This window comes from Mytilus edulis, chromosome 8 (assembly GCF_963676685.1).
Source record: "Mytilus edulis chromosome 8, xbMytEdul2.2, whole genome shotgun sequence".
Classification (NCBI taxonomy): Eukaryota; Metazoa; Mollusca; class Bivalvia; order Mytilida; family Mytilidae; genus Mytilus; species Mytilus edulis.
Window position 1 is genome coordinate 65,150,936 of NC_092351.1, and position 69,752 is coordinate 65,220,687.

Consider the following 69,752-nt stretch of genomic DNA (forward strand, 5'->3'; position numbering starts at 1 on the left):
GAGAATGAGCGTTTATGTTTGTAAATCCTGAGTTGAACGCACTTCTAATGTAAAAATTTAAAACAATGGAAATTTGATTATTTACATCGTCCCGAATCTAAAAAAAAGCTTGTGAATAAATAAAAAAGAGAATGTCATAGCCTGTCATCAAAACTAAGTTCCAGTATATATAAAGTTAATGTTTTGTGTGTGTTTTGTTTTATCTTGTTGTTTTTATACGCATATGACAGTTTTATAAGTGATTTTATACCACAAAGTCTAGAGACAGGATTTGTGTGTGTGCATCAACTACAAATGTAGCAGTACCATGATATGTTCACGTCAAGATGTAAGTGTAAAATAAATGCGTTTACTGCTAGATATTAAACACCAGTTTTTTATAATCATCGTAGTAACAGTTTGGCCGTATGATTTGCAGATAATTTCCAGTTCTTTTGTTATTTTTAAACTATCACAGTACTTAAAAAAGATATGAACACACTATACGTTGATTTCATTATTTGATTTGACCATAAGAATAAAACTTGACAAAACAGTACCTCGTTTCGTATGACTTAAATGTAGATTAAATGAATCAAGCCATCTTTGATTTTAAAATACATAATCGGTCTATTTTTTTGGCTTAAATCAGCAAAAATGAGAGACAGATTGGCGATCACTATACAGTTGTTTATTTTAAGTCAAATAAGATAATTATTTTGACTGTTATAAGTAAAATACGAAATATGAAATATGTGTGTGTGTGTTCGAATTCATCCACTAAAGGGGAGAAACCCCAAAAATACTTGTTTTAACGTATGTTAAAGACAATTTCAGCGTTTACTTGTAGCAAGAAAACAAGTTCAGTAAAAAAATCTCTTTATTTCTTTCGATCATATTATAAAAACATTTTTTTCATATTTCGTACTAAATTATAATCCTGGTAACCTTGATAACTATTTATTTCAAACCTATATTTCATAAATTTCTTTGTATGTGGTATGATCGAAGTATCATGTTTAACAGCACAAAGAAATAGAAAGGTTTATCGATAACAAGTAGTAATTAATGACTTAAAAATGACTCTTATTCTTTGAAATAACAACTACAACTAGCCTGATAAGCGATATATGAACAATCAGTAAATATTATTTTGAACCAAATGGTTCACCATATCTAGACAAAAGCCATAGTCGATCATAGTTCGTTTTGGTGTTTCCTGCTAACTTTCTTTTTTGTTTCTCATTTTCTCATTTCCTGAATAAAACTAAGATATATGTTTTCCCGTTCATATCTTTCGACTATATATCTAAAAACCCTTAATGAAAGTGTTCGTGACATTTATTTGTGTTTTGCTTAAATAAACAGCAGTACTTTAAATTGAAATGAAAAGATTTACATTTCGTTTAATCAAATGTTATTTATTTGTGATTTGCAGATGTGTTTGTGAACGCAATACTGATGTCTTACTGCTCATCACTTATCTCCTCTGAATCGTGTCTTGGGAGTGAAGACGAATCTTTACCGAGTGGTACATGTATGGAATCTACGTTACAGATTTTAGAAACCAGATTAAAAGGTGTGTACTATGATATTAAATGCGACTAATTTAAAAGAGTTACTTAAACCAGACATGCAATCAGTAAACACTTTTTTCCATGTTCTATAAAAGATATATATTTTTTCAACTCCGGTTTTGCCTTTTTTTATTCCTTTAAGATGAAGATGAAGATGTGGTATGATTGCCAACGATACAATTACCCACCAGAGACCAAATCACATAAATATCCTCATCACGTAAAATCGTAATGTGGTTCGAATTATGGTCTTCCTAGAATTTCAATAACATTTATTCATTAACTTCTAAGTGTTTCTTATGAAATAGTTCGAATATACCTCACTATTTTAACTACGGATATCATGACTCTGATTCTTAATCATTCAAACGATATAACTTGAAAAAGAATAAGATAGGAAAGAAGTAAATAATATTTTCCTTATATACAAACAATGTCTGTTTACGTATTGTCAAATTTTAAATAAACATTTTACAATATTCGATAAATCTTGTATCAAAAGGTCTTAAAATCCGCTGGTCAAATTACACTTTTAAATGTTTTACGTTGTCCAACGACACTGACATATATATTTGTATCCTTAATTAACAACATTGTACATTGTCAAGCTAGCTAAACCTTTGCGGTGTCCCGTGGGATGGAAAGAATTCGCACATCACTGTTACAATTTTATCACAACAAAACTTCCATGGAATGAAGCAGAGGTATATTATTCAGTTTATGGCTGATATATATATAGCTTAAAGGGGTATTAGTTACAAGATATATAAAAAAATAATAATATATGATTTTTTTGTTCAACCATTAATGAAAGTGAAAAAGTGAATTAAATTTTTTGTTCAATCTTAAAAAAAGTGAAAAGGTGACATACAAGTTTGTTTTTAGCAGCCAGTATATGGTTTGATTCTATCAAAATAAGCTTAGAAACATTGATGATAAATTATTTACTAGAAAGTGAATAATTCGACTTTATTGAGTCCGTATTCGTATGAACTTCAACTCTTTAGCTAGAGATGTATAACGCATGAATCGTGCGTGCTGATTTATGAAAGGAATGTCAATATTGAAAGTGAAACATAGGTAAATCTTTTGATTGAATGATTCGATCCACAAAAACTCATTTTTATACAGGTAAACACTATAATTAACATATATTTTTAATCCATAATATAAAATTAAACATACTTTGAAATATTCAATTTCATGAGTCCGGTTTCTATTCATTTCCAGATTTATGTAAATATTGTTCATATAGTCATTGAAGGTATTCGGGAGTCAACTCCGTAGTTAATTAGACGCTGTCTGTACTAAAATACACACGATACGAAGCTAATTATCATGTAAATATATTATGTTAGACTCTTTATACTTTGGATAACTGTTTTACAGTGTTATATATATTATATGATTTGTATATCTATAAATACTTGAATTGGATTGGTCAATATGCATTTTTCTCTTGGTTTACAATTCAATAAACCATGTTTCCGAAACGACTTTCGTAAGTATTAATGCACGGTACACATGCATGCACGGAACTATTTTTCAAGATTTGGATAATAGTTTCTGGCTAGGAGCTGCTGATTTCACGGAAGGAGATTGGATATGGACTGTAGATTTCTCCAACGTTATCTTTACCGACTGGAGTTCTGGGCAACCAGACAACAACAAAGAAAGCGAGGACTGTCTGCACATTGAAAAGATATACCAATATAAATGGAATGATGCACCATGCAGTACATCCATGCCATATATATGTGAAAGTGAAAAGGTATATATGTACATGAAGCTACTTGTAAGCGATTTAGTATCAGTTGAAACAAAACGCATCATAGTTTTAGTTTGTTACCCCGATTTTGTTTTTTGTCCATGGATTTATGATTTTTGAACAGCGGTATACTACTGTTGCCTTTATTGAGCTGCAATATGCATTTTAAGTTTCCTTCATAACAATTTTAACTGACCTTTCATTCTTAAATGTTGTCAACAAATATGTAAATACCTAGTGGCCTATTGAAATTACTATAAAATCCATGTGTCGCTTCTGATAGTACAATAAATTATGCAGCGTAACAGCTACGTACGTGTTTTATGTATCAAGTTTGTATTCTAAATACAAGTAAGATATATTAATGTGTGGTATATCTGGTCAACCACGGATCTGTTGTCTCTCATCTATAATCATAATATGTAGACCAGCAGTAGATGTATTGTTATTATCTTACCTGCTATACATTTCTAGGAATATAATTGATTATAAACAACCACGTGGAGACCGTGAATATTCCATATTGGGTTAGTAGGCCGAGCTTATGTAACCAGGTTCAATCCACCATTTTCTACATTTGAACATGCCTGTACCAAGTCAGGAATATGACAGTTCTTGTCCATTCGTTTTTGATGCGTTTTGTTATTTGATTTTGCCATGTGATTATGGACTTTCCGAATTGATTTTCCTCTGAGTTCAGTATTTTTGTGATTTTACTTTTTATGTCAATACACAGTTAGTAGTGGTGTAAAGAAATTGTCGAGAACGATTAAAATAAATTCATGAAACACAATTAAAGCTCACAAGCTGTTATGTTTGGCATTTGTTTTTGTAAAGACCAATGGAAGTAGCTTCGTATACTAATGATATGAAGGATCGCTCACTTTGATAAACCACTAGTCTAAATATTTCATGTCAAAATAGTCGGTAACATAATCTCGTGTGTTGGTGACCAAATACGATATATATGGAATCGGTAGTCTATATGGAGATTCGAACCTCGCTCTCAGCCTATATGTAGTTTACTGACCCCATATTATTAGTTACATAGTGTGCTAGTGACCTAATACGGTATATATGGGGTCAGTAAATTCCATATTGGGTGAGAGCGAAGCTCGAATCCCCATATGGAATTTACTGACCCCATATATACCGTATTACGTCACTAGCACACTATGTAACGAATTTATCTTACCGACTATCTTAACGTGTGAAATTAAGACTAGTGATTCTCAAAACTGACGAGCAAGTCGTCAATACTGTTAGCGCTAAGAAAATTGATCCTACAAAAACAGATGCCAACAATAACGACTTGTAAGGTTTAAATGTGTTTTATGAATTTGTTTCAATCTTAATCATCATTTCTTCGTCTGTTGGAACTTTTAAGATTTTTTCTCCGTACCGTTTTTTTTTTTCTACAAAGGGACATAACACCATTACTAACCGTGTATGAAATAAGCCCCGCCCCCTTCTTACCTAATAAGGAATATAAAGGGACGTTACTCCACTACTAACCGTGTATGAGATAAGCCCCCCCTCCCTACTAACCTAATATCAAATATACACGGTTTGCACGCGGACGCTTTTAACCAATCATATTCCTGGAAATGAATAGGAGGTAAGATAAACATGTATATCGTATTAGTTCACTAGTACACTATGTAACTAATATTCCCCATCATCTATATCATGTATATATTTGACAAACAAGCTCGGATTGGATTGCCGATATCCCGATTTTATCTTTCATTTCTTAAGTTGTATCGAATGCTAAACTAAAAGTAATTATATAACTCAAAGAAAATATTCAGATATAAAAAAAAACACGTAAGAAGAAACACATTTTCTAACTTTCCACTATTTGTAAGTAAAAAATATAAATTATGGTTTCATTTCAAGCAAAGTACAGAAATATCTTGTCATACTACAAACTCATTAATCTTATTACTAACACGTTACAAAACAAATATTACCAAAAAACATGATATTTTGACATTGTTGAAATATACGTTTATTAATTTAGCCTTTTTTCAGGGTGAAGCACGCAAACCATACTCAAAACCATTCCCCAGATGATGAGGTTTCAAAATCAGATACAACTACATAAAAAAATTAAAGGACAAACATTGTTTACATATTCAGCGAATGGTGAAAACAATATTCTGATTGTGGAACAAATGTATTTGTGTAATTTCTGTATTGCTCTTTTTTCATATAAGTTTTATATGGTTAAAGGACATACAGTAAAATCTAGATTAGGATTTAATTCTTATTTTGTAATGTCAGTTTGAATGATATTTGTTCGATTCATTCTCTCAGAAGATATTATAATATTGATAGTATTTCATCAACACTTAGCTTTTACTGTTCTATATATTGTAAATTCAGTCATCATTGCGTGCATTTATGATTGCACATTTTCAAATATGGACAAATATCTGAGTTTGATTATTGCAATTTCAACAAATTAAAATTGCATACAGGTTATATCAGAATGTGAGTTCTCTTTATTGTGTTACTAACTTGGTTGCGTTATTCCTTTCATACAATATTTTTAAAATTACAGTACCAGTTCATATCGGTTTTTTTTATAAGTTTTGATGTTTTACTAGTTAACTGGAAAAAATCAATTTGTTTCATTGTGCTTTACAAATTGATATACGCCGAATATCTACCCTATGCATGTAGACCTTTTGTGCTAATTATGTCTTTAGATGCAATCGTTTCTACTACTAATCGTTGACTTTAAACTAATAAAACAAATTGAATAGCGATGCATGTCTCTTGTTTATCTGCACCTAATTCTTTCTTAGCAGTTGCAGATTTCAAATTCTTTGCATTTGCAGCACATTTTCATAAACTTAAACTTTTCATCATTTATGTTATGTACCTAAATTACAATTTTCCGTTTCCGACGATTCTGACTTAATAGATATTTATTGTATATGATATCAAACTACCAAACCGACATATAGCAAAATGGTGAATTCCTATGACATACAAACAGTTTCTGTGTCTCTAGATTCTATTATTTGACTCATGAATAAAAACAACACTATTTTAGAATTGGCTAATTTTGTCATGGCTTTAATTTTTCAACAAAATCATAACAACAATTAGATTTTCAAAAAGACAAAGAATAAATCATTCAATGACAATATAATTAATGTTTTTCGTTGATTCAGTGAAGGGCAGCCAGTACTGAAGAGGTGACAACTGGGCTTCCAGCACCACAATACGATAAATTCCGCCATACACATTGCTTGCAATGTTCAGCTTTGTTAGATCACATCATCATCCATCAAATGTCAACATGTTTAAAAGCCATAACGATTGGTAAAGACTGCATACAAAATCTGTAACTATAAATCATAACGGCAGTAAACAAATATTTAATTGGGGTGGGGTGTGGTGGGTTTTTGTCCTTGCACCCGTCTACAGTTTGTTAAAGAATGAAATAACATTACCAAAACAACTGGTTTTATATTGAAATTACCGCCTATAAATGCACGAGATAATTGAGTATCGCTTATGAACAGAAACATTTGTATTATACAACCGGTTTTAGTGTCGCTTGCAACAATCAAAACATAAAAAGGAAAACAAATCCAAGTCTTATCAATTCAATAAATAAATTTAATTCATATTGATTAAATTTCAATATTCGATGTCTATTTCACCAATAATACGAGGTTTTCACTTATTCGTCAATGTGCATTTTATTAACTTCACAGATTTCGTTTTTTTGTTTTCTTTTGGTCGTATATCTTGACGGAGCTTGTTAATTGTAAATGCATCAGTCGGGATTTAGATTTTAGGCGATTTGGTACTGGTTGGTGCAAAAGTTGCCATTTGTCTTCACGAGGCTATGTTGTCGTTCTGTTTACCCTTGTAATAATATTTTACTTTATCCGTACTTTATCAGGAAAGTATAAACAAAAAGTAAAATCACAAAAATACTGAACTCAGAGAAAAATCAATTCGGAAAGTCCATAATCACATGGCAAAATCAAATAACAAAACGCATCAAAAACGAATGGACAAGAACTGTCATATTCCTGACTTGGTACAGGCATTTTCAAATGTAGAAAATGGTGGATTGGACCTGGTTTTATAGCTAGCTAAACCTCTCACTTGTATGACAGTCGCATCAAATTCCATTATATAGTCACCGATGCGTGAACAAAACAAACAGACATAATAGGTAAAAATGTCAAAAATAGGGGTACAGCAGTCACCATTGTGTTATCATCTTAATCACTATAAAAACAACAAATGTAACGAAGAAGCACAAAAAGGCATACATCAAATTAACATCCTCATTTTGATTATATTATATGATTATATTTGTCTATGTAAAATGCACCCATCAAGGAAGGAGGGTATGGGTACTGGTGTAAAATTGCGCGTTTGAAATTCGCACAGGTAGACATGAAATAATTTTGTCGTTCAAAGTATGACGGGATGCACAAATACAGTCACGCAAAATAGATATAACAAACACTGACTTAGCAGTTAAAGTAATAATAATAAATAAAATAATAGTGTGGTTCAAAGTATGACGTGATACATATGTACAGAGTCACGTAAAATGTATATCACAAAAAAAGTTGGTTAACAGTAAAAGTGTGACATAATGTTAACTATGCAGTATATCATATCAACAGTCTGAGATGTATTTTTACACAAATATGGCTGCTTTATTAGTATTATTGTCACATTTTTCTTTTATGTCTGTGTATGTTGCTCCCGCATTTTCATCAATTTAATGGAACTATACTCAACTGTCAAATAAGTTGGAGGTTTAGCTACACAAACTATAAAACCAGGTGTGAACTACCATTGTGTTCGGGAAAAAACTATACCTACCATGTCAAGAATGTGACAATTGATTTCCATTCGTTATGTTTGTTGCTTTGTCAGATGTTATTCATTTTCTTTGTAGTTCGGTTTATTTGTATTTTAAAATTGTCAATTTGTTCTTTCGTATTGATGCATGAACTATCTATCACCGAACTATGGCAAGCCGTTCTCGACAAAACTATGTTTAAATCATTTCTTCGAAAGACAAAAAACGTACTGAGATTCAAGACCTAAAAAAACACACTGAAAATTTAGAATTACACACTGAGACTTAAAAAAACACACTTAGATGAAATAGATCGCAAAACACACATTGAGAATTTAAAATTACACAATGAGTAATGAATGCAGTTCCTACACCCGAAATTCGTAATTAATTTCAAGACTTAACTTTGTTTGCTACTCGTATTCATAAGATTTTTGCCTATAATCTAGATTATTACTAACCGTATATCGTGATTTTTTTGCTTAAAACTGTTGAAGCAGCCATGATCCCTTCTCAAAAGTCTTTCCGCTGGTACCCTGATTTCGCAAGGTAATATTTTTTTTATTTTTTTGCTATAATAGGCACTTCGGGAAACAATTCACTGCATTGTTTGTATTTTTGCATCTTGTTCCAACGTTTTCTTATAATTTTAAGTTTTTTACCATTTGGTTACATTTGTTATGAGAGTAAGTGGGTATTTTTCTTGTTCTATTGGTCTTTAATAACGTAGTTTTTCTATATGTTGTATTTTTAATGGGTTTTTTTATAAAACATTTAGCTAATGAGTTTTGTCCCCAAGTTGTTATGAGCTTGTAATAACTTCAGATTAAGTATGCTAATGAAAAACATGTGCGCATAAAAAGTGCGTACAAATCTCAGTGTGTAATTCTAAATTTTCAGTGTGGAATTTCAAATTCTAAGTGTGTGTTTTTCGGTTTTTTCATCTCAGTGTGTCTTTTTGAAATCTCATTGTGTAATTTTCAATTTTCAGTGTGTCATTTTAATTTTTTTGTAATCTCAGTGCGGTTTTTAAATGCTCAGTGTGTACATATTTCGAAAAATGGTTTAGACATAGTTTTGACGAGAGCAGCTTTCCATACTGAACATAAGAAATAAACAATCAATCAATCTTAAATGCATCCAGTTTATTTTCAAAGACTACAACTAACAGCTTTTGTATCCAGCAATCATATTGGTATCAAAATATATACATTTAGTATATTCAGTGTCTTTTTAATTCTATATTTGCATTATTAGCTCAAAAGTGCTCATTGATGAATCAATAGTAAATAAGTATTGATTTCTTTCCCGGGTTGTCTCGCTTTGTACATTTTTTATGTACCCGTTTGTTTGCCAATCTATTGGCTATCAAAGCGATAAACTAATTAATAATTCATTTGACCTGAAAGGCCAATTGAGCTCTTTCATCACTTGGCGTCCATCGTCCGTCGTCTGTCGTCGTCGTCTGTTACCTTTTTCTACTCTGAAACTAATTGCCCAAATTTAACCAAACTTGGCCAAAATCATAACTCGGTATCTTTTTAAAAAAAATCCGATGACCACGCCTGCCAATCAACATTGCCTACATGACTAAAAAATAGAACATAAGGGTAAAATGCAGTAGTTGGCTTTTATCTCTGAAACTTAAGCATTTAGAGCATTTCTGACAGGGTAAAAATGTTCATCAGATTAAGATCTATCCGCCCTTAAATGTTCAGACGAATCCAACAACCCGTTGTTTGGTTGCTGCCCCTTTATTGGTAATAATAAGGAAATCTTGCAGTTTTGGGTTATTATCTTGAATACTATTATAGATAAAAATAAACTGTAAATAGCAATATTGTTCAGCAAAGTAAGTTCTACAAAATAATATGTATGACCGAAATTGCCATTAAAAATGTTTGCCCATTATAGTCAATTTTTAATAATTTTTCGTAAATATTTGTAATCTTTTACAAAATCTTCTTCTCTAAAACTGCTACTTTCCCATAATTATAATCGGGGTATCGTGTTTTAAAAATGTGTCCGATGACCCCGCCTTACAACCATCATGACCGACATGGTTAAAGATAGAACTAAGAGGTTAAATGTAGTTTTTAGCTTATATCTCTGAAACTTACGCATTAAGAGCAAATCTGACAGGTGTCAAAAATGTTCATTAGATAGAGATTTATCTGATCTGAAATTTTCAGACTAATCCGACAACCCGTTGTATGGTTACTGTCCCGGAAATTTTGCAGTTTTCGTTATTATCTTAGATATAATTACAATATCTATTATCTAATACTATTAACTATCATGTTAACCTTATTTTACATGATTTCCAAAGCATCAGTAAATACAGGTGTGCGACACAGGCTCTTGAGAGCCTCTGGTTTATAGTTTATATAGCATGGCCGTAATTCGGTTCTGTTCAGCGCTAAGACATAATAATAGTACTGTTTGTTCCTATTTGAATTAGGTATTCATTGCAATTCTTGGTGCGCCCACTCTTTTTTAAAAAGTGAAGAATAATATAATTTAAAAGTATTATGAACTCAAATGCAAAATGTCAGTAAACTAAGAATTTACAAGGTCTATAGTAACTAAAATCAACTATTAGCTCAATGGTGTTTGTCACTTTGTAAAGAATAGAAATTGATAAAAAGCTTAGCTTACAATACTTTATGAAATTCATATAAAAAACATATTTCAACACTAGTATCATGTCAACTTTTTATTTTAGCAACATTTAGTAATTGTAAGATTAAGTCTTACAACATTCTTAACAAAATATAAAGCGTTTTATCATTCAGGTAATTTTGTTTAGACTAAACGCTTTAAACGTAGTTAATGAAATAAGAAATTGAAATCAAACTAGTCGCCTTTTGCTCCTTTCGTACAAAACTTACACAATATTCAAGATATACAAGAAGTTATATATGTATCTTGTTGATGTTTTTCGGGTAGGGCTTTATCTAGTTCACATACATTTGTAGTACTCCCGTTATGTTAGACTTTTTTTGCCGTCTTTTTTATTTTTGTTTATAAGATTAATACCCGTTTTTTGTGTTCCTTCTTTTGTTTAGTTTCGGCTCGTGGTTACTATTAGTATTTTGCTTTCACAAAGATAAACAGACACAACACGTACCTGCGACATTGAAAACCCGTTTCCTGTGATATGAAATGGCTGACGTTTAAGCGAATTGGTTTTGTATTTTTTTATACTTTACGCATCTTTCTTCAAAATGACATCGAGCGTATACATACAGAGTGAATTAGTATTCGTCACTTGAGATTTTCTTTATATATTTCATATAAAACTACATTTTATCAAAAATATATTTTTGTCATTTCTGGTTTGATAAGCAATTTGGTACCAATAGAAGCAGAATTGTCACAGGTTTATTTGTTTAGCTGTTTGCATTTTTGTTGTGGACCATTTTCAATCGTACGTACGTAACTAGTTTTTCTCCTACCACGTTGATGTATGATTATCCACACGACTTTTTCTGCTACGAAACTTTGTTGTTTAAATTACCGGTAGAATCTATTCTAAGAAACATAATACGATTTGAAATAGTACATTCGTAAGTCTAAATTTTCCTTAAATTAAACTGCTTGGTGACACTTTGTTTAGAACAAACATTAACAATTTAGGGCATGCTTGTAAATATCAGATAATATGTTCAAACACTGGTCTCATGTTTACTTTAAAGCTTAACAACCCTTGTTGCCTGTTTGAAATAAGTTTACAATATTCCTATTAAAAAACTGTTCTAGCATTTAGGAAATATTTTGCATTAAACGTGATTGGGTTGTTAAAAAAAACCACCTTAAACTCCCTATAGTAGTTTGACTACGGCAGTAAAAATAAAATAATATTTACTTATTTACTTCTTTTGTAATAAAAATAAGTAATTCTTTAACATATGTTAGTGCGTGTGACTTCAATGGATTCATTTGATATTGAAATCCGAAATTACAGAACCATGATAAGCAATCTCAAATCATTGATACATGATTGTATCTTTAAATATGCGACATTTCTATAAAATATTCAAAACATATCAATGTGTCGATGATTTTTCCATTTGCATACTCCTCCAAAGGAATACTTATTAGGCTCAATCAAACAAAACAAAAAAATCATCCCCAAAAAATAATTCGGGAATATTATTTTTGAAATTGATTTAAAAATGGCAGCGTGCACGGCATTTCCTTTTTTTAATTATCATTATGTAAATATCATCAATTGATTTTATTTAACACTACATGTAGATATTAAATGTAAAAGTATCGTTTTCAAAAATCCATATTTGCCATTTAACTCGTGTACATGTTTTTATACCACATCACGCTATAGATTGACGTGGATAGCTTAGGTTTTTTATCTCTCCAAAACACGATGTGGATTCGGCTCACCCTTTTTTGTCTGATTGCATTATGTAGCTGTGAGAATGGAGATAAATTCCTCGGATCAGAAAAATATAGTAAGGGAGACTCAATTCTGTGGTACATCCTGCAAAAACTGCATCATGATGATAAAAGGATAGATGAAATTCAGAAATCGGTTCATGAAATACAGAAGAATCCTAATTTAGATTCTGAAAATCTACCAGATAAGAATAAGATTGAACTGAATAAAGATTTCAAAACAATTATCAGTGATATTCGTACCAACTTTACACTTTTAAGTATTAAATATGAGAGCGATTCAAATCGGAAGCAAAACCAACTTGACCGGATACATGCAACACAACAGAAGGAGACTGCTGCAAACAAAAGCCAAGATAAAATCATATTAAATCTGGTAAAAGAGATACGAGAATTAAAACACACCATAAATAAACAACATCCTTGGATAAAAGATGGTATGTATAATTATTTGGAATCATTCGCATGCAATTAATTGCTAAGGATTATACGTCTACGTCGTTTATTACATAATCATTTGAAGAACAACATATAATTAAGAAAATGATGTTATTATTGCTCATTAGACAACTCTACATTCCAAATGACATTTACGTTTACAACTATAGGTCAACGTACGACTCTAAACAATGATTAAAATCCATAAGTCGTCTAACTACATGAACTAATAACTACTTGAATATGGAAAATGTTTGTGTAGGTTATTTCGTTTCCTGTACTTGGTAGATCTAAAAATATTGATTTTTCCTACTCTCTATACCAATGTTGTCAACCCTTGAAGGCAATACAAAAGTCAACGAAATGAAACAAACAAAATGGTATACAATTTTTCTTTTAGGATATATTGGTTGTTACAAAGATGAGGCAAACCGACATTTGAAATACAGAATCGCAAACATTAGTCACACATCTCTGTTGAAGTGCAAACAACACTGTCGTGGTTTTAAGTATGCTGGTTTGCAGGTGAGAGGGGTGCATAATCATGATAGAGCTTTGTATATTTGTAAATTCTGCTCATATTGATAGTGGTATTCATAATATCCCTTAATTTCACGTTACGGGATGAGGCATCGTTTTTTTTTTTTAAATATCCATGAATTTTCTTCACAAGTTCGTCTGCGGAAAACAGTTCACTGGAATATTCATCAGTGTGCAATGACACCCAGAATATTCGTCATCTGACAGATTGATATGGGTTTGCTTTACTTACTCCCCGGACATAGACTCAGCACAAAATGCTATACCATGGTAATTATTTACTATGTTAAAAATAGAGGGACGAAAGATACCAGAGGGACAGTCAAACTCATAAATCGAAAATAAACTGACAAAAAAAGACAATCAGAAAAACAATAGTACACATGACACAATATAGAAAACTAAAGAATAAGCAACACAAACCCCACCAAAAACTAGGGGTGATCTCAGGTGCTCTTTGAACATTTGAGATACATAATTGAAAGTAGGCATTTTTAGTTTCTTGTGTATAATTCGGAGTCTAATATGGCGTCAATTATCACTGTAATAATATATATATTTGTTTAGGGGCCAGCTGAGGGACGCCATCGGTTGCGGGAGTTTCTCACAGCATTGAAGACCTATTGGTCACCTTCTGTTGTTGTCTATGGTCGTGTTGTTGTCTTTTTGACACATTCCCTATTTCCATTCTCAATTTTATGCTTCCATGCTCGTAGATGGTGTTCTTCAATGTTCATGAATTTATGTACCTAAAAGATATGAAGATTTCTAAATTTAAACCAATGGGGTTCTTTTCACACAAAATCTTGGGGATACGATACAATTTGATCGTAACTTATACTGAAATGTTCAAGACTTTAGAACTTTTGTCGTAATTTTTTTGTGACACTCGCAGATATTCGCACATTATAATGAATTCAAAGAAATTGTGTGAATATCTTAAATTCACGGAAAATTAAATGCACTTTAACAAGAATATATAAATGCAAAATGAATACTAAGCCTGCATTGTGCTGTTTCACCAGATAACAGTCCAAAAGAAGACATGATATTCTTCACGGACGCATTTTTCTGATCTCAGGACGACTAGTTTGATCTGTTTCTCCTGAATGTCAAGTCTTTGTGGGGAAACAGCAAACAACAAGTTTTTAATTATTAACTTTTGCAGTTTAGCCAATTCCTGGTAATATCCTTTTGGCGTTGCTGGATTCTTGTGCATCCCGCAATTGTTTTATTTTGCTATGATCATTTGTGTATTCTTGTCTATCACTTGTGGGTTTTCGTTGTTTTTACTATGTACCATTTTGCTTTTTTTATTGACATCTTTGTTTGTTTGTTTTTAAAGAGATTATAACGCAATTTTGACTGATGTACCCCTAATTTTGACATTTTTACCTGTTATGTTTGTTTGTTTTGTTTACAAATTGTTGTCAATGTAATGGACTTGTGTGTGACTCTCATACACCTGAGAGGTTTATCTAGTTATAACACCAGGTTTTATCCACCATTGTTTACATAAGGAAATGTCTTTACCAAGTCAGGAATATGCCCGTTGTTTCCGTTTGATATGTTTGAGTTTTTGATATTTCTATTTATTAAGGGACAATCAGTTTTGAATTTACCTTGGAATACCATATTTTTGTTATTTTGTTGTTTTTGAGGTATTTGGTTTGACCCGCCGGATGTCGACGCGATGACCTCCCTGACTTGAGGCGAACACGCTATCTGGAGACAACCGCAGCAGTTGACGATAACGTAACACAGAATGTATATCTATATACAAGTTAAATGACATCTTTAAATGTAAATGAACCATTTCGTTTTTGTGATTTTATTTGTATTAATTTTATTTTTCGTTACTTGTATAGGACGGAACAGCTTGTCTTTGTGGAAATACGCTTATCAATCCTTCTTATCCACGTGTTCTAGACAGCGAGTGCAATTATCCCTGTCCGGGAGAAACTTTCCGAATGTGTGGAGCTGGATGGAGAAACTCTATCTACAGAGGTAAACTCCTAATGTATATAACGATGGTTGTTTCAACAGTTTTTATCACAATTATGATCATGGTATTAAAAAACACAAAAACAACACACAAACGCAAAAAAATCCCAATCAGTAAAGCTATTGTAAAGCACAATAGAGAAAGATTTATAGATCAACTGTGCGTCTGATGATGCAATTGCTAATGCTTTGTGGAATTCTATTAAATGCCTAACCTATCTACGTATAATTCAGGTATATAATTAAGAATAGATCTTTATGTGTGTTGTTAATGTATATATGTCATTGCAAAATCCGCAATTCCTTAAAACATTTTCCACATTTATATATAATAGATTTCGAAACTCTGCAAAGAGGGCGAAAGATACCAAACGGAAATTCAATTGCATAAAACAAAAGCATACTGGAAACACTACAGTAAGAACGAAAATACGAGTACATAAAACACAATATAAAAAACTAAAGACGGAGCAATACGAATCCAACAGAAAGAACGGGGTGATCTCAGATGCTCAAGACATGTAATCAGATATTGTTTTACCTTCAACATATATTATAATATTCCTAAATACAATACGTTGATTAGCTATATTAAGTGATGATGTATATCACAGTAGCTGATTGATTTATTGGCCCTTTTTGAACCCTAAATCATGTCCAAATTTACACCATCGGTAAGGTAAATTTTTTACCCTGAAATTTAACCGAATGAATGGGAAATTTGGAATTCGAAAAACGTTGAAATATTAATGTTGATGACTCAATGATTTTTTAATATAATTTGTAAATCTAAACCAGTAACGAAAAACGAAACATGCAATTTAAACAAAGTCGGAGAAAGAAAAAAGCAAAAGTGTACTTTAAAATGTTACACACGTTAGGCAATTTAAGAAATTACAATATAAAAAACAAGCTAAAAACTAATTATGAATTGTGCGTGATCCGTCAGGATATATAGTTCATGCTTCAACAGAGATGACAAGAACTACAAATTAAATGAAAGAACAACTACATTTAAAACTTTTAAAAAATCACGAATTTGTTTTGTAAACAAGCTCATTTTGTTTTTCATTATCATTATAAATATATTTGCAGTTTGACACTGATGTGATCATCGAAAAACAACAGAGTTTTACAGAATTTTTGCAGTGCATTATTTAATAATAAAATAAATAATTTGCAGTTTCATGGTAGTTTTAATGTACTACATTGTAAAACACAAAAAGGACGAAGTTTCGCTTATATCAATCACTACTTTTTCATTTGACTTATAAAGTCAGAATTCTTGGAAATTGTACATGTCCTATTGGATAAAAGTGAATAATCTATCTAAATTGAGAACGGAAATGGAGAAAACAATGAAAAACAACCGGATCAAAGATCGAGAAAATCCAGCATCAGGCTGCTAATCAAAAATGTGTACTAGTTCATTGCAAAAACTCCAAAACATATAAATAGCCATATGAATGTAGAATGAGAAACAAACATCAAAACGCCGAGTAAAACTTAGTAAAAAGAAAACAAAGCTGATATCTATTAAATGTGTATTTTGCGGTAAACTTTTTATGCCACCACAATTAACAGTTGGGGCAAATTGTTAAACCCTTGTTCGTCTGTCCGTCCGTCCGTTGCATTATGGATATAAAGTTATTTCGCACAACTTCTCCTAGAGTTTGAATCTTAGGATGTTTTCACTTTGCTGTCTGATTGTTCATATATTGAAGGTGTGCATGTGGTCAGGGTTTCGATTTTTATTGAAATTTGGTCTTTTGGGAGATAGTTGAATCATTTTTGAGTATTTATTTGCATAAAAGCAGCATTTTCCGATAACTCGTTCTACAGTTTAAGGCTAAGAAGTTTTCATTGTGCTGGCTGTTTGTACATATTTTGAAGTTGTGAATGTGGTCCGGGTTTTGATTTTTATTAATATGTGCTTTTTGGGAAATAGCTGAATTTTGTCATCTTTGGAGTATATACTTGCATATGAGGTGCATATCATTTCCAGATAACTTCTCCTGCAGTTTGAATTGTAAAATGTTTTCACTTTGCTGGCTGTTTGTACATATATTGAAGATGTGCATGTAGTGTTTTACTTTTTAATATATTTGCTTTTTAGGAAGATAGTTGAACTTTGTCATTTTTGGAGTATATACCTGTATAAGAGGTGCATATCATATGTAGAAAACTTCTCATACAGTTTGAATGCTAGAACATTTTCACCTCGCTGGTTGTTTGTTTAAATAATGAAGGTATGCATGTGGTCAGGTTTTTTGAGTATTTATTTATCAGTGTGAGATGTACTCCTATAGTGAACGTTACCATAAACCTATACGTTATCATGCTCAACTTTGTGTATTTTGAAATAAAATTTTATAGCTTCGGGGATATTATGCATGTGTGTCTCCAAGACACAATAATATCTCAAAGAGAGTCTCACATTGATGTTAGTCTTATACAGTTACTTCAGATTGGAGTGACTTGGGGCTTCACTTTGTCTAATTTATGTATTACAGTACAAAACCTACAGATATACACAAAATTATAGTACAAGTCTTTTACTAACCTAGCGAATTCAAACATCCAGTTCTCCGTAACAGAGAATGAAGTTTTGAAAGGAGTAATGAATAAAGTTTCGTGCGAATGTGATGAATATCTAACGGCTTTTGTATAAATGGCAGCAAGTCATTAATAGATACATTATGCAGAGAAGGTAATGTATAATGACGATGACCATGACTGCGTCTACGTCGAGGAGTCGAGTTGAAAATATTCATCACATTCACCGAGTTACACGAAGAACTAGATAGAATACCTATACCATCAATTTTGTCATTGCAACCATAAGGTGTCGCAGTTCCCAATTGTCTTATCCAGTAGTCCTCTTTTTGTCTACGGAGAGTTGTTGAAAGGTTAGGATTGTTAGAGCTGTCTGATCTATGACCGCACATACGCTTTTTTAGCCTTCCTTTCGTTTCACCGACGTTTACCAACCCGCAAAGGTTGCACTCTAATCCGTAGACGACATTTATCGATTTACAATTCAGATCATCGTTACTTCTGGTAAAATATGACTTCTTGGTCAAATTGCTAGTGAATTCAGCATCTGTAATTAAAACTGCAAAAATTTGCCGCCTTTGGTCTCACATTTCGAAATGCGACAGTGTTGTACTGTGTCGTCAAAAACCAAAATGTCTTTAAGGAGAACTGAACATGGCTGTAAATGTGTAATAATGCTGTTGTCACTAGGACGATGATCTGAATGAGTCATGTCTGGTGATGAGGGGACACCTGCCGTATCAGACGACACCGTGTAATGTTGACGTCTGTTTCGGACCGTTTTATACTGGGCGACGTCCGAGCCAGTTTCCTGCTAGATCTTCGTAAATGTATGCAATTGTAGTTTTGCTACTGGGCGGATGATGTCCTCGGGGACAAAATGTCCACCAGCAGAGACATCAACCCAGTGGTTATAAAAGAGGGACGAAAGATACCAAAGGGACAGTCAAACTCATAAATCTAAAACAAACTGACAACGCCATAGCTAAAAATGAAAAGGACAAACAAAAAACAGCGCACACGACACAACATAGAAAACTGAAGAATAAACGACACGAACCGTCTAAACGTATCATCTTAACACAATGTACCATCATCGAATGCATTTAATGGGACAGGTGCATTCTAGGTTGTGAGGTGTAAAAGAGGGACCAAAATCTCAGGTGCTCTGGACGTGTAAGCAGATACATCTACACATGTGTTACCCGTCGTGGTGCTCATGTTAGTAAAAAAGGGTATTAAGCCTGATTCGGTTTTGAAGTCGTATAGTTTTAATGCGGTTTCAATGACGGCGTGTACTCCTTGTAAAATGAAAAGACGATAGATCAAAATGGTCAAAAATAACAAGGATCATCAATATATGATCCATTCATTCGTCATGCATTTCCGTTGAAAACTTGTAGATCAAGAGAATCCTTAGACATAATAGAATGATAAGCACTATTGCCGAAGTAGTTATTCAACTCATCGTCTTCAATGAATATTTCAAAAGCGCCCATACCGATTTTATTGTTAATTGAATCTACAACAACTTTAGATAGTCCTGGGTTACTCGTTATAATAATGCATACTATTGTAAAGAGATGACAAAAAAATATTACCATTTGAATAGAAAACCTGATTTGTGATGCATGGTGTATTTTATTTAAATTTATTTTTGTTATTGAAAGATGAAATGTTCAATGTAAAAAGAAACCAACAATTGTTCTGAAGATATATGTGTTGTCCGTTATATATCATATCTATGTGCACAATAAACACAGCTCGATGTGCTTAAAATTCTAATTGTATTTATCAATTTATGTGTTTTTTATATTTTCAAAAATAAATGAAAGTACAATCAGACAAAGGATTGTTTAAATTAAAATACTGATTTTAGTAATTTAACTACTTAGTTTTGTTACAAATTAGAAGTCGAAACGAAAATCGCATGATCTTTGTATTTATATTGGCAATCGTGTTTGTAATTACTTTTTACACGAAATTGTTAAATACTGATTTTCCTGTGTGAACACCGTAAACTTTAAATAGGGTATATCGATAATCAGTTTAAACAGGATTTCCAAAAGTATTTAAACCAGAGTACGATTCTGCGCATTGCTTTTAAATTTTGTCAACAAATTATTATTACCGATTGGGAATTTGACAGTACACGTCGGCTTTATCGATAGAAACAATAGACAGTAAGTTTTTTTCATATACTGTGAACTAATCATTATTGGTGGTCACAGGTTTTTGTTGTTTTCGTAGATAAATGTGGACCACGAAACTATATTTTCAACATAATAAACAATTCCTAAAGACTTGCATGCTTAGTTTGGCAAAACCTCGATATCAAATATCTGAAAAAGTACATGTGTATTCAATTCACGACAATTGTTACACAAAAAGATAACATATGCACAGTTTTCTTTTATTTGTATCTTTCAACTTTTGTTACATCTAAATAGTTTTGTCTTTATGACCTATTACATTAAGATTACAAAGTGGTTTATGAAATCAAACTGTCCAGGTGCTTAAAACCTTGACCAAATTGCTGTAGAATAACCACAGTCTTGAAAAAAAACCACTGTAGTGCAAAGCGAAACAAGAAAACAAAACTTTTAAGATCTGACCTTTTTCTCTGTATTTGAAAAAAAAACCAGTAAATATCTATCAGTAGTAAAGTTATTGTGAAGATAGCTATCTGTTAATTGCGATATCATTGACATGCTTGTATGGCCTCCCCTTTAAATATCTTCTATACATGTAATTTAAGAAAATTAATTCAATTTAAATTCGAACATTTAATATTCAGTAAAAAAAAACATAGTTACAATATTTTGCATATTTGTTTACATTTGAAATAATATTATGTTATCACCGGCTTTGTTGCATAACAATTTGAATTCTGTATTTCTCCTTAAACATCAAATACATATTGTACCTAAAATTGGATCTTTACAGATTGAATTCCGACAAGTTTATGGTAATGACAAAATATTTTTCCCCCCATCAATTCATTTACAACATATATTGATGGAGCTTATAAATATCCCATGCAGATAAAATCATACATAATTGAATTGAAAGTATGTGTGTATGTTTCACTTCTATCAATTATTTAGTTTAACAACCGTTTTGTAAAAAAAAAAATCAATATAACCTTTGGAATAAATGTAACAATTTTTATTTATTTAGGACCGAAATAGATCGAGATTAATACCAAGTCATTTGTACTCATCAAATTTTAACTCAAATGTGTTAGAAATATACAAAACAATTTGCCCTTATGCTACCAATAAACAATCTGTGTTACAAATAATTGCTAGCTACTAGTAGCACATTTATAACATGTTTCTTAGCGAATGAGGAATGTTTTAAAAGTCCACATTGCGGTAACATGTTAGTTTAAATTATTATGCTTTGTTCAAAACAAGAGCAAATCTCAAACTCAAAACAGAATCAATAACCGAATGAAGATATTTTTCACAGAAATTCACGAAAACGTCTACAACAGATACATTAAAGTTTGCATTATATCTTGCCTTACATCTATAAATTGCCGATACTAGTCGGTTAAAAAAAACCTTTAAATCTAACGGACGCCATCTCGGATTGGTTGACCTTGATGTAGTTTACGTTCATAGATGACAAGAAATATTTTTCAAATTGTCGTAACTACAGTCATGTCCATTTTGACTTTCTTCGTTAGACTTATCACCAGGTTTGTACATACATGAGCAACATGACAGGTGCCAGATGCTGAGCATAATTTGCTTACGATTTCTGAGCACCTGTGATCACCCTAAGTTGTTGGTGGGATTCATGTTGCTCAGTCGTCGTTTTTTTATGTAATTTTTTTTGTATTGTTGTTTGTTTGATTTTTCCATTTTAGCCAAGGCCTTGTCATTTTTATTTCGACCTATGAGTTCGAATGTACCTTTGGTATCCCTATTTTTTTTTTATCGTACCTATTGAACTCGCCTATCTTTAGAATTACTAATATTCATGAAAATTCTTATATCTATATTTGATATGAAATAACCTTCTATGCCTAGGTTTCACTGTCCCACAGACAGTCACACAGATGGATGACTTCATGTAGATAGATGTTTTTGTGTTCTGTTAAATTGTCCCTTTTAAAATTGTTAAACGATGATGACTGATGTACCCATATTTTGACTATTTTATTTATTGTGTCTGTTTAGTTTACGCATCAATGTAAATATAACGGAATTTGACGAGACTGTCATCAAAGTGGGAGAGTTAGCGCTATAAAACCAGGTTTAACCCACCATTTCTACATTTAAAAATGCCTGTACCAAGTCAGGAATATGACAGTTCTTGTCCATTCGTTTTTGATGCGTTTTGTTATTAGATTTTTCCATATGATTAGGGACTTTCCGAATTAATTTTCCTCCTAGTTCAGTATTTTTGTAGAACATTTGGATTGTTGGCTGTGTATGCATTTAAACTACTGAACAGTTTGGATAAAGCATGAAAAGATACAGATAAGTGTCTAAACAGTACTGAATAACCAAAGTTAATTTGTGTCTTCGTATATGTGTAAAGGTGTTGTCATTTTTTATTGGGTATTGGTTCATATAAATGCTCTTTAACCCAGTTCCAATTTTCAATCTCACTTTTAGTTAAACGTGTCATTAGATTTCTGATCCATACGAAACATACGTAAGCATCCTACATAAAATAAATAGTGCATATTATAATTCCAATATGCATATGGTAACGATATGTAAGACCGTTATATACACCCCATAACATATCCATAAATTGCATGCGTACGTAAATAAATTGTCTATGAATTATAAAAAAATGTTATCAGCTGGTTCCACAAATAATTCACATGATAAATCTAGTTGTAAATTGTGCTTTTTAAAAGTCTCTTTATCAATTGATTTCTTGAATCATGATGATGAGTTATTTTTTGTGAGTATACATGACATGACTCCGCATTTGCCATCACATACTGAATACTTCGTAATATTTTAACTACTACATCTGAGATTGTGCTTACAAACATTTTTTTCATAATGTTTTTTCTAAAGATAAACAAAATTTGAACGCAGAAACAAAGATATACAATATAAAAAAGACAATAATATAAAAAAAGTACTATATATATATAAAATGTCTTTGTCTCCTTTTACATTTTTAACCATTTTAATGTTGTATTAAGTATAGATTACACTGTTTAATCGAGGAGTTTACAAATTTGATCTCTTCATCCTGTTTCCATATTTAGTTACGGTCAAACAGCCTTCCAAAATTTGTGATCAAAATGATTTTCTGAAGAAAAAGAAAAAACAACCATCTTATTAAGTATGCAAAGTATCGTTTTATTTGATATTCATTATTCAAAATCATATTACGAAGAGAAACATATTGATTCTATAATGAAATGCTTTATGTTAAAATCTTTTAAAACAAAATATATAGTTTTGTAGTTATCTAATCTGTTTTTCTAACATGTATAATAGCTATAAGTTTTATAACATCTGATAAAAACAATATAAGTTTATTTGTTTGTATAGAAAAAAAAATTGTTAAAATATAGATTGAAATTGTTTTTTGGGAAAGATTTCTACTAGATTTGAGATAAAATGAGAGAAATGTGTAAAACAAATTGAAGTAGAATTAGGTGACCTGATAAAAATAATATTAAATCGGACCGTATATTTATAACTGTTATCAACACTTAGAATGTTTACGTAACTTTCTATTTCTTATTTTACAACCTGTTTTATTTACAGGATCAGATCAAGATCGTTTATAGTGTTGACCAAAGACTGCAATCAGATTGAAATGCTGAATACTAAATGTAAAATCGACTTTGTAGTTTGTTTTATTTTATTCACAAACTAAGCGAAATTTATTTGTTAGGCCAGGAACCGGTTTAACACTTGTTATCCTTCATCCTTTTTGTACACATATATTATCTTAACAGAAATATGCTAACAAATAGTAATTGTTGGACTGCAATATGATTACATACCGTATTATTTTATCTGTTTTTGGTATCAAACTTGTACTTAGACTAAATCCTATTTTGCTTAAGACAAACAAACTCTGAAAGACATATTGTACATGAATACTTTTATTTGTTAATTTAAAAAAACAAATTAGGCTGTCACTATTACATAAAAGCTGCATTCACAATCCCACTTTACCCTTCCGACGGCAATCATACGCCAGAACTTCCTGCTTAAAAGACTGTTGAAAAACTTGACACTGGACGTTCAAAAACTTCTTCATTATTCAAATTCAACGTACTTCAGCGTAATTTGTTTTTCTGAGGTTTAGCAAAAAGAAAATAACAAAAATACCGAATTCCTAAGAAAATTCTAAACGAAAAGTTCAGAAGCAATTGATAAAATTAGAATCTCAAACAATTTCTTTTATATATGTATACAGATTAGCGGTGCCAACTAGTGGTCGTCCCTAACCTGGTAGTCATGATATACAGGGTATAAAATACTATAGGTTTTAAACCAGTTTGTTGTATATGTACATGTAACCTGTTGAGCAGTGTTTTTCTCACAAAATAGATCACCTGTTTTCAAAAGAACAAGGAGTTACATTTTCAAACCGGAATTCTGGTAAAGATAAAGTAAGAACTAAAATGTCCTGACCATAAGAATGCTATTGTGTTAATAGTTATTTTTTTCTTTTTATTGTATTTCAAAAGTTTCTATTTGAAGGGGGTATATCATGAAACAGTTTTTGCATTTAATAACTAAGACAGGGGCATGTTTGCTGCCTGACTGATCCGCAGACAGGAAGCATGTCCATGCCTGGGTACATAGTGCAATTAACATACACTACCATGGTTTGTTTCTTCCGTTGGATAGTGCCTTTTTTCACAATTCCATCGGAACTACTAGCTGGAACAGCTCAACTATCTTAAGATACACATTTTAACACATAGTTTACCGATTCATTACATGCACTTGCCAAAAACAGACAATATGCGATAAAAAAAACATATATACTATAAAACTCACCAACAGATTTAAAAATACTATGAAGTACTTTTAATTCAGTAAAACTAAACGAATGTAGGGTGCGCGTTTCAAATGGAAAGTCGCCTATCAATCATGATAAACCAGTAGTCACCAACCAGTACTGAGTCTCATAGTTTTCCATCGTTTCATTACATCTGTTCTTTCTGCATTTGATATTGAATTCTTGTATTTGGATATTTATATTTTCAATCATCTAAGGAATAAATAAAATACTGTTTTTTATAACCGTGTGTATAAATTGTATTATATGCTCATTCAAAAACAATGTATAATGAGTAAATATCTTCAAAAATGTTAATGAACCTTTAACACGCTATAATAACACGAATAAGGGAAGTAATTTACATTTTTTACCACTAAGAATATTTATCAAGACAAGATTGGCAGTGGACAAGTCAAGTTATTTTTTACCATTTTAAAAAAATTTCAAATCATATGAATTATCAATTTTAAAATGTTCCACTCTTAATTTCTTTAAAAAGAAAGAAAGTTATTTCCTTTTTTGTAAAGATCAAGACATTTACATAATACTTTTTTCTCGTTTTCTTTGTTAGATTTACTTAATAAATAAGGAAATCATGATACAGTGCCAGATTTTTCCATGTCCAACAGTCTACAACTAAAATTTAAAGAAGTCAAGCTTTGATTTTATTTGATTATGGATTCCATTGTGTAATCCCAAAAAAATTTCTTCTCTTTTTTAATCAATTATTTTAGTGCTAAAGATTAGTCTTATTTCTCATGGAACGTGCATGGAAACTGCCGTATACATTTCTTATTCTTTTTTCAATACCTATATTTGAAGTCAGTGTTTTAGTGACTATCTATAAAGTTTCTTTGTTTATACAATGTAAATAATGTAACGCTAATGATTAATATGTCACAAGAACGGAGTTCGGGTGACTTATTGTTATTGTACGATTCTTTTTTTTTCATTTCATTATTATGTATGGGTCTGTGTTGAATAAGAGTCAATAAATTCTTAAACTTAATGGAGTTCTGGGACCGTCATTAACTATCTGCACTTTTGGTAAAGATAGTTTTTTGGATAAATATGATGAATAAAAAAGAAAAGAAAATACAAAATTGTTTGCAATGTCAAAAAATTCCCATATATTTATTTTTTATTTCAAATTCATGCGCTACGTTCAGCAATTGAGTGGTTCTGGGTAAGTTTGTTTTCAATCAATGTGAGTGGTAACAGAGTGAATATAGGTAAACGTGTGATTTTAATGCAATTTGTATGTAACAATTTTTTTCATTGGCTAAAAATTGCCGTCAAATCCAAAGTTGACCAGGCGTAACTAAGGAGGAACAACCATTTTGAAATGATTGAATCAACAAATGTTCGATTACTACTATATAATCGAAAATAAAACAACACCTACCTCGAATTCGCCGTTTTAATGTTATTTTATCCGAATTTGAAGCATACAAGTAACGTAATAACCTCCAGTTTGTAAGTTTTCATTTGTATGACGTCAAGTTTACCCATGACGTCTTTGCGCCAAAATCATACATGAAGTTTCGCGGATTTTTTTTTATTTGTCAAATTGAGACATTTCTCCAAGTTTTATCGTATTATTTCTTTTTGAAATGCATTAGAATCGGCATAACAGTACTGTAGTTGAAGAGTTGCCACCGACACTTGATTAAGGATGCTGTTATTTCTTAATTTTAATGGAAATCATGACGCGAAATTTTACATTTATGTACTTTTTGTACATTTGGTTGGTTTTCGTAAATAAAGATTAATATAAAATACAAGATGGTTTTGCAATGTTTTATATAATGCCTGTATTTCGGTTCTCAATCATATATTTGTTAAAGCATCTAAATGAGTAGATTATCATTACATGTGATTATTGTTGGAAAAGTAAATCAATGTATTGATTGTGCCAAATAAAATTGCAATTTCTTTTTCTGTTTTAAAAGAAATTATTTTTTGGCATTATATATCAGTACTTTATGCACACAAGGATGGTATGTTTAATTAAATTGATTAATATAATAGATCGAAGAAAACACTACAAAACAACTATTTGCATTTTTGAAAAGTGTCCTCGTTTCTTATTTTTTTGCAATTCATGTACATATGTTGGCAATCATTTATTAGAGTGTATCTGGATGTTAATTATTGCACGTGAATAATTTAAAAGTGCAGGTATTTATACTTCTGTTTGTGTTGAACGCATGTATTTCGTAATTTGGATGGACACCATGAACGTTATTTAGAATAAAAGGTTTTATGATCAGATTAACAATATTTATTCTGAATGCAGGAGTTAACTTGTTTGATGAAATTTGAATAACATATTATCAAGGATACTAACACTTTTATTTGTGTTGATTGAAAGTGATATTATTACTTCATTTTATAGAAATTTACGGTCTTCCGAAATTATAAATATCCCTACTTTTCGCAAACTCCAAATCTTTAATCACCACTTATTTGGACGTATAAAGGGGAATGGGTCATTTCACGCTGCAACTACTTATATGTTCAAGTGACATATTAATCCCTATAGGTACATGCTTTCCTGTAAACAAAAAATGTTCACACATTGCTTATGAATCGGTAGGTTTACATCAGTCAAAATATTGGTTATTCCAAGAGCAATTACAGTAACAATTGCAACGTTAGCTTATTGATAAGTTTATACAAAAAAAAAATGGTAACTGTAAGCAGGAAACACTAGAATAATAGGATGTTTGAAAATATAAAAATACAATTACGTAACTTCATGGACACAAGCTGTATAAGACGCCAGGAATTGCTAAACTAATAACATTTGTGCTTATTTTGATGGTCATTTCACTTGAAAAATGCTCAAATATATCAGTATGTTTATTATTGGCTAAGAACAATATTGCCAGTGGTCAATGAAATGTTGATACTGTTCTGTATATTCTGATATATCGTGACTTAATCCATAAATAAATTATCTTATTGTACCAAATCAATTCTCAATTGATGTCAAATTTCTTATGTATGAAGGTAGCGTTTAAATGACAAATGCGCATGCATTGCTTTTAATGACGTTTATAGCCCTTTCTTGTGGTATTAAAATTTATTTCATGCATGACAAGTACGTCACAAATTATTTAGTAAAATGAAAGAAATATTTCCATGTTATTATAATGCAAAAGACATGTTTTAACAACTTATGCGATATGTACACGTTAAAAACACATTTGAAAAATTAATGATGATATAAAACTAATTTTAAATACAAATGGGTCATCGTTTTAAATTTGATCTTCCAATTTTTTATTTATATGATACGATTAGTTCTGTAACTAAATGAATAAAAGAACACATATCTTTTTATTTGAAGAACTTTTTGAACCTAAATAATGTCTATTTACCCTGAAAAGTATGTACGAAATTATCAGTTCTTTTTACATTTCATGTCACATCTGTTGGGTCTGCATAACATATAATTGAAAATATACATTTGTAAAGACAATATGTAAACAAAAAGAATCAAACAAAAGTATCAAACAACAGCAGCTCTAACATTTATAATGACTTATCAACCAATGGTTAGATAATCTACACAAAAGATCAGCGAATTGCCAAGTTAGTGGATGAATTTCGTGTAATATACTTTCTTAATGTACTCCTTCTTTGTATCCTCTTTGGATTACTTTTTTGTTTTTTCCATGCTTCTATCTGGCCTTTCCTGTAAGATCTAGCATTCATGGTCTTGTTGTATTAACATTGCCTACAGTTGTATGTTGTTGTGATCTGCATGTCATCAACATGTATATCATTATTAGATCTATTTCCAAATAGTTTATTTCCTCTGCAGCTTTATTTGATTCAGCTGACAGTTCTCCATGCTAAATAGTTGTGTGTGCTTTGCACGTCAGTTTATCAGAATCGGCAGTAGGAATTTCGTTTATTTTAGATATAAAAAAATAATTAATTAATAACTTTATTAATTTAAATGGATCACATGAGAATGGTTTGTGTGTTAATTGCATTTGATAAAGATGTTTAATCTGTTTAATGCCTTAAAACGTGGTTCTAAGCTAAGTTTTAAGGATCTGTATTTCTACATTGTTTGGTTCAATGCTTAGATATTGAAAATGTGTTGTCTTTGTTCTCTGGACATTATATATATTCCCACCAAAAACGGAAAAAATCACTACCGCTGTCGGTATTTTGTGGTTTACCTGTTAGAATGTACTATTACGTAATTTATCTTTGTATGTGGCTGTCCTGGGTTTTCTTCCTTTCATTTGTACTATATTCTGTCTACGTAATATTGTCAATTAACGGTTTTGTTAACATTGCATATAAGCAGGAGGTTCGTATACCCATGAAACTCATGATTTTTCATAGTTTGTCCTGTAACAAGTCATAAAGATGTTCTGGAATTAGTTCATTTCTATGTTCAATGTACATGGGCGTTTGTTTTAAATGAGTTACTTTTCAACATTTTTGTTTGATTCTCAAATATACAGTTTTATTATACATACTTGTACACTATAAGATAAATGTGAATCAACAATATGTTAAATGTCAATTTTTAAGCAGAAAATGTAAACTCATAAAAAAGGATTGAAAGTCTTTCTCAATTTCTCCGTTCGTTACACTATTATCTTGAACTACTAGATACATATGCGTTGATATGAGTTTTGCTGAAACATCCTAAGAAGGGGTGATAATGTACATGTATTGTCATGAGTTGGCCTTTTATATCTTACTACCGCATGTATTTCAATCCTTGTTGCAATGCGTTGGCTGACTCTTGATTCCTTTCACCCAACAATATTTGGTCTCTGGTAAATATGTCTCCTCCTACAATTGCGTTTTTATGGTATTTGTAACAAATCAAATTGTTAGTTAGAATTAGAATTTATTTTGATGATTATGATTTTTTTTTTTGGGGGGGGGCACTGAGTAACAACTCGAAAGTTAGTGTCTTACCTCATGATAGCCGTTAGAGCAGATTTCAATATTCACAAATCAAGGGTATGTGAAGACGAAATCTGTAGCCATTTAGCTTTTAAAATTGAATGATTACAAGTCTTTGGAAGAAAATATTCAACCAATGTCTTCTGTAAGAAAAGAAATTTCGTATGAATATGACTAACAGAAAAGCGGGTATGGCTTTGAATAAATATGTTTAGTTAAAATTGACAGTCAGCAAGTAATCAGATTTTTTTTTGTATTTTTCTTTTAATATGTACTATGCACAATCCGAGCCAAGGTTGGAGACATCCGTTCAGAGTTATGCGCTATGTTCTCAACATTGACTAATTGTGCATACTGAATACTTAAAACAACATTATTTTAATAAAAGGTTGCTTGCACATGATGAACAGTAGCTTGCAACAATACAAATTGTCACTAAACAAACTCATCATTGACAACAGATTTAAATTAAAATGTTGTACGTCTGAATGCTCGTTTCGTAATTTGAGTGTTCATTTACAAATTCAGACAATTTGGTGGTATAAAAGTTTCTATTTTTTTGTCATCATAATCTCGATTTTCGAAAATTTTGTCTTGATTACTGACCAGAAAAGACTGAGGGGATAGAGTAATCAATTACATTTTGTATTTTTGTAGGAATATTTTCAATAGCCGACACCGTAATATTTTGAGTGTTAGGATATCTCCCGTTATTTATTATATTTTACGAATAACCATGCTTTACAATCGCTGAATGTTTACAAGCAGTAAAAACCAAACTAGAACCAGACATACATAAAGCTCAGTTGGATTCGTTCTGCATAGTTCAATATAGTTTTAACCAGCTAGCTTACATGTTCGAGGCCTAATAGTAAAAAAAAATATAAGTCAAATTTATATCATTTATTTTTTTCATTTTTAATCAAAATACCAAATAAAATATCGAAAAACTTTAAAAAAAATTTCAATAATTTTAATCATCTAAAAAATAAAAAAATAAAGATATATCTTATTCAGCGAAATAATTTACTTTTTTTGAAATATAGATGCCTGACATTATTTTGACCGAAATCTTACTCACTAGAATGAAAACACATCCAAGAGGTATTTTTTTTCCGTGCAAAAAGCAAAAAATTCGACGAAAAAGTGTACACGGTTAATAAGTCGCACGACAAGTTTTCATTTTACGATGATGTTATGATTACATAAAACTGATGCAACTGTTTTCTTCTGGTAATCACATTTCTTTTCTAGGTATCAATAATTTGTTCATTATAAATGTAGTCTTAAGAGCATACGATACAGTTACGGGGGAGGTAATGACCATGCAAACGTACAATGTCAATGTTCGCGACGTCAAACTGTGACATATCGGAAAAAATGTATTTTTCGACAGATTTTTATCATTCAAATTGACTTAATTTTTATACAAATTCAAGGACCCCTTTTTTAAATGACATTCGGTTGGATAAAATATGATGATTTTTTTGTACCAATTTTCATGAAAAAAGTCAATAATGCATTTATTTTTAAATGTGATAAATATGCAGCAAAATAAAAACACGTTTTGTTTTCTACATTCCCGAACATTTGATAAATTTTAGGTATTTCTTGGTACAGACGCGTATATGCACGGAATCGAACATATTTTGTGAGATCTCAACTAGAATTGTCAATCTACAGGAAGGTGTATATACATAAAATCGTGGTAGAACGTTTTTACTTACAAAACGAATTTAAACATCATGTTCTCCGCATTTTATATTTTCTTACCTTCTGTGCATTAATTGGATATGATCGGTTAAAAGCACCCGCGTGGAGACTCTTGATTAGAAGGCGTGGTGAATTTCAATATACGGTCAGTAGTGGTGTCACGCTCCCTTGTAAAAACACCAAGGTTTGGAAGGTTTCAGACGACGATGCAATTGATGACGAACGATTGAAATAAATTAATAAATAGAAATCAGAAGATCCAAGTCACAATGTGTAAAATGTAAACAAATAAAGATCAAACTATGGCCTTTAAAAAGGGGCCTTGATTCACACATAAAAGCAAACTATAAAGGGATCCTTCTGTAGAACAATACAAACAGGCAAAGCAACAGTGTATTCTACATTAAACACGAGAAACGAGAAACTCTTAGGAACCACATTAATAAACGACAACCTCTGGTAATGTAATAAATGACTTATCTTTCTTTATACAAATAAACAGTGTTACAAATAAATTGCGATTTTGTCTCAAAATAAACATATTTGGGCTACGAACAAGACCGATAGTGTACTTCCATTGTACCATGCAAAATGACGGTATACAGTGAATGTATCTTATCTGTATTGCGTTTCCGCTAAATTTTCAAAGTTTCAATGCAACGTTTCAAGAAACATAAAGTATCCTTTTTTAGAAATTGTATTTATTACTTTTCTGGCTATTTACCTGGCAGTATATTATAAATATTTGAGTATATGTAGTAAGATAGATTTTTAATTTCATATCAAAATATGGAATCTGCTTATTGATGTGTGCATTATCAGAATTCGAAGTCTAACTCTAAAGTCCAAAGTAGTTCATATTGACTTTGAATGTGCAATGCATACTGCTATACCATAAAAATGGCAGTCGTTGAAGATTTCAGGAAAAAGTTGATGGCAAATAATTCAATCGAAAGGTCTTAGTGACTATTACAAGACAAAGATTTGGATTTTGAAAATGGTTGACAAATTAATTTGATTTGACTTATTTCATGTATTTGTATTGTAGCCCTGTCATGTAATGTTGTCATTTTAATGTTATATTTAACATATTCATAAAAGCGGAAGGTTTGACATGCCAAAAAACCAAGTTTAACCCACCATTTTTTTCTTTCTTTAAATGGCCTGTACCAAGTCAGGAAAATGGCCATTGTTATAATATAATTCGTTTTTGCGTGTGTTGCATTTTAATGCTGTGTTTCTGTTTTGTTGTAGTTCTCCTCTTATATTTGATGCGTTTCCCTCGGTTTTAGTTTAATAAAATTGGGAAAGGAAATGGGGAATGTGTCAAAGCGATAACAACCCGACCATAGAGCAGACAACAGCCGAAGGCCACCAATGGGTCTTCAATGTAGCGAGAAACTCCCGTATCCGTAGGCGTCCTTCAGCTGGTCCCTTAAAAATATGTGTACTAGTACAGTGATAATGGACGTCATACTAAACTCCGAATTATACACAAGAAACTAAAATTAAAAATCATACAAGACTAAAAAAGGCCAGAGGCTCCTGACTTGGGATAGGCACAAAATTGCGGCGGGGTTAAACATGTTTATGAGATCTCAACCCTCCCCTATACCTCTAGCCAATGTAGAAAAGTATTATTTTTTTACAATCGATTTATGAATTTCGAACAGCGGTATACTACTGTTGCCTTTATTTACTGGAGGAAAAGGAGAAGATGGACTTCCTTGTTGAACAAATCACAAAAGGTGTAAACGGCGAATGTACTACTATGGACTTTGTACAACGTCTTGTTAATGCTGACTTTTAAACATACAATTAAATTCATTAAATGATGAATTTTACTTGTATGTTATGGTGACTAATATTAACTTAATAAACATGTAATTCATTTTTATTTTTACTTTGCTTTTGTTCAACAGGTATTCCGTAATTATTTTCCGAGAAAGTAATAACTAATTTTTTTCTGGAATCGTTACTATTTTCATCAAACTATATACCGGAAAAGTAAGGTATTTATTCCATATACGTAGACTTTTTTCCGGAAACGTCATCAGAGAAAATTAATGCCCATTTCTGGAAACGTAAAACGCCGCGTTCATTTTTCGCATTGTCAGTGTGTAATAGCATGTTGATGTTTTATGACGTACGTTATGGTGTAATTTTCATGGTTTCGATGTTGTATAATTTTGTCACAAATCTGTTTTACACATCATGACAACATAATGTAATAAACTTTATATGACGCTGAATTTTGTTGACAATCCTCGTCATTTAATTGTAAAACGTTATTTCAATACAGACATTTAATGCAATAGATTTGAAAATATTAATTCTATCATATTTGATTAATGTTTTTTTCTTCGGATAAAGCTGATTTTTGTAGTAAAACAATGCGTTATGAATTTCCATTTCAAATATTAGGTATTATGATATATTGATATCAATCGCACTTTAATTGGTTGGATTCACTTCAATTATGTATGTCAATTAAACTTTGGAAAAAGAGTAATCATACCCCGATGATGTGTCGTTTAATTTACTTAAACTATTATTGTTTACTATTACAGGTTTAAATACAAAATCAGTGACCCTTTTACCGGTATCACACTATACAAGCTTTAAAAAAAGTTAAATTTAAAAAGTCTAGTACTAGAGTACTTGTATTGGTTCTTTATTGTCTTTGTGTTCATATACGAGTGTTTGTTGATTTATACGCATTTATTATATGGAATTTCGTTTTTAAAGATTAAAATTAAATTGGTGTTTCGTCATTGTGTATCTGAAACTGTACGATGTGACAAAATATGTATAGAAACAAAAACAATAAAACAATATATACACTAATTAAATATTTTAAAATTCACCGTTCAAAATTTGTGCAAAAATTCGGTGTTGTTATCTAAACTAAAGAGGTTATCGAGAATAGTTTTTAAAACTTGAGTGGTTTTTTTGTCTATGATACTATATGAATACCAATTTTAAATGTAAAACCTATGCCCAAAAAGAAAAACTGTTTGAGAATCATTATGGTTTCTTCATTTTTTCTTCATTTTTCGAATCCAAAGATATTCAACTTTTGGATACAAACGAGTATAAAATTTAGAATGGAAACGGGAATGTGTCAAAGAGACAACAACCCGACCAAAGAGTAGAAAACAACCGAAGACCACCAATTGGTCTTCAAAACAGCGGGAAAATCCGGCGCCCAGAGGCATACTTCATGCTGTCCATAAAAATGTGTACTTGTTCAGTGATAATGGACGTCAAACTGAACTCCAAAATATATAAATGAACAAAAATTTAAATTATTCAATATAAAAAGAAGATGTGGTATGATTGCCAATGAGACAACTCTCCACAAGAGACCAAAATGACACAGAAATTAACAACTATAAGTAACCGTACGGTCTTCAACAATAAGTTAAGCCCAAACCGCATATTCAGCTATAAAAGGCCCCGAAATGACAATGTTAAACAATTCAAACGAATAAACTATACTAACAAAAGGTCAGAGTTTCCTGACTTGGGACAGGCGCAAAAGTGCAGCGGAGTTAAACATGTTTTGTGACATCTCAACCCTCCCCAAACACCTTTATCCAATGTATAAAATCAATACCCATTTAAGGCATGCATGACGATTGTTAATAACACAGCATACCTTTGTCTAGTAATGTTTAACGTTCCAGTCCATCTTATTTGAAAAACCTTATATTTTTAAACCGATTAAAATATTCATTAAATATTTTCTACTGGACGTTTTACAATCACCAATCATAGTCGTAAGTATATGTTACACTAATTATAAACTATAGGAAAGAAGATATCTATATTTTTATATAAAGATAATACTATTGTTTATAGTAATTGTTTGAAAAAGTATATTGATTGCTATATATTGAAAAACGATATACAGTGAAACCTGACTAAACCGAACCCTTTCGGGACTTGAGATTTTGTTCGGTTCTGGGAGGTATTCTGTTTCATCAGGTTCACAAGGCATAAAATGTGATATGATTGGTTTTCAGAACAAGTTTGGATTAGACAGGTTTTCGGTTTTTTCAGGGTTCGGTTTAATCAGGTTTCACTGTAATATGTAATTCTACAGAAATGAACCAATGAACTGTGTATAATGTAATATATTTACGCAAAGTAGGCCAATAATAACTCTGAAGGACTGCATTATTGTTTATGTATCTTATTATGAAGGCACAAGTGTGACAAAAATGTATTACATCTTGGCATTCATAGTTGTGTAAAGACATGATAAAGCATCTATTATTTATAAATCTAGTTCTACAGCGGATACATTTAGGGAATAGCCTTCTTAAAGGTGAGTGCCGTTTAGAAGTTTTCTTTCTATTCCATTTTAATGTATATAACTTGATAATAAGTATTAAATATTTCTGATGTTTATAAAACAAACTTTTTTAAGATTATAATTATATTTCATCTGTAGTTTGCATTTCCAAAGATGTCTATATCGTTTTAAAACAAATATTAATCTCTTTTGGAGAAATGAAATCGGCCACATGGAGAATTGGTTTCTTTACGTTGTCCTTTGTCTGTTTGCCATAGAAATATATTAAAATTATGGGCCGATGTGAACTATTGTAAACATATTACTTCGATACAACCTTAGTAGTTATATCTTATATCAAAACGTATATACACAATAAAGTCATCATAGATACCAGGATTGAAATTTTGTATTTGCGCCAGACGTGTGTATAATGAACAAAAGACTCATCAGTGACATTGGGATAAAAAAAAGTTAAAAAGGCAAAAAAAAGTAAGACGTTGATGAGCATAGGACCGATATTTCATAAAAGTTTTACCAAATACAGCTTTGGTAATCTAGTCCTACAAAATGTTGTCTTTGATGGTACTGATATTCAGTTTATTTAATATATTATTGTTTCATAGATGTAGTATATGTGATAGACAGGTCTGGGAGTGTGACTGAAAGCAATTTTAATGAGGCTGTTAACTTTATCTACATGGTAACAGAATATCTAACAATTGGTAACGATGCAATTATGGTTTCTATAGTAACATACAGTGATAGCAATCGGTTAGAATTTGCATTTAATACATACTCCACAAACACAAGTCTCTTGGCAGCCATTAACAGTTTATCGGGTACAATAACAACTGGAGGTACAAATACTGGGGAAGCTTTACAGTATGTCCAATCAGAAGTTTTACAAACTATAAACGGAGCTAGAACTGGAATAGATAAAGTAGTGGTTGTGTTAACAGATGGTGCGTCCAATGGTGCAATTGACCCAGGAACAGCTGCAGATAGCTTAAGATCAGAGGGAATAGAAGTTTTTGCAGTTGGTATTGGAACATCACATCTAAACGAACTTCAAGATATAGCAAATGATCCGGCATCATATCATGTCATGTATGTTTCTGAATTCATATATTTGTGCGGTCTTATACCAGCTTTAGTTCCAAAACTAGGTAATTATTCATATATTATTGGATACAGAAATTTTAACAATACTCCCTAAGACATAATGCAGATTTTCGTTGTTAAGATAAGATGTAAAGTTTACATTTAAAAAAATGTATCACAGAGACATAAGAAACACACAAACAGTTTGACGTAACTATATTAACGTTCTAAAATTGAAAATTAAGCAGATACTTAGTTTATCGCTTAATTTCTCTGAACTTAAAAAACGTTGTGTATAAATCCAAGGTCATTATAGGTTGTTGCAGACCTTCGCCAAACACCTTATAAATTGCCTTCGTTGTCTCGAACGCAAGGCTGACTTACACCAAATACTTGCCAGTTGAACTATGGTTATATACTGCTTCTAGGACAAGCGTGATGAATTAAGAATAACGAACACTATGACAGGTCGGTCTGAACTTATGTTAGATGACAGTTCTTTCTGTATCAACTACTACCCTACTAAAATTGGGAATGAAAAGGGGAAATGTGTTAAGGAGACAACAACACGACCAAAGGGCAATAACAGCCGAATGCCACCAATGGGTCTTCCAAGCAGCAAAAAAATCCATCACCCAGGGGTGTGTTTTAGCTGCACTCTAAACAAAAAAGTATACTAGTTCAGTGATAATGGACATCATTTTAAACTCTTAAATATATAAAAGACACTAAATTAATGATCATACAATTGCAAGACTAACAAAACTAGTCAAGAGGCTCCTGAATGGGACAGGCGCTGGTTAAAGCTTGGTTTATATTGATAATGCGTTAACACAATTGTGTCTTGTTATTCTTGTTATATTTGCAAATGTATGCTGAACACGATTTCCTCATCTTAAACTCCCCAAATATCATAAACATAAAATGTGATCGACAATAGACGTGTAAATAATACATGAGGTTAAACAAATGATAGTGACATTTTATTTACTTTAAGCTAGTTAAAAACTTAGTCACTCTAGTAGTATAGGTAAACTCTATTCTCCAAAATAAGAATATATGTTATGATTGCGAATGAATCAGCTGCAAGAGACTTAAGTGACGTAATGCCACATAAGCCGCAAAGTTTTAATTGAATGGAATTATAGGTATAAATAATGTTGAGTACCTGTAATAAAAGCGAAACAGAATGAAGGTTTGTTTAGTATATCGCAATGAAATGCAACGTGAATGTAAGTTCAAGTATGCCGGTTTGAAGTGGACGACATATTTATGTGTGTTTATGTTTATGTTTAAAGATAGTTCATTAACGGCAACCTTACTGGCAGATTGTAAAACAGATCCGGTGACAACAACACCGTGGCCAACAGTTACGTCCAGTATTTTGTCTGCGGAAACAGAATGTAAATATTTACATTTATTTATATATCACACTCATCAAAAAGTGGGTATACTGTCTTCTTGAATAGATCGTTTAGAAAAAAAAGCCTATAAGGTTCTCATTTTTAATTAGCATATGTAGGAAAGTTTGTTTTTTCATGTACCAGGATTTTCAAACCCGTCAAAAAAACTACAGAAAAAAATAAAAATATCGTTTCTTTCATATATATTTGATAATGATTGAAAGGGTTAAAACATAATGTTAATATTATGTTTTAAATATAAGAATGAATATGACGTTTTTCCAACACACTTAAAAACATCCTATTCATTCACTTTATAAAATATACCTTATCATCATATCTGGATTTGCCTATCGTTCTGTTGCAAATAGTTGTTTTATTTTTACAATTTGTTTATTATCTTATATATATTCAAAAATATTACAGACATCAGATATCGACTTACAACATGTAAAACGAAACATTCTCCATTAGAACTACAGAAAACATGTGTTAAATAAGATTAATATGTTAGCAATATAGCATTTAAAATTATTGAATGAACAGTCACAAAATTTAAAGTGTTTTTTTTCTTTTCTTGTTTGTGTAAGGGGAGGAGTAATTACTTTGCTGTGGTTTGGTTTTTTTGAAAATGTTATAATATTGCTGTTTTTTTTGTCATTAAATGTATTGTATCGCAAAATAATTTTACATTTTTAGCGAAAACCGGTATAATTGTTGGAACAGTATTGGCTTCTGTCGTAGTAATTGCTGTTACTATCGTAGTTACCATAGTAGTACATAAAATACTGGTTAAAAGGTAAACGATATAAAAATTATTTAGTACTGCTGAGCAAAATATCACGTGATTTGTGAATAAACAAGAAAATGACTTCACTAAGAAATTGGTCTGGAATCAAATGACATATCCATTACTTCAACTTTTAATGAAGTAATATTAAGCAACAATGTCGTCAAAACACAATCCATTCAGTAATTAATGAATCTAGCTGTTTTTAAGATTGGTAAAAAATGCCTGGTTTCTAGTACCAATTTTATTATAGGCAATTGTATATACCATTCTGTGATATATCAGTGGTAATAGTTGAAGCTTTTTTAACTAATTTTATAGTTCGGTCTTATGTTGTACTGTAACATCACTGTCCAAGGTTAGGGGAGATTTGGATCCCGGTAACATGTTTAACCCCGCCACATTCTGTATATATGTGCCTGTCCAAAGTCAGGAGCCTGTATTTCAGTGGATGTCGTTTGTTGATGTGTTACATATTTGTTTTTCGTTTTATTTGTTTTTAACATAATGTGGCCGTTAGTTTTCTCGTTTGAACTGTTTTACATTTGCCATTTTGGGGCCTTTTATAGCTGACTATGCGGTATCGGCTTTGCTTATTGTTGAAGGCCCTACGGTGACCTATCATTGTTGTTAATGTCTGTGTCATGTGGTCTCATTGGCAATTATATCGCATCCTTTTTTTATATTTAGTAAAGTAAAACTGTCATCAATTGAAACATTAATTACTTTAATTGATTTGCCTAACTCCAGTTGCAAGCATTTCATTCATGTTAATAACGAGAAAAAAAATGATAATATATACAAAAGGTGTGCAAGGTCGATGGTGATTTAGTTTAACATGTTTAAAGCGGGAAATGAGGATTGCCACAATAAGAATGAGGGCATTTATATATACAGACATTGTGCCTTACAACTGGTTACTAAAACCCCTCTTATATTGTTTGGAAGAGTTCTGTAACTTGCAGATTATTAAGCATTCTCTCTACTCGAAGCATCAAATTAAACATCCTCATCCTGGCACATTGTGGCTACTTATTTATACATCCTAAACAGTACAATGATATTCTTTAGTAATAGTTTTTTGTCGGATCTGGAAAAATACATGTGACCATATTTCTATACTGTAGTCAATCAATATGTATTGTACAAGAATAGAATGAGTTTCCTTTTTACAAATTACAAAAAAAATCTAAAGCATTTTATACTTAGAAAAAATAAATAATAAAAGAGACACGTGTTTGATGTCATATACTAGTACATTATGTTTTGACATGTATAAATGATAAATTGTTTGCAAAATACTTATCTTAATCAGAAGTATGTGTAAACACATTAATGTTATTGTTGATACATTAAAAGTAATCTAGATGATATTTTTGCTAATTGCAATGTTACTGTTTGCTGTATGATATCGTTTTTAGTTTTAACTTATTCAGTTACGTATACGACATAAGTATACATAAGTTAATATTTTAAGTCTCTTAAGATAGAAATACTAGTACTTCCGCCTAACACATGATGGCAAACATATAAACTGCATTTTCAAAACTATGAATTTATATTTTATATTTAAATCATTTTTTTTCAGGAAAAGAGTACATGTGCGGATAACTTTTGTGCCAGGAATTGGGTTTACAACACAGGAAATTTGACAAGAGATAGAACAAAAAAATAATGAATAAAATAAACAATACACAGATGTCAAATATTTTACCCTGTAAAGTAAGGAAAAAAAAGGAATACGAATATCTGACAAAAATTTTAAAACCTCACATAAGTACATCCTAAATACACATTTGAGCTAGGTTACTCAACCTCAAGTCATAAGTGAACAAATCTAGCTTGTATAAACAAATTCTGAATTACTTTTTTCTTATTCAACAACACAATTTTTGAAGTATTTTCGCAAACAAGAGTTCTTTTGATACATCTTAACTTTTTTTCATATATCAAGATAATTATAATAAATAGTTTACTGTTGTAATATTCTGGAGTAAGTTTTATTGTTTTATATACATGTAAATACTAACTGTACTACAAATATAATCAACAATGTAATATCATAACAATACCTATTGTGTTTGAAGGCAGTGGTTGCATATCTATTTTGCAAATGTTGGCATAGATTGAAGACAGCACTACACCGAAACAACTCTCTACCAGACAATGAATGGCATAGAGGCTAGCAGGTATAGGTCACTTTACGGCCTTCAATAATGAGCAAAACCAATACCTCATAGTCTGATATGAAATGTCCCGCAATGACAAAAACTATTCAAACAAGAAATAATGAATCATAAATAAAAATAGATTACTGGTTTGAATTTGAAAAGAAACTTTATTAAAGAGATTTAGTATACTCTTCAGAGCTACATGTACAGATACAAAAAGAGACCTGCATTGGGTTTATAGAGACATCTGCATGCAATACCAACGAACGATTTTAACACGCGTACATATTCTTCAAAACCAGATTCAATTCAACATTTTCTACAATAGAAAATTTCTGTACAAGTCAGGAAAATGACAGTTGTTATCCCTTCGTTTGATGTATTTGAGCTTTTGGTTTTGCTATTTGATTAGGGACTATCCGTTTTGAATTTTGATTTTCTTATTGTATTTCATTCTCTCATAAATCTTCAATGAAGTTTGCAACATCAATTCATAAGTGATCACTAAATTCAATTGGGTATAAAACTTGTTCTATTGATGTTTTGGAAATCTGAGACACGGTTTTGGAGGTCCAGCTGTGTTGTACAAGAATCTATAAAACATTTTAGGATGCTATGAAGAACAAAGACGCTAAATTCATTCAAGTGTGGACATCACAATATAGCAACTAATTACATAACAATTGATTATGTAATAATTATGTCATAATGAAATTATCACAATTTGAAAGATTAATCTTTCTTCTTTCTTTTGGTACCTCATTTATAAAATATAAAGAAGGATGAAATCAATTACATCAGTTTAAAGTTATCTGATTGGGAGTGAAAAAATCATTGTATTGTGCTACCTTAAGAAACTTGCTACTTCCATTGATCCTACGAAAACAGATGCCAAAAATAGCAACTTGTTAGGTTTAAATATGTTTTATGAATTAATTTCCATCTTAATCACCTAATCTCTCCGTCTGTTGAAACCTTTAAGATTTTTTCTCAGTACCGTTTTGTTTTCATAAAGGGAAGTAACACCACTACTAACCGTGTATGAAATAAAGCCCGCCTCCCTACTTACCTAATATGGGATAGAAAGGGACGTAACACTACTGCTAACCGTGTATGAAATAAGCCCTGCGTCCCTACTAACATAATATGAAATATACACGAACTCCACGAGGACGCTTTTAACCAATCAGATTCTTCGACATGCATAGGAGATAAGATAATATCGCATACAATACTGGTTCCCAAAATCTGATATCACGTTGGATAACTGTTTTGTGATGTCTCCTCAACTGATTGGTAAAGTTTTGCAGGTACAGTTGATCCAATATAGTTTTATTTTGTATTAATATGTCGCAGTTTCTCTGTTAATGAACTAGTAGATACCGGTAAATGCGTTTTCTAACAATAAACATAATGAAAGTCTCATCTCAATTAGCCTTGAAATTTCACGGCGAGTCACATATGAAAACTCTTAATATTAATAATTAATTGTTGTAATCTATGGTTATAACATATAAACATGTTCATACAATCTAAAAATATATTTTCCCTTGAGCAAGACTTAATAACACCACATGATAATAGATGAATATAACAACATAAACTGTTCAATTTTCTCTATACCGGATACTCATTTCGATATAATTATCTAGTCCGTAATAATCGAGGCCAAAAAAAAATTAAAAGAAATTAAAACCTTATAAGTTACACACATTTTGACAGATTGATATTAAAACTGAGATTCCCTCGTCTAGTGTTGTCACTAGAAATATATATTTGAAAATCCTATATAGCAATAAGTAGATTTGGTATAATTGCCAACGAGACAATTATCCATCTGAGTCTATATGACGTGGATGAAAGCAGCGAAAGTCACAATACGACGTTCAAAAAATGACAAAATTTATTTCCTATAGTTATCTATTTAAGAAAAAAAAACGAAACCAAAGACCTAAGTTATAAATATAATCCTGGTACCTTTGATAACTAATTATAACGATTTAATTCACAAGAAAACATATATTACGGACGTGAACCGATGAAAACAACTGAAGGGTCCTGGTTAGGGATAGGTAAATAAATGCAAGCGCTAACATGAAACAAAAGGGTTATAGCACACCATTATAAAAGACACTTCAGATTATGGATAGGTGTGAAGCACACATAATTGACATAAACTATTGACACGAATCATCGATATAACAGTACTTTTAGGTTACTGAAAGCTAGTCCAAAGTATTTAGTGTGAAGACGCCATAAACAGTCCGAGAAACGAAAAAATATAACTTTGCATTCATTTTGTTTGCTTGTTTTTATAACTACCCGACATACACATTAATAGCTGGTACGGGTCAAAAGTATAATATTAGTCTTTTTGCTTTAACTGAATTAAATTAGAAAACGATAAGTAAATTTGCTATCGATATTTGAAACAAAAAGAGTTAAAAGCGAAATATACATACATAACCCTGCGTAACGTCGCACGATGTAGTCCCGACATTTCAGAGTGGAGTATGATACGTAGTGGCGAATATGGTACTCAGAGGGAAAACTGATACTCAGAGGGGAATATGATGATTTGTTCAATGACACATGGGATATTCACAACCAACTAAATATTAATTATAAGCAATCAATTTTTATGAACAGATCGATAGAGGAATAAAAATGAATGTGTAATATTACAGTCGCAAAGAAGGCAAATATAACGAAATCCATGTTATCGTCAAAGGAACTATAAAAAAAATACAGATTAAGTAAAGAATAGCATTAATTGTGTGAGATTTTAGGGAGGTTTTCGAAATTCTGTTAAACTGTTCTGGAGCAGTTAATAATACAAAATTGAAGAATGAATGAAAAGACGGAAGAACGAAGTAATGAAAGGATTATTAACCGCCCGCCTTTCCGAAGTTGCGATTAGAAAGAAATTAAAAGCTACAATGACATGTTTTTTTTAAATAAGATACTTCGATTGATTAAATAGGTATATATTTTTTTCACTTTTATTTTACAATACGTATAAAAGGGTTGAATATCGAATAAAGCAGCACGAGCTTGTAAAATTACTTAAGGGTCCGTAAGAAACTTTACTGCAGGATGGTATACAAATAACAAAACAAAGCATGAACTGTAAAGATTTATCGTGAAGTCTTTAGTTGCTTGATATTATGATCAGATTGTAGAGTCTTTTTCAAAAAATGAAATAATCATTTTAAAGATAGTATGATAATAGTCTTTATTTTAGATCATTTTAATAAAAAATAAATCTGATTAAATATCATATGCAAAGCATTTGGAAAGAAAAAACCCACTCCAAAGCCACAGAAATTGGCATATCATTGGAATCTATTTATTTCTATTTCTGCATAATATATACGTGTTGGTGTTTTTGTGCTACCACAGTAACCACGAGAAACCGTAATTCCACAAAGGAAACAGGTTTTAGTTTTGATTTGGGTTTTCATTAGTTTAGTTATGCATTTATCTCATTGATAACTAGTACAGATCAAAAGTATAATATTAGTCTTTCTGTTTAAATGTATGAATTAAATTATAGCGTGATAAGAAATTCGGTATTTGAAAAAAAGTGTAAACCGTTTTATACATTAAACGTGCGTAACATAGCACGAGGTAGTCCCGACATTTCAGAGTGGAGTATGATACGTAGAAGCGAATATGGTACTCAGAGGGAAATATGATATTCAGAGGGGAATATGATGATTTGTTCGTAGACACGTGGGATAGTCATAACAAACTAAATATTAATTAAACTATCGAATTTATGAACAGGGGAATAACAACAAATGTGTATTATAACAGTGGCAAAGAAGGCAAATATGACAAAATCCATGATATCGTAAAGTAAAAAATAATACAGATGAAGTTAAGAATAGCGTTATGTGTGTGAGATTTTAGGGAAGTTTCCGAAATTCTGTTATACTGTTCTTGAGCTGTTAATAATACAAAATTGAAGGATAAATGAAAAGACGGAAGAACGAGGGGATGAAAGGACTATTCACCGCCCGCTTTTAAGAAGTTGCGGTTAGAAAAAAAATCTAAAGCTACATTGACATGTTTTATTCAAATAAGATACTTCGATTGACTAGATATGTATACATCTTTCTCACTTTTGTTTTAGAATACGTAGAAAAGGATTGAATGTCGAATTAAGCAGCACGAATCTGTAAAATTACTTAATAATAATTTTTACTGCAGGATGGTATACAAATAACATAAAAAAAGCATGAGCTGTAATACGATTTATCATGAAGTCTGTAGTTGCTTGATATTATGATCAGATTGTAGATTCTTTTTCAAAAAATGAAATAATCATTTTAAAGATAGTATGATAATAGTCTTTATTTTAGATCACTTTAATAATCTGATTGAAAATCATATGCAAATCATTGGGAAAGAAAAAACCCACTCCAAAGCCACAGAAATTGGCAATCATTGGAATCTATTTATTTCTATTTCTGCATTATATATAGGTGTTGGTGTTTTAGTGCTACCACAGTAACCACGATAAACTGTATTTCCACAAAGAAACATGTTTTAGTTTTGATTTGGGTTTTCATCAGTTTAGTTATGCATTTATCTATTTGATTGTGTTATTTTTTTATTAATCTATTTATTTATTCATTTTTGTAATGATCTGATGTTTTATTAAACCAATCTAAGTATTTATTTGGTATTTATGTTTTTGTTTAAAGGTACATATACGATCTAGAGCATTTGCAAAAGAAGACTGTATTGTGTCTAGATTTATTTTCATACTTTCTTTTATTAAGAAGGCCATCCTCAGCTGCATTTTTCGTTTACAATTAATGAGTTATCATCTTAAAAAATATAAATCATGTAAGTCAATCGGTATAATTCTGTAGAAAGAATATAGTTTAAATCATGCCTTCAGATTTCGTATTAACAGAGGTGATATATATTATATAGAATACAAAAAATATGTATCCTTATAAGTTTGGATGTTAAATTTCACCAATACATAAACAAATTAAAGACATATCTTGCATCACGACGATTTAGTATTTCTGATTTTATCGACAATGGTTTCTTTTCAAGGCTTTGTGCTGTCATCTACTGATCTATTGTTTTTCAAGGATTGTCTGTTACATGTAGCCCACATTAAACATTTAGTTTTCTTTAAATTAAAGATTTTATTTTATTTTTATATTGATCAGAAAATACACGGATTAAAACATTCTTCATCAATATTTGATTGCAACTTCTTAATAAATGTCCTTCTCTATTTATATGGTCCCCTGTGGTTAATGCTTTATTTATTTGTTGTGTGTGTATTTTATTAAAAGAGTCGGACCTGGATCTTTACTTTTGTTTGATTAAGGTGTACATTTTTTTTTTCTATTTTAATCAGGATGTTTTATTCAATGCAAAATAGTACATGCTGGATATGAAATAATACGAAAGTGAGGTCACGCAAATCGGTATACACAACTAGACTGGTTATTTTATTTCTTTATAAATGAGGATGTCGTGAATACTAAAAGTAAAGATATTGTTTACAACGGTTTTATTATTTTTTTTAGGTAAATGGTATTTATTTGCTCGTTGATAAATGCCTTCGCAGGGCAGGTTTTTTATTTCAGAAGTACTTTTTCTTAGTAGAAGCGATATGGAGTGAATCAAAACGAAGAATGTGACACTGATCTCTGACCTTGAACTTATTCTCTTTTTGGTGGACCCATGAAATCAAATCGGAAGTACAAGTGAATACGAATCGCTTTGCGGTTGTGAAGTAGTAGAGATCACAATAAAATCATTATTTGTTGAGTATCTCATACAGAGGAAGAGTTCGTTTGAGGAGTTAAAAGACCAAATAATTATTGATTAATTATCGAACAAAAATGCAATAGGGGATTTTAAAGGAGAAACATTATACATTTATTTCCAGTGCCTGAGGAAGATATGAAGAATTGTTCATCCAAGAATATTCATATTTCACTTGGGTTTTTTCCGAGGAAAATATGATTTTTCGAGGGTGAAGAAATTTTCATATCTCAAGGGAAATGAATGATGATTTCCACTGCCTACCTTCGTTTACTACCTGAACATCAAATATTAGTTTGCATACATTTTTCTTTTCGCTTGTTTTAATAACTAAACCCGACATACACATTGATAACTAGTACAGATCAAAAGTATAATATTAGTCTTTTTGTTTAAACGTCTGAATTAAATTATAGCGTGATAAGAAATTCGGTATTTGAAAAAAAGTTTAAAACGTTTTATACATTAAACGTGCGTAACATAGCACGAGATAGTCCCGACATTTCAGAGTGGAGTATGATACGTAGAGGCGAATATGGTACTCAGAGGGAAATATGATATTCAGAGGGGAATATGATGATTTGTTCGTAGACACGTGGGATAGTCATAACAAACTAAATATTAATTAAACTATCGAATTTAGGGGAATAGCAACAATGTGTATTATAACAGTGGCAAAGAAGGCAAATACGACAAAATCCATGATATCGTAAAGTAAACTATAAAATAATACAGATGAAGTTAAGAATAGCGTTATGTGTGTGTGATTTTAGGGAGGTTTCCGAAATTCTGTTAAACTGTTCTTGAGCTGTTAATAATACAAAATTGAAGGATAAATGAAAAGACGGAAGAACGAGAGGATGAAAGGACTATTCACCGCCCGCTTTTAAGAAGTTGCGGTTAGAAAAAAATCTAAAGCTACATTGACATGTTTTATTCAAATAAGATACTTCGATTGACTAGATATGTATACATCTTTCTCACTTTTGTTTTAGAATACGTAGAAAAGGATTGAATGTCGAATTAAGCAGAACGAACTTGTAAAATTACTTAAGGGTCCGTAATAAATTTTACTGCAGGCTGGTATACAAATAACAAAAAAAAAGCATGAGCTGTAATACGATTTATCATGAAATCTGTAGTTGCTTTATATTATGATCAGATTGTAGATTCTTTTTCAAATGAAATAATCATTTTGAAGAACATATAATAATAGTCTTCATTTTAGATCATTTTAATAATCTGATTAAACATCATATGCAAATCATTGGGAAAGAAAAAACCCACTCCAAAGCCACATACATTGTCATATCATTGGAATCGTTTAATTTCTATTTCTGCATTATCTTTAGGTGTTGGTGTTTTAGTGCTACCACAGTAACCACGAGAAGCCGTAATTCCACAAAGGATTCATGTTTTAGTTTAGATTTGAGTTTTCATCAGTTTAGTTATGCATTTATCTATTTGTTTGTATTTTTTTTATTAATCTATTTATTTATTCATTTTTATAATTATCTGATGTTCTATTAAACCAATACAAGCATTTATCTGGTATTTAAGTTTTTGTTTAAAGGTACATAAAGGAGCATTTTGCATGTTTGCCAAGGAGGAATTTATTTTGTCTAGATTTATTTTCATACCTTCTTTTATTAAGAAGGCCATCCTCAGCTGCACTTTTCGTTTTAAATGAATTATTTATCATCTAAAAAATATAAATCATGTAAGTCATATATCTACCGGTATAAATCTGTAGAAAAGTTATAGTTTAAATCATGCCTTCAGATTTCGTATTTGCAGAGGTGAAATCTGTTATGAAGAAGACATAAAATATGTACCTTTATATGTTTAGATGTTAAATTTCATCAATACATAGCTTGCATCACGACAATTAAGTATTTCTGATTTTATCGACAATGGTTTCTATTCAAGGCTTGGTGCTGTCATCTTGATATTTTATTTCAAGGATTGTCTGTTACTTGTTGCCTACATCAGGCAATATGTACTCTATAAATTAAACATTTTACGATTTCAGGAATATGACAAATGTTTTCCATTTGTGTGATGTGCTTGAGCTTTTTATTTTGCAATTTTATAAAAGACTTTCTGTTTTAAATATTCAGTGGAGTTCGGTATTTTTGCTTGTTTTTTGTCACTGAAACAAGTGTTTGACCTTTCTAATATGCCTGTTTCCGTTTACAGGCCATGTTCTATATTCTGTTATTTCATTAAACTAGACAGGAGTTGATTAGACTAACTATACATATCACGTACCATTAGCAGAAACAAACCGTTAACTATACGACAATCATAAAATATACTAAGCCAAAAACGAATGTACTACGATCTAAGACCATGAAAATATGAATCTCGCTTGTTTAGGCGAAAAAACATCGTAGTGGTCAACTTATTCCTGGTAGATAATATTAGATTTGTAAAGTGTCGATTTGATTAAATATATATGTTGAATACCAAATACTGCTATGCATTTTCAATATCTTTTAAAAAAAATAATCTTGAATATAACGTTGATCAATGTAAACATTATCCTAATTTAAACTTTTATAAATGAAATGTTTTCAAAAGTATATATTTTTCTAAATACTAAGGATTTTATAGACCAGGCATAAATTACCTTAGCTGTATTTGGCACAACTTTTTGAAATTTAGGTTCTCAATGCTCTTCCATTTTGTACTTATTTGGCTTTATAACTATTTTGATCTGAGCGTCACTTATGAGTCTTATTAAGCCAAAACGCGCGTCTGGCGTATTAAATTATAAGCCTGGTACCTTTGATAATTAATTAAATTTATGCAATACGTACGTGACCAGACATTTTCCATTCATTTTGTAAAAATGAGTTTAAGTTAAAAAAAAAAAAATATACAGAAAAAAAATCATCCCCGAGATAATCTTTAGTGTGTTGTGTTCACTTATTAGAATTTCTACTTAAGAGATATATCTATCTTTCAATACTCCCTCGTTTGAAAAAAAAAGCTTGTTTTAAACCAATCAAAAAGCTAAACCCAATTGTATGCAATGTATACGTCGCCTTAAATGCCTTTAATAAATACATTCGACGATCACTAATGTGATACTGTGAGCTTAGTCATTAAATTATTGGTAAACTATATGAATAAAGCTATAGCAATGTTTATTTATATCATATAAGCAGTAAAAGTTTGATATAAAAAATTGAAAAGTGTCGGTAAATGTATTAAATGTACTTGAGTTTATTCATTAATTGATTTGTGATTAACGCCACTTTCAACACTTTTATGCTATTTCATGTCGGTTAGGTTTTTTTAGAGGTGGCTGCCGGAGTCCCCGGAAAAAAACCCTTGCATTCAGTAGGAAAGCAGACAGTTCTGGAGAATTAAGAAACGAAAAGAGTCGAGTGCTCTTGCACGAACGGGTTTGACGTTACAACCTCCGAGGGACTGGCTAGTGATTACAGTTGTTAAACTTCTGAGACCATTCGGCCACCAAGGCCTAAACATGTACTAAAAAGTAAAAGATATGATAACACAATTTTTCTACAGGCAGAACATTCCTTTCTTAAATGAAAATCGTTCATTTTGATCCTGTTGATTACAATTTTTGTATAAAGTATTTATAATCAAACCTTGAGATAAGAACATCCTTATTATTTAGAACAATTTATGCTATTGCAAACTGTAAATTTTACAAATGAATATCAAAGATATACATGATAAAACTGAAGTCTTAACTAATTACAGAAAAGTGTATATGTATGCCAAATAAACACAAATGAAGCGTTTTATTATCATCCATTAAAGGAAACCGGTGAAAAACGTGTTCACCACCACTACTGAAGTAAAACGGTTTTTAAAATGTTGATGGCAAATATTTTATAAATGATTTTTGTCTATTTTTATCGTCAGAGTTATAGTCTTACATTTGCATATTAAAAAATAGCCGTAAAATTGTGATTCGTAATAATAATTTACATTTTATAGCGTATCAGTGAATTTTGTCTTATACACTACATAACGCCATAAAGAGCCATTTTTACTGAAATTCGACCATACGATTTTCTCACGGCATGTTTAAAATATAAGTTTAACAAGTATTCTATCATTTAAAAAAAAATCCAGGTGTATTTCTCCTTCTGAAATATATATCAGTGTTTCCACTTCTCGAGGAACCTGAATTCCAAAAAGGAATTCTGTTTTAGAATTAATTTGGGTTTTTATCCTTTTGGCTATGCGTTTATCTATTCCTTCATTAATTTGTCGTTTTTTAGTAATCTATTCATTTGTTCATAATTGAACGATGTGATGTTTTATTATCATGATTATACCAATAGAAACATTTATCTGATATTCAAGTTTTTGTTTAAAGGTTTATATAAGAACATTTTGCCAAGAGGAATGTATTTTGTCTAGATTTATTTTCATACTTTCTTTTATTAAGAAGGCCATCCTCAGCTGCAATTTTCGTTTAAAATCAATAATTCATCATCTAAAAAAATATAAATCTTCAAGTCAATCGGTATAATTCTGATGAAAAGTTATAGTTTAAATCATGCCTTCAGATTTCGTATTTGCAGAAGTTGGAGGTGAAATATATTACAAAGAATACAGGAAATATGTATCATTATATGTTTAGATGTTATAAAATTCATCAATACATATCTTGCATCACGACGATTCAGTATTTCTGAATGTTATCGACAAGGTTAATTTCAAGGTTTATTTAATTTCAGGGCTTGTCTTTTCTGTTAAAGTTGCCCACATATTATATTTATTATTCTATAAATTAAACATTTTACGATTACTTATCCAAATCAGGAATATGACAAATGTTTTCCATTTGTGTGTATGTTTGAGCTTTTTATTTTGCAATTTTATAAAGGACTTTCTGTTTTAAATATTCAGTGGCGTTCGGTAATTTTGCCTGGGTTTTTTTCTCTCTCACTGAAACAAGTTGTTGACCTTTCTAATACCCTTGTTTCCGTTTACAAGCCAAGTTCTTTTTTCCTTTATTTCATTAAACAAGACAGTAGTTGATTAGAGAAACTATACATATCAGACCCATTTGTCAGACCCATTGGTGGCCTTCGGCTTTGTCTTCTCTATGGTCGGGTTGTTGTCGCTTTGACACATTCCCCATTTCTTTTCTCAATTTTATATCACGTAACATGAGCAGAAACAACCCGTTAACTATACGACAATCATTGAATATACTAAGCCAAAAACGAATTTACTTCGATCTAAGACCATAACAGTATGAATTCGCTTGTTTAGGCGCAGAAACATCGTCGTAGTCAACTTATTCCTGGTAGATATTGTTATATTTGTAAAGTGACGATTTGAGATAAAATGTATAGATATGTTGAATACCAAATATTGCTATACATTTCTATAATCTTTAAACAAAAACATCTTGAAAATAACTTTGGTCAATGTAGACATTATCCTCATTTAAACATGTATAAATTTGAAAAATTTACTACTTTCAAATTTGTATTTTTTCTAAATACTAAGGATGCTATATACCAGGCATAAATTAGCTTAGCTGTATTTGTCACCACTTTTATGAATTTAGGTTCTGAATGCTCTTCGATTTTGTACTTGTTTGGCTTAATAACTAGTTTGATCTGAGCGTCATTTATGAGTCTTATTTCGACAAAACGCGCGTCTGGCGTATTAAATTATAAGCCTGATAACTAATTAAAACTATGCAATACGTACGTGACCTGACATTTTCCATTCATTTTGTAAAAATGAGTTTAAATTAAAAAAAAATAAAACATACAGAAAAAAAATCATCCCCGAGATAATCTTTGGTGTATTGTGTTCACTAATTTGAATTTCTACTTAAGCCTTTCAATACTCTCTCGTTTGAAAAAAAAATAACTTGTTTTAAACAAATCAAAAATTTAAACCCAATTGTATGCAATGTATACGTCGCTTGAAATGCCTTAAATAAATACATACGACGATCACTAATGTGATACTGTGAGCTAAACCATTAAATTATTGGTAAACTATATCAATAAAGCTGTAGCAATGTTCATTAATATCATATAAGCAGTAAGACATTGATATAATCAGTTGATAAATGTTTGTAAATGTATTTAATGTACTTGAGTTTATTCATTAATTGATTTGTGATTAACGCCACTTTCAACACTTTTATGCTACTTCATATCGATTAGGTTTTTTTAGTGGTGGATGCCGGAGTCCCCGGAAAAAAACACTAACATTCAGTAGGAAAGCAAACAGTTCTGGAGAATTAAGAAACGAAAAGAGTCGAGTGCTCTTGCACGAGCGGGTTTGAAGTTACAACCTCCGAGTGACTGGCTAGTGATTACAGTTGTTAAACTTCTGAGACCATTCGGTCACCAAGGCCCCAACATGTACTAAAAAGTAAAAGATATGATAACATAATTTTTCTACAGGCAGAACATTCCTTTCTTAAATGACAATCGTTCATTTTGATCCTGTTGATAACAATTTTTGTATAAAGTATTTATAATGAAATCTTGTGATAAATGGTTATTTCAAGGTCGGAATGTTTTTAAAAGTTACTACTTTATCTTATGCGATGTCATACAAGTAGGAGGTTTAGTGAGTACAAAACCAGGTCTCATCAATCATTTTCTACATAAGAAAAAACATGTACCAAGTCAGGAATATGAAAGTTGTTATCCATTCGTTTAATGTGTTCGAGCTTTGGATTTTGCCATCTAACTACGACTTTCCGTTTCGAATTTCCTCTGAGTTTGGTATTTATGTTTCTTTACTAGCCTTTACAATATTGGCTAGGATATGATTGTTATATATATAAGCCATTTTTTTCTTCGGAAAATGCCTATATCAAATCATGAATACAACAATTATGTTTCACTTTTTCCGTTGACATATAGCATTGTATATGTTTCAATTTTTATGGCCGTCGCCTTTCTGGGTTTACCTTCAAATTCGATATTTTTGTTCACAAATGTTTGAAGTTGAGTTGAAGTCGGACGTTGCAATGACAACATTACAGATGTAAAACCATTTAAACTGTGGATTTAAATATTTGTGTTGGTTATACATATATATAATACGTGTAACTCAGTTTTAAAAAAACATATGAATATGATTGTTATAATTGTTTTATAGTCATAATGTTATGAGATAACATGTCTATATTCAACCTTGCGGCTTTATTATATTGTCTTTTTTAATAACATAACTTGTAAAACAATAGTCAATCGTATAAAAATATTCGACAATTGATTAATGAAAAAACACGTGGTTTTAACCAGTAAATTGATTTTGTATTTTGTTTGTGGAAAAGATATAATTCTATTCTAAGCTTTTTGTTCTGATGCATTGACTGACAAGAATTGTGTTTTATTTTTGATTGAACACAATCAAACAGTAATTTAGCATGATGATCTTCTCCTCTCGTACACTTGTAAGGGAGTAAAGTTGTGGATTAGTGTGACCAAGACTGAAGAAGACAAACAACAATAATTGTAACTTTCAATTATACTTATATTTCCATCAAAATTGTAAAATAAAACATTCATTAAGCTGTAACAATGGAAATGCCAAAGAAAGTTCATTGAATTCATTAGTTGTTTTATAGATATAAGAAAATATAGCATGAGTGCCAATGATACAACTCTCCATCCAAGTATCAATCTGTCAAAGTAAACCATTAAAGCTCTGTGTTTATAGCTTGCTGTTCGGTGTGAGCCTAGGCTCCGAGTTGAACACCGTACTTTGATCTATAATGGTTTACCTTTACAAATTGTGACTGGATGGAGAATTGCCTCATTGTCACTCATACCAATCTTCTTACATATTAGACATACACACAAGAAGTAAAGGAAAGATGCCAAAAGGACATTATTATCATAAATTATCCAGGTTGGCCATATATTTATTAACAATTATCTTCGAATTGTAATCAATGTTTAACGAACTTAAGATTGTTCGCTACTCTATTAAAAAATAATAAGCTTTTTAACACACTGTTATGAATTGATAGTATATAGATAAAGAAACTGAAAGAGCAGAAAAAAAGGGGGGCCGTGTGATTGTTTTCGAGATAAAAACCATTGAAAATTTGGCGGGACATAATTCTCTCTAGATTTTTCATACATTTAATATTGGCTCCTTTTTTGTTTAAAAAACTATAAAAAAAAAAAATAATAAGAACTTTATAAGAATTTGACATATAGCTTTTTAAATTTCACTCCCGGTTTTTAGTGGAGTTCGTGTTGTTTCTTATTTATCATATGTAACTGTTGATATAAATGTCTTTTGATTAAATGAGTCTTTGTTTACTTCTTAATTTTGATTGTTATTTTCTTATGTAACAAAATAATAATAAGAAAAGGGGTTAGTTGGCAAAATTGTTTACTAGCATTACATGGATAAAACCAGAGGAATCCGATTATCTGACAAAAATTCAAAAAATATAGGAGCAAACATCCTTGATTGACACATACACTCTAGAACTTATTACATCAAATACCTTGTATCGTCTTTCTATTTTTTAAGTAGCAAGAGCAATGACCTCCTACAATATCTTTTATAGCTTTTCTAAGAAATAATTGCATTAGATTTCCTTATGACATTTACATGAAGTAAATTCACATGATGAAAGAACATAAGTCAATGTGATATCCTGTTTTTCATTTAAAAAATATTTAAAAGTACAATCAAACTTCCAAATTTAAATTTTGTATCAATAAAAAAGATGATAAGGAATAATTAATTAATTTGTAGCAATGAAATAACTGACTATCAAAGTAACATAATTTTATATAATTAATAAGCTAGAAAAAAACATATGACAAAGCAAATTTCATAAAGAATCATTTAAAGCGTTGGGTGATTTTGGGAATCATACTAAAATCATGATGGCGAATAATCTCAGTACTTTTCTTAATTCATCAGAAACTAAATGTGAATTTATAAAAATGTACTCTCTTGTTTTTGTTAACATAGGATTATGCATTTTGGGAATCATATTAAATTCATTTGTAGTGGTCGTTTATTTCGTGAACAAAGGATTCAGAACAAATACATTTTATAAACTACTATTTTCAATTAACATAATGCATATATTTAGCGCGGTTGGAATATTTTGGGGTTATTCATGCAACCGGGACCTGAAAATGGAATGTGCAATCGGACGAGTATTATTACTTGCTACCAGTATTTCATCAATAATACAAACAGCAATGGTTTCAATTGATCGCTTTCAGTCATCACGATGTGTATCAAGATCTGTTTTGGAGACACGTAGATTGAAATTGGGACAATTTTCTATTGGACTGTGCTGTATAGTGTATACATTGTTTGTTGTAATTGGAATTGTCGGCTACAAGGAGCATATAAAATGCACATCTCAACAAGCACTGAATGGGGGAACCACCCTTACTGTATTACGGATTTGTTTTGCATCATCAATTCTTATTTGCATTTTTGCTATCGATATACCATTGTGCATTTTAACATTTTTTAATATCAAAAGGAATTGTAATACTATTGAATACAATGTTAGTTTCAGGAATGCCTTGGCAGAAATTAGAAATTCGGCAAGAATAAAAAACCGATCAACATCATTAAAGAAACGGCAATTAGAACAATTAAAGGTTCAGGCATTTAAAGTGGTGTGCCTTTTAGTGTTATCGCATTTTGTAACTTATACTTTGCAAATGCTTTTGTTTCTCTTTGGAGCAAAAATTCAAGAAACATATATCTTTAAAGATTTAGTTATTTGCCTTTCCGTAATCAATTTTCTCGTTGACCCGTTGGTTTGTATTTTAACAGTTCGACGCGTACAACGAACGTTAATTAGGTTACTTTGCAGACGCAAGAGAACATATCTAGACAACCTGTATGCCTAGTCTTCACATTCTTTAATCATATCGGAATTCTCATATAGTTAATGTATTCCTGTTGTTATTTGTCCTCAATCATATAAATTATTTCATATTATCCTCACATCATTTATTCACTTTTTTTTAAATTTAAACGTGCCATAACTGATTCAAAGATAGTTCAATGGCAGAAAAGCTGCACATCACACAAATATCAGAGATGTACTTATTTCTGCAGCATTACTGATCTCCAAGGCAATTTAACCAGAAATACCCTTTAAGGCATATAAGTAAAATTGAGTTAAACAAAATGTGTATCGATCTGAATCCCTTTTCAAATGCTTTGTTATAGTTTTTTTCTTTTATTGTATTGTTTCAACACAAATCGAGGTTGGTGCTGCCACACTAGTAAATCCCATCACATTATGCATGGGCATGTCTCAATTCAGCAGGCTGTAATTCAGCAGTTGTCGTTTGTTGCTGTAGATAATATATGGTTTTCGTTAACTGTTGTGTACACGCATCAGGCCGTTAGTTTTTAGTTTGAATTCTTTTACTTTTGTCAAGTTAGGAACTTGTAAAGCTGACAATGTAATATTGGTTTTGCTCATTGTTGAAGTCAGTAAAATAATGTATAGCTGTTAACTGTATGTCATTTGGTCTCTTGTGGAGACATTGGCAATCATACCACATCTTCTTATTTTATTATGAATGTTTACATTAACTGTAACTACAGTATAAAGTTATTGAATTTATTATCAATAGAACCATCATTTTAAAAGTAAGTCTTTTACCTTAGATCTTTGTTTCTTATGCCAACAATATCAAGTCGCCAATATTTCATTTCATAGATATTTTATGTTTTGTTTTTTACACTACGGTCACACGTTAAGGCGCCTGTATAAACGTTAAACTCCACTGCATATGTATGCACTAGTTCTAAGTAAAGAGCCTGTTTTTAAGTGGTTTTCGTTTGTTGGTGTGGTTCACAAGTGTGTGTCGTTTTTCGTTTTTTGCTTTAAAGATTATACCTTTTATTTACCTGTTTGAATTGTTTTACAATTGTCATTTTGGGGGCATTGATATCTTGTTATTCTGTATGAGCCAAGGCCCCGTGTTGTAGGCCGTACTATAACCATGATAATTGTTTACTTTTTTATACATGACTTGAATAATGAGTTGTCTCATTGGAACTCATACTACATATATTTATTGACTTTTAAGGATATCTCTTATTTACACAAAGATTAAGAAGCCAAAACAGAAAATTCAAATGACACATAAGGTATTTTTCATACTTCTCCAATATCATCGTATTCAATTGATGTAGCAAGTTACATAGGCTTAATATATTCATATATAAAATTATTTATAGAATATCTCACAAACATTATTAATGGTAAAAGCTCACCATTTTTTAAAACTTAATTTTCAACAATGTTATATTAATTACAGAAACAAATTACCACTTTGTGAATTTGGTGCAAACAAACAAACACACCACACATATTATATTACCCCATGAAGGCGCCCAAAATTAGCAGAACAATTTCAGTATTATTTTAAACATTATAAAAAAGTAAATTAAGAATAGGTTAAACAAATTACAACACATGATTAGTTTTGATTTAATAGATTTATTGAAGTAAGTTATATGTAATATTAAAAGTATGACCCAGTTTTTTGTTATTCTTTGCCTTTGCAACTGTATCATATCGCTTGATAAACTATCACTCACAAATCAAAAACTGATCAATGATGAAGATGATAACATGTGCAGTCGTAGTTTACAGTATAAATAAAAGGAGGGTTAATTCAAGCGACAGTTTATGACTCTTGTCTGAATATTGTAAATCGATTAAGAAGAGACAATTCACTGTTACGAACATAAACTAAGTGAATTTCTTGAACCACAATAGGAGCAAAACCGGTGCGTCGACAAGGTTAGCGCTCCCACAATGCAATGCCTAAACTTCATGCAAATTGGTTCATTAAGCTGATGCTGGCATTCACTTATTTGTGAAACATTTTATTCCATGGTTTACTTCCTTGTATAAAAGGTCGTATAAAAACCTGAAAAACTTTGTACTTGTTTGACTTTACAACTATTTTGATCTGAGCGTCACTGATGAGTCTTATGTAGACGAAACGCGCGTCTGGCGTATTAAATTATAACCCTGGTACTTTTGATAACTACTTAGCTAACTAATACACATGTTCCTTATTTAATTCGATTGTTGACATTAAGAATAAGGCGATTAGTATATTTTTTTTTTATTTGGTATAACAACTTCAAGATTATGGAATATGTGTAGTTAATATGTCTTTAATAACGATACTTATCGAACAATTATTTCTGAAAATGCAAACAAAAAAGGTTTAACACAACTAACTCACTGTAACTCTACAATCCAGCTTCATAATACATAACTATCGAAATTTATATAGTTAATTTGTGTTACTTGTTTTTGATTGAGTTAAGCCATTCCAAATTTATATTTTTATAGTGTTCTCTGTTATACTATTGTTTCAGAAAAGGCAGATGGTTTGGTTCCATTAAAACGTTTAATCCCGCTGCAATTGTTTGCACCTGTCCTAAGTCAGGAATCTGATGTTCAGTGGTTGTCGACTATTTATGAAGTTATAAGTGTTTCTAGTATCTCGTTTTTTATATAGATGTTAGTTTATTAAAAATTTGCACGTCTGAAATTATGTACTTGGTTTCAATGGTCGTTTTAAATATGTTGGTCCAAAAGTGCATTGTAAGGGTCCAAATAATGAAGACCAGACAACAAACGGTAATAAATTTCAAGAATTGAGAATAATTGCGTGCTAACGTATAACAAAATTCTTGATAAAATAAATTAAGAATAGAGAGAAAATTATCTAAACAATTCAAGTATAAAGACAATCATGACTCCCCATGCAAACCTTCATATAGAATAGATCATCAGTTTTGTTTTCACAGAAACAGCATGTACCTTATGTTTTGTATGATCTTTTATTTCCAATCCAACTAGTAAAATCCTGATTTTCATGATCCGGTGTTTAAATTAAATGCAATGAAAAAATCTATAAGAAGATAGCACTGGGCAATATTCGTGACTAAACAACGGTCGTCAGATATTTTATAGTAGCAAATTAAGTTCAATTCCAGTATATATAGTGCATAATTTAAATAAATCATGATCATGGGTTTTATGAGACATTATGAAACATGTGGAACGTTTAGTACAAAAGCACCGTAGAGCAATTTCTCAATAGATACACGTCTAATATACAATATATTTTTAACCATCGGAAATGAATTGTCTCTAGAAGTTGATTCATATCTTACAGCACGCAAAAATAAAACTCGAAAGAAGGTAAAGTGGCTATGTTTTACCATTGTATGAACTAGTGAAAAAATAACATGATAAGACAAAAGGAGTGTATAACCTTAATGTAACATGAACTTTTTAAGTGAAGTATTATTTCGTAAACTGAAATTCAAATTTCATACTTGATAAAGAACGTGTAATGTACAAATATGTCTTAGATAAAGTACCGGTCTTGAAATCATTTCAAACGCTTAACAACTCTTATGCAGGTGTAATATCACAGTACGTCACATCCAGATGCATACGAACAAGGATAGACAAAAATTCCCTTGAAATTGACAGTTGTAAGAAATGGATACATTTTATTGCAGTAAATAAACATCTGTGTCACAGATATATAACTTGGGTGTTTCAAAGCATCGATCCTTACGTTTTTATTTGATGTTTCTATAGACTATTTTGAAAACTTAAGGTTACATTGTTATTAAAGATTGTAAACAGAGTGTGAAAATATGAGTTATATGCAATGAAACAGTACTGGACAGGATAAAATTTGACTCATACTAAGTATTTCTTTGTTTGAAACAAAGATATTTCGGCACAAGTTTTGCAAATGTAGCAAAGACTAATAGGGGAAAATCAATGATAGCATTATCACTTTGAATGCTTTACATTTTAGTCATAACTTGCTTCATCTTGTTAAAACCTTCGTTTTTAAACTTAAAACAATGCATAAAATTGATGAAATCAACTGCGAATGAGAGTTCTTTATTGTCTATACAGTACGTTTAAATATCACTTTGTTAATGCAATAATTTCTATATTCATCACTGTCACACTATAACATCCTTCTTCTGGACTATTTGATATTTACCATCGGGTTTTTCTCAATAAAAGATAGATATATTATGATTAAGTCTGCATATACATTGCCTAAAGGAAATGAAGCAATAGTTATCAAAGGTACCAGGATTAGGATTATAATTTTGTACGCCAGACGCGCGTTTCGTCTACATTAGACTCATCAGTGACGCTCATATCAAAATATTTATAAAGCCAAACAAGTACAAAAAAAGTAAAAACACAAAAATACTGAACTCCGAGGTAAATTCAAAAAGTTAAATCAAAAATCAAAAGGCAAAATCAAAAGTCCAAACACATCAAACGAATGGAAAACAACTGTCATATTCCTGACTTGGTACAGGCATTCTCTAATGTAGAAAATGGTGGATTGAACCTGGTTTTATAGCTTGCTAAACCTTTCACTTGTATGACAGTCGTATCAAATTCCATTACATTGTCAACGATGCATGAACAAAACAAACATACTCAAAGAGTAAAAAATGTCAAAATAGGGGTACAGCAGTCCATATTGTGTTATCATCTTAATATCACTATAAAACAACAAATGTAACAAAGTTGAAGAGCATTGAGGATCCAATAGTCCAAAAAGTTGTGCCAAATACTGCTAAGGTTATTTATGCCTTATACATACTATACATACAATGCATTACTAATAAAGAATGACAATATGTCAATAAATGAAAACTTTGTTTGGAAAAGAAAGTTTACTAGGAATCCTAACTATTGTGTAAAAGGTTTTCTACTGAATTGCTTATTTTTTATAGCATCCTAATTCATTTTTTACCTATCTCTCTTATAGAGATTAAAACCAGTGATATGGTCATAACTATACAAATTTTTTTAAGATGATCTACCCCATGAGAAGATTGCCTTAGCGTTTTATTTGGCAATACCTTACGCAATTTTGGGTCCTGAATGCTCTCCAACTTCGTACTTTATGAGGCTCTTTAATTGTTTTGATCCCAGGGACATTAAATGAGTCTCTGGTAGACGAAACGCAAAATTGGTCTTTAAAATTTTAATCCTGATATATATGAAAAGTGGATATACATGTTTAATGCATTAGTATTCTTTATAGGGGACAGGTTTTCAATTCCTGTAAAATGGTGTTATTCAATTTAAAATAAGCAAGTGTACGGAATAGCGTAAAGCATTTCAGTTATTTGTAATATTGAAAAATTGAATAATTGATACATTTTTCTATGACTAAATGTATTAGGTATCAAAATGCGAGTTTTTATCATTCAGATTATTCACCCAGTCACACTGTTTGCATAAACTTCCAGTAGAAAACGGGAATTGGAGCTTTTAGAAGAACAATATGTTACTTTAAGTTGATTTTTTTCACACAATGTATTGATTATCAGTTTCATGTTATAATTTTTTTGTGTTCGCCTTTCAAGGACTATTTATCTTAATGTAAAATATGCTATATAGATTTAAGCTCTTTATAATGATTTGTGAAATTAGACGTAGATAACAAACAAAGATACATTATACTTAAATGTCTATAGAAACAAAGGCAATTCAAAATGACAAACTAGTCGTTTTTTACCTTTTCAGATAGAGAAATTAATTTGAATTGTTCAATTTCAAATGGATATTTGCCTGACAAAAATTATTAAAGACATAACTTTATTATTTTATTGTGGGATTATGAAGCATATGATCCGAAACAATAATTAAACTCGACCTACAACATGTGCAATGTCAACACTTTTAAAACAATGCTTAATTGCAATGTAAATTGTTTGGGACAAAGACATATGCATGAATGTTTTTGTGCGTTTTTCAGTTTTGACAAAACATTTTTGGATATTTTTTGGAGAACGATTTTAATAAAAAGATTTCTATAAGATGATAATTTCAGTGCTGAAGTGCAATTTCTTATTTTGCAATTTTTATTGTATTTCGAAAGTATTTTATATTATTTTTATGCAAACTTCGTGTTATTTCAAAAACATTTTTGTGTTAATTCTTAAAGTTCTAATTTTTCAATTTTTATTTTTTATTTTTTTTAATTTCTATTCATTTCAATATTACGAATACAATATACAGTTAGAATTGAAGCATCTGGCATAATGGCGTTTTATAAATAATTTATATATCAAGGTAGCTATATTGTTTTCATTATTAAACTTTTAATGCAATCATATTGAAACAAGCCCTCCGAGAGAACGCAAGTGGATGGTGGGTGCTGGTTGCAACAAGACTGAATTTAGCGCAAAGAGAAATATTATACTCGTTAAATCATATATATAATATTCACGTTATAATAATGAGAAGAAACACTTTAAAAGCTAAGCTATGTACTCAAATATTCAAAAGCAATGCAGTGGATGTAGCCCTAATGTATTCATAATAGTTTAAAGCTATTTATATAAGTACAGTTACCTCGTTCTTTCAATTAGATCATTTGAACTGTGTGCCTTCATGTTCGATATGGCACTTTATAATTGAGTATTCAATCTTCATTTGTTTTGTCCCTCGTGATAATAAATCATACGGGCATACAAAAATACAGACGCATAACATTCACAAACAAAATTAATACATACACACACATATTTACAAAGTTCTGTCACTTTTAAGTACTAAATCACTTTTGGGGCGGAACGATACAAATTCTTAAAATAATCTGACGAGGATCGTCTGCTTTGCATTCAATTATTATGAATATATCATAATTGTCTTTGTTTATTCCATGATAATTGTGACTTATGAAATGTATTTCTAACGATAAATTCAATTTCGGCTGGGGTTATTTGACGTAGATTTTTAGGCAGGTGAACACAAACAACAGCAATTTGAAGAAAAGCATGATTAATTTTCTACTTCACGCTTTTTATGGAGGGACAGTAATGTATCAATGTTTGAACTGTGCAAATCGAAAAAAAAAAAAGAGAAAACACATTGAGGGAATAGCCTGAGTTAAAAAAAAAAAAGAACCGAGACTATTTGGTAGAAAGAATCTACTACTGCTGTGCATGAATAAGTCGATATATGATTTAATGGTCAATAAAAATATTATAGCCGACAGCAGGGCACAATTGGTACAAATCTGGCGAGTTTACAGGTAAAAACATATCTAAGACCGTAACAATGCGTCACTAGTGAGTTTATACAACAACGCATCGTATATCTTAATTTATTTTTATAATGATGACCGTAAAATTCATGTATGATATATTTTAGTATCTTCTTTAGAACCCAGTTTGTTACTGCTTATAAATGCATTTACACTCAAGATGATTACTGATTTGGTACAATTCATGGATAGTTGTTAGTGATTCCCTAGTATTTACCATATACATCGCTGTCAAATTAAGGTACTTATGCATCCTCAGATTTTAGATGTTTGGCTTTGAGCGTTCCTGATGAAGGTAAGTGCAGATACAAGAACACATTTGATGCGCTTACTGGTAAATCCAGCTTTGCTTCAGAATTTTGTTTTCAGTCGTTGAAAACAGATGAAAAATAATCTCTGACAACCAAACATTTGAAAGTTGACCTCTGTTACTGTGCAATGTAATTGTTTTGGGTTTTTTTGTACTTCATTTCGGTCAGATAATTTTTTTAAAGCATATTGATCTAAAAGACGTATGAAACTAAAGATACAATTATTTGCAGGCTGTAATCATTTTTCTCTGAAGGTTAACATGTTAGTAATGGCTCGCATATACGTTCCATATGTGAACAGATACATGTTAGCGAAAACTTTAAATTAAAAAAGTTCTCTTAAAATCGACGAAAAGAGCCGTTGTTGTCACCCTGAGATAAAGAAAGTCAGTATATAAATATCGCATAGCTGAGAGGGTGATAGAGCAGATTATTACCTCCGAGAAACCGAGGTTGTCAATGCTTTTTTGAAGGGTAACATTCTGCTCTATCACCCTCTCAGCAAAGTACTATCTAATTTATTGTACATTATACTAAATGTTCTATCATTATGGTTCTTTTTTACAGATGAATTTGATTTCAAAGTATTGTATATGACAAAAACGTTTCTGGTATTGAAATAATCAACAAAAGTGAAGCCAGACATTTTATTTTTTCAGTCTGACAGTGAAATAATCAGATCTGAGCAAAATCGTAGAACTTAAGCATTTCCTTTTATTACTTGAGGTAAATTCAATTAATTGCCCCTTTAAAAATCGATTTTTATTTGTCTGGACGAGAGGGTGACATTCAACAAAAATGCATAAATAGCGTACATTGTCTTTTTTGTATTTGCCAATCAAAATCTGTCATTTTAACGTGAATTATAAAAAATATAATTGCCTTCAACTTGCATGTATGTATATGTTGATCAGTATCATATACACAAAGCAGTTATTTTTAAATGCCTAAACTATCTCATTGATTTTAAACCCACCTGTCATGAAAGTATCTTTTAATGTTGTATGTTTCGGTATAATAAAACGTTTAATGACTATAAAAGAAAGAATTGATTTTTCATTGTTTCGTTTGCAAAGAATATTTTTAATCCGTTTTCAAATACTACAAATGCAATTCTTAAATTATGTTTGATTTTCCCAGTGTACCGCAACTAATTTGTTCTTGATTTTTTGTGTACACACTGCTAAACTATAGAACCATTTTACGAGTATGAAGGCGACCCAATTTGAAAATGATGTAAAATAAGCTCAACATTAGCAATAATGCCACATCTATTTATCTTATACTTTATGAATGTTTCTTTGTAGTCAAAATTTATCCTAATCTTAGCGAGTGACTTCTTAAATCTCCGGCTGAAAAAATCATGAAATACACAATAAACAATTTAGAAAATGTTTCCGTTACTACTTCATACTCGTAAAATGGTACTATAATATAGCAGTATGGTCTGGACCGTATGAGACTTTTTCCAAATACTCATACGGTCGGACCGTACTCGTACGGTCGGACTTATATTAAGAAGTTAGTCAAGTTTCAGATCAGCATAACTTATATCTCAAACTGATATTTTGAAAAAAGTAACGCTTCTTTTACCTTTAAATCTCCTTTATTTAGCATGTCAGTAAAATACGTTAATTAAAGCCTTGTATGCTTATTGAAATTGAAGTTATCGGAAGTAAACATGATGTGGGAAAACAATTGTTTTTGAATATTTAAGATCTTTAAACAAAATGCATATGCAAAAGAACATGCTTGAACAAAACATGTAAATTTGAAACAAATGACGTTCCTTGTGGTAGCAAGTGTCACCTTGGGCGAGAGTACCAAAATACGATCGAGATATACAATTATACAAATATTTAATTTCGAGTGTTCGCTTATTCACTTATCAATTTGATTGTAATTCTACCAATTTGTAAAACTAAAAATAAGATTTTGTTAAATGTTTGTTTAAATTTATCCCATATGCTCCCAAAACATGTATGGTCAGCTGGACCGTACTAGTATACTCATACGGTCCGACCGTACGCGTATTGTCGGACCGTACGAGTATACGTATACGGTCCGGATCGTACGCGTACGGTTCAAATACTCATATGGTCTGCAACATATATAAAGTGAAAGTCCAGTTAGTTCATTTTCACTGTCGTATGCGAGTATGTCTATTGTAGAATAAAAGATCATGGGAACACTGTATTTGTTTACGTTTCGAAAATACCAAAATACTTGATTTGAAACTAAACTTAAACATATTTTCAATGTGATATGTCTTTTTTATGTACAATAACAGTATTAAAGTTCAAAAATGTGTTACAACAGAAACATAATATCGAGTATCGTTTATTAAAAGTGATCCATTTTAACTATATATAGATGCGATGGATTATCATTGCAAACTCCTGTTTACATAAATCACTCTGATACTTGTTTTTGTTTTCATTTTGGCAACCTGGTGCATGTTGTTTTAAATTATGTGTGCATGACTTCTCGCATTTCCCACATTTATATTGCTTGTTGTTCAGGTGCTTGTTGACACGGCCATCAAAGTCTTTTTTTTTTTTGTAGAAATGTTTAACTATAAAACGACCAGATGTGATGTAAAGCTCCTGTTACATTCTTCATATGGTAAACCAGGTATGTTCTGTCGTTGAAGTGTCTTGAACAATGAGTACAGATCAGGCCCTATTCATGCTTGCATTTTTTATGCTCATTGAGGAGTGCGTTGTCTTGAAATTTTGATTCACAACTGGTCGCATTTGTGTAACTCATTAGTGTGGATCTTCTAATGCCTGTACCAACTAGCTACTCATTTGGTCTTGAAAGAAAAATAAGTTCATTCGTATGAAGACCCTTCCTTCTTAACTTAAGTTCTTTTTTCTGGGATTCATCTTCACTTGCTCCTCTACTGATGAGCCCACAACTGCTTCAATATCCATATTCTTTAGGAAGGATAATTTTTGGTAAAATTAATTTTCTTGACTCGATTGTTGCTTGCATGTCCTTCACTGTATAAAATGAAACGGCATGTGACATATAAATTATCCGAAGTCATTAAAGTGTGAAATGTAAGTCAAGGTGTGTAGGGCGAACTTTTCTGTCCAAGATGTACATGTGTATGTACTGATGAAGTTGCATTTGGTACGTGATGTAGAGCATCCTTGATATAAACACAAACTAAATGAAATTATCTGGAATGCGCAGCTGGATACTACCACAGAGGTAAAACCCTGCACAGTTGGGGGCGGGGGGGTGGCAAGTATGTACACAACATTCAAGCTAGAATTCACTTTTGATGAAATTTTAAAAAAAATTTGGACCTCAATGTAGACCATTTTAATAACTTGGATCAACATTCCAAATTTAAATACACGGTTAGATTCAGCATGCCAAAGAACCTCAACTATTCATTTTATGTTGAAATTCAAAAGATTTAGACAGTTTGGATCCCACAAACTAGAAACATTGGCAAAAAATTAAAAAAACACATGTTTGGATTCAGCCTACCAAAGAACGTCACGAATTACTTTTTAATTCCTGAGGTCAAATTTAAGACCTGACCCAAAATCAAAAATCTAACTCCACGGTCAGATTTAGCATATGTTAAAAGCCCCATTGAAATTGGTCAAGAAGTAATTTATAAAAAAGTATTTAAAAAATAGTGTTTAAAATAAACAAAATTACCAATCAAAAATACAATGAAAACGAAAATTGTTTAAATCGTGTTTTATATATGAAAATATATTTTACTTCACATTTGCACGTGTAATATGCTTTAGGTCAAGAAATTAAAAAGAATGAAAACAACACGTTTAATAATTTCTTTCAAGTTATGAAACAGACACACATGGATGACAAATGTTAAAATCGTGTTTTATTTATAAAAATCATAACAATTTTATGTATCTCACAATTGCACATATGTAATATGTAATATGCCATAAGTCTTTAGAGAGAGATAAACATTGGACATTAAAACGATTGAAATCGGAAACCTTTTTTTTTAATTTTAATTAACAAACCATCAAAACTATTTTACATAATAGTAAACCCATATAAAAATCCCTGTCTTTGACTTAGTATTGATAGATCCTGTTTTAAGACAACTTTATGAGACATCTAGTGCTCTTTTTTTCTCTGAAGTACAGATGTAGTTAGCTGTAAAACAATACACCGAATAACATCAGCGGTATTCAGTGTGTTAATAACCTCTATCCTTCGTTTTTGACTGAAAATTTGTTTGTAATGGAAACCTATAAGTTTTGATAAAAGTAATATTTCATTTTTTTTTAAATAAGACACTTCTATGTTGTGTCGTGTGTACTATTGTTTTTCTGTTTGTCTTTTTTATTTTTAGCCATGGCGTTGTCAGTTTGTTTTAGATTTATGAGTTTGACTGTCCCTTTGGTATCTTTCGTCCCTCTTTTAATAATGACTTAAAAATATATTTCAGTTTTTGATAACAAAGTCCTACCATGTTGTGTGTTTTGTCACAGGTTGATCATTATAATTTTAATGATCACAGCTACGTAAATCATTCTTTATTTTATACCTCTGTAAAGAAAAGTTGAATATGCATTCAAATAAAAAGTAAAATAACAAAAAAAAACAGATAAAGGGAAATTAAAACGGAAAATTCTTTATCAAAAGCTCAAACACATCTGACGAATGGAAAACCACTGTCATATTCCTGACTTTGTACAGGCATTTCGTTATGTAGAAATGGTGGGGAAAATCGAGTTTTATTTTAACAAGCTAACCCTCCGATATGTATGACAGTCGCAATGAATTCCAGTGTATTGACGATAATCTGTAAGCAAAGCAAACAGACACATTAAGGAAAAGATTAGACCGTCAACATTGTTGTAAAACCTTAATCACAAAACATACAAATAACTGTTTCAACAAAGAAACACAGTGACAAAAGCAAAATGGAGGGATATATAAACACCGAGTCAC

General features: G+C 31.0%; 2 protein-coding genes across 3 annotated transcripts; both read left to right on the forward strand.

Annotated features, from left to right (window-relative positions):
• Positions 1 to 11,241: 11,241 nt before the first annotated feature.
• LOC139486087 (xylosyltransferase oxt-like) lies at positions 11,242 to 16,757 on the forward strand. Its single transcript, XM_071270786.1, has 4 exons — positions 11,242 to 13,026; positions 13,428 to 13,552; positions 15,436 to 15,574; positions 16,667 to 16,757. The coding sequence occupies exons 1-4, from the start codon at positions 12,561 to 12,563 to the stop codon at positions 16,669 to 16,671; spliced, it is 735 nt and encodes a 244-aa protein (XP_071126887.1). The 5' UTR covers positions 11,242 to 12,560; the 3' UTR covers positions 16,672 to 16,757.
• A 3,443-nt stretch (positions 16,758 to 20,200) lies between these two features.
• On the forward strand, positions 20,201 to 41,458 carry LOC139486088 (cartilage matrix protein-like). 2 transcript variants are annotated; one of them, XM_071270789.1, is made up of 6 exons: positions 20,201 to 20,310; positions 36,087 to 36,125; positions 36,719 to 37,261; positions 38,495 to 38,599; positions 39,299 to 39,398; positions 40,978 to 41,177. In XM_071270789.1, exons 3-6 carry the CDS (start codon positions 36,793 to 36,795, stop codon positions 41,039 to 41,041), a joined length of 738 nt encoding a protein of 245 aa, XP_071126890.1. In that variant the 5' UTR covers positions 20,201 to 20,310; positions 36,087 to 36,125; positions 36,719 to 36,792; the 3' UTR covers positions 41,042 to 41,177. The 2 variants fall into 2 exon arrangements, with proteins under 2 accessions (XP_071126890.1, XP_071126889.1); XM_071270788.1 differs by lacking the exon at positions 20,201 to 20,310 and having other exon boundaries at positions 35,920 to 36,125; positions 40,978 to 41,458.
• The last annotated feature ends 28,294 nt before the right edge of the window (positions 41,459 to 69,752 follow it).

What these genes read in the sequence shown, in the direction of transcription:
- LOC139486088 (XM_071270788.1), top strand. Translation starts at nt 36,056, where the DNA reads ATGATAAAGCATCTATTATTTATAAATCTAGTTCTACAGCGGATACAT. An exon ending in AGCTTTAGTTCCAAAACTAG is followed by an intron (nt 37,262 to 38,494) that starts GTAATTATTCAT and finishes TTATGTTTAAAG; the next exon opens with ATAGTTCATTAACGGCAACC. An exon ending in CATAAAATACTGGTTAAAAG is followed by an intron (nt 39,399 to 40,977) that starts GTAAACGATATA and finishes ATTTTTTTTCAG; the next exon opens with GAAAAGAGTACATGTGCGGA.
- LOC139486087 (XM_071270786.1), top strand. Translation starts at nt 12,561, where the DNA reads ATGTGGATTCGGCTCACCCTTTTTTGTCTGATTGCATTATGTAGCTGT. An exon ending in ACATCCTTGGATAAAAGATG is followed by an intron (nt 13,027 to 13,427) that starts GTATGTATAATT and finishes TTTTTCTTTTAG; the next exon opens with GATATATTGGTTGTTACAAA. An exon ending in TTAAGTATGCTGGTTTGCAG is followed by an intron (nt 13,553 to 15,435) that starts GTGAGAGGGGTG and finishes TTACTTGTATAG; the next exon opens with GACGGAACAGCTTGTCTTTG.